At 36.0% G+C, this 71,606-nt stretch overlaps 6 protein-coding genes and 1 pseudogene across 8 annotated transcripts; 3 read left to right on the top strand and 4 right to left on the bottom strand.

Moving 5' to 3' along the window:
* The first annotated feature begins 2,493 nt into the window (after nt 1-2,493).
* Nucleotides 2,494-10,087, top strand: LOC113314384 (annotated as a pseudogene).
* A 4,080-nt stretch (nt 10,088-14,167) lies between these two features.
* Nucleotides 14,168-17,331, bottom strand: LOC113314137 (cation/H(+) antiporter 15-like). The gene is made up of 3 exons (XM_026562904.1): nt 16,985-17,331; nt 15,798-16,856; nt 14,168-15,726 (listed from the first exon to the last, which is right to left on the bottom strand). The coding sequence occupies exons 1-3, from the start codon at nt 17,198-17,200 to the stop codon at nt 14,416-14,418; spliced, it is 2,586 nt and encodes an 861-aa protein (XP_026418689.1). The 5' UTR covers nt 17,201-17,331; the 3' UTR covers nt 14,168-14,415.
* A 447-nt stretch (nt 17,332-17,778) lies between these two features.
* LOC113314138 (reactive oxygen species modulator 1-like) lies at nt 17,779-20,189 on the bottom strand. The gene is made up of 3 exons (XM_026562905.1): nt 19,994-20,189; nt 19,590-19,627; nt 17,779-18,140 (listed from the first exon to the last, which is right to left on the bottom strand). The coding sequence occupies exons 1-3, from the start codon at nt 20,064-20,066 to the stop codon at nt 18,027-18,029; spliced, it is 225 nt and encodes a 74-aa protein (XP_026418690.1). The 5' UTR covers nt 20,067-20,189; the 3' UTR covers nt 17,779-18,026.
* Nucleotides 20,190-35,333: 15,144 nt separating this feature from the next.
* LOC113313265 lies at nt 35,334-40,446 on the bottom strand. Of its 3 annotated transcripts, XR_003341769.1 has the most exons (9): nt 40,276-40,445; nt 39,721-39,816; nt 38,864-38,969; nt 37,891-38,055; nt 36,909-37,379; nt 36,743-36,826; nt 36,590-36,670; nt 35,958-36,005; nt 35,336-35,813 (listed from the first exon to the last, which is right to left on the bottom strand). XR_003341769.1 is itself a non-coding variant. In XM_026562012.1 (8 exons), the coding sequence occupies exons 2-7, from the start codon at nt 39,766-39,768 to the stop codon at nt 36,606-36,608; spliced, it is 939 nt and encodes a 312-aa protein (XP_026417797.1). In that variant the 5' UTR covers nt 39,769-39,816; nt 40,276-40,443; the 3' UTR covers nt 35,334-35,813; nt 36,590-36,605. The 3 variants fall into 3 exon arrangements, 2 of the variants coding, with proteins under 2 accessions (XP_026417797.1, XP_026417798.1); XM_026562012.1 differs by lacking the exon at nt 35,958-36,005 and having other exon boundaries at nt 35,334-35,813; nt 40,276-40,443; XM_026562013.1 differs by lacking the exons at nt 35,958-36,005; nt 37,891-38,055 and having other exon boundaries at nt 35,334-35,813; nt 40,276-40,446.
* Nucleotides 40,447-41,365: 919 nt separating this feature from the next.
* LOC113312207 lies at nt 41,366-42,019 on the top strand. The gene has a single exon (XM_026560962.1). It carries the CDS (start codon nt 41,366-41,368, stop codon nt 42,017-42,019), a length of 654 nt encoding a protein of 217 aa, XP_026416747.1.
* Nucleotides 42,020-42,213: 194 nt separating this feature from the next.
* On the top strand, nt 42,214-42,744 carry LOC113312206. The gene has a single exon (XM_026560961.1). It carries the CDS (start codon nt 42,214-42,216, stop codon nt 42,742-42,744), a length of 531 nt encoding a protein of 176 aa, XP_026416746.1.
* Nucleotides 42,745-61,217: 18,473 nt separating this feature from the next.
* On the bottom strand, nt 61,218-70,331 carry LOC113312814 (PH, RCC1 and FYVE domains-containing protein 1-like). The gene is made up of 9 exons (XM_026561551.1): nt 69,585-70,331; nt 68,175-68,261; nt 67,531-67,620; nt 67,192-67,272; nt 66,814-67,008; nt 64,601-66,730; nt 63,960-64,106; nt 62,208-62,587; nt 61,218-61,798 (listed from the first exon to the last, which is right to left on the bottom strand). Exons 1-9 carry the CDS (start codon nt 69,651-69,653, stop codon nt 61,675-61,677), a joined length of 3,303 nt encoding a protein of 1,100 aa, XP_026417336.1. The 5' UTR covers nt 69,654-70,331; the 3' UTR covers nt 61,218-61,674.
* Between the last annotated feature and the right edge of the window lie 1,275 nt (nt 70,332-71,606).

The raw sequence follows: 71,606 nt of genomic DNA, 5'->3' as shown, positions 1-71,606 counted from the left end.
AAGTGAAGAAGTAACGAACACAACGATAAAATCATCCTTCCTCTTGAGGTTGGTAACATTTCTTAAGTATCCTTCAAGTCGGATTATATTAACTTACGAAGTATAACGCTTATCTTTTGAACATCGTAATTGCGACAACAACATAATCTTTGTAACTTTTTTACTAGATTATGTAATGAACTTAGTGTTGATTTCATGCCTAGAAAATTATGTTTGATTACATGGGTTTAAAGAAGTAGACTTACAAACTTGTTTTTTAGTTGAAAGAAATCAAGAGGATTAATTAAAGGTCTGGTTTTCATTGAAGATCTAAGGTTGAAAGGATCCTAACCTATATAGGGAATCATGGTCCTAACTTATTTTGGGAGTCAAAGTAGAATCGAACCCTACCTATATTAGGAGTCAAGGTAGAACTGATCCTAACCTATGTTGGGATTCAAAGTAGAACCGGTCCCAATGAGCAAAACCGATTTCATTAAGTCACGTACACTTTAGGTTTGTGTGATTTGGAGATTGGGTTTGCAAAATAGAAAAGTTCAAGATGTCGGCATAATGAGTAATTTGAACATGTGCTAAAATCTTATTTATTAATTTTTCAAAGATAATCCTTGATACTCAAGGTGAGATCCCAAACCGAAATGGTTAAGAATCTATTAAGATTTTCGAATGAATATGTTTTTGTTTTACCAGAAAGCAAAATATATCTCTAGTAAGATATTAGTTAACTGTTAGATAATATTGAGTTTTCCAAGAGAAATTTCGTTTGTACATTTGGATATTGGTTGGAATTATACAATACCGAATTTAGGTGCTTTATTGCATATCTTAAGAATAATTGCGGTTATGAAAATTCCTTTATGTCCAGATACCTTGGTCTATAAATATTGAAGTTTGTTATTCTTACAAACTTATCCTGAGGCATGCACTTCGTTTCATAGTCACTGTTGTAGCTGACTAACAATATTACTTGTAATACTATTTTAGAAAGAAGAGTCACCTAATTAGGCGAAATCTCTTACGTCCGCTAGTTTAAAGACTTCTTTGGGATCAAGAAGCGTCTACTAGTACCATTTGTGGGGAATTAGAATTGCATTGTTATTTTAGTTTTTGATTATTGATTTCATTAAATAACGATTGTTAACTCTTGATTACACCTAATTTGATTATTCTTGAGAGCCTTCTCTTCTGACATAAAGTCACTCAAACTAGATCAAAAGACTAAATGTAGTTTATATTTGATGTTAACTTGTGAACATCTATTGTTAACAACTATGTTCTGTGCATGATCGATCATAAGTTGGAATCAAGTTTGTTATTGTGCAGGTACAGATGACTATTGAAGATTTGAAGACAAAAAGATTTTCTCAATAGTTTTGTATCTTTATGATTTGATTCGTACACAAATTTGATCGGCTGGGATACGACTAGATCCAATTTATATTTTGATATACTTGTTATTACTAGTTGTATTTAGATCGACAATTTAACATTTGGTGGTACTCTTCAGTATTTGAATCTGGTAGTTTCGTTTGACTTGATCTGGTTAACTTGTTGATCCAGATCTTTGAAGATCTAAACCCGACAAAGAACCTTAATTGATTTTAAACAGAAAAGCTTTTGACACGCTCAACATCATATCTATGATTAACTTCCTGACATAAGAAAGTGGTTAACAAACAGATTAGTCTTTTACTATTTGGAAGACGATCGAAAGGGTTGAGTGCTTAAAGTATTTAGAGAGGCTGAAGCAACTTAAAATAGTGTACTTTATCTTAGGATTCAGGTAAGTTAGCCAGATTAGTTGTAATCGCAGGGATACTGAGGAAACTAGGTAACTAAGGGTAGTTTACTTGGTCTCAAATATAATTTTGAGAGTATTCAAAATTGGACTAGGTCCCCGGGTTTTTCTGTATTCGTGGTTTCCTCGTTAACAAAATCTTGTTGTGTAGTTTTACTTTACTTTACGCATTATGTTTTGTTTAAGTTATAATTAAAGTAATTGCACTTGCACATTAATCCCAAACACTTGGGTTGATCCCTATAATTTAGGTAAGGATCGGTTCTACCAAATCTCTCAACATAAGTCAAGATCTGTTCTACCACATATCCCAAACTAGGTAAAGATCGGTTCTACATAGCTCTCAACATAAGTCAAGATCGGTTCTACCAAAGTTATTACCTAGGTTCGAATTGGACATCCAATAGATCTTCAATGAAAAGCGGACCAAAACGCATATTGATTTCTTTTTGATTACGAAACAAGTTTCGTATATGTATTTTCTTTAAACGTATGTAATTAAACATAGTTTCCTAGGATGAAATTCCACCTATATCCAATACACAATCAAGTAAAGAGTTACATAGATTATGCATATATCATATTTACGAAGTTCAAAAGATAAACGTCATACTTCGTAACCAAATATTCTTCCTTGACACTTTGATCATAATAAAATAACCAAGTCTACTACTAGAGAATTAAATAATGAGGGAAGTGGCCTGGGTTATATTTGATGAAGTTCATTATATGTGTGATAGAGAAAGAGGTGTTGTATGGGAAGAGAGTATTGTAATGGCACCTAAGAATTCCCGCTTTGTGTTTCTCTCTGCAACAGTACCTAATGCCAAGGAGTTTGCGGATTGGGTTGCGAAGGTTCACCGACAACCATGCCATATTGTTTACACGGACTATCGTCCTACACCACTTCAACATTACATCTTTCCTTCTGGAGTGGAAGGTTTATACTTGGTCGTGGATGAGAAGTAGGGCTGTTCATGGTCGGTTTTGGTTCGGTTTCTAGCCAAACCAAAACCGAAACCAATATTATTGGTTTCTAAAAATCTAAACCAAACCAATCCATTAACCATTGGTTCGGTTTCCAAATGGTTCCAGTTGGTTTCGGTTTGTCCCAGTGGTTTTTGGTTAACCAATAATTATGTCAAACCAAAAAAAAAATACACAAATTTACAGATAAAAAAATCGTAGTTGCCGATAGTATTGGTTTACACAAATATACATACAAAAAAAAAATCAAGAATAGTGTAAGCTTACTCTAATTCTAAAGATCAAAAGAAGATATATAATATATCTTAATTTAGTTATTGACAAATAAAAAAGAAGGAAGACGGGAAGAAAAAAGTCAAGTAGCAGCATCTGTTGTTGGGGGTGGAGAAGGGAGGCGGCTGAGAGAAGGAGAAAGAGGGAGAGTATCATAATGAAATATTAGATTTAGGGTTTCTATTTATCCTCTAAATCAATGGGTAGAATCTAATACTTTTAAATCGACGGTAGAAAATAAATTTAAAAATTAATCGGTTCCCCAATGGTTTTTGGTTCGGTTTTCAGGTCAAACCAAAACCAAACCAGTAATGTCGGTTTTTCAGCTTTTTTTACCAAACCAATCCAAATCTAAATGGTTTGGTTCGGTTTCTTGCTTATTGGTCTGGTTCGGTCGGTTTCCAACGGTTAACCGACACCATGTTCAGCCCTAATGAGAAGGGTAAATTCCGGGAAGATAGCTTTCAGAAAGGCTTAAATGCACTTCTTCCAGCTGGCGAAGGAGATAATAAAAAGAAGAATGGAAAATGGCAGAAAGGTTGGTGGCTAGTAAATCGGGTGAAGAGAGTGATATCTATAAGTTGGTGAAGATGATTATTCAACGGCAGTATGATCCTGTTATAATTTTCAGTTTCAGCAAAAGGGAGTGCGAATCTCTCGCCATGATGGTAAATTTTCATTTTGTTTTAATTTTTTCCGTAAGAATATGGATTTGATTACTTGGTAATCCTCCAGTTGTTTTTAAGAGAAAGATTACTAGTTTAGGCTAGTTGAGGTATTGCAGCTTAAGTTAACTTGGCTTTGCAAGATATATCATGTCATGATTTCATGGGGCATTTCCTTTTTGACTGAACGTAACCTTTACAACCTGGGTTGTTTATCTTCTGTTTCTGTTTGGTATTTTAGATGGCAAAGATGGATCTGAGTGATGATGTCGAGAAAGCGAATATAGAAGAGATTTTCTGGAATGCAATGGACTTACTGTCAGATGATGATAAAAAGCTTCCTCAGGCAACGCATTTCTTCATCTTTTATATCTCTCTCATTCTGTGTTGGAAACTTGGAATATTGTTTCAGAATGCATGGCATTTAGATCCATGCAATATAGTGCAACCACACTTTGAAACTCTTGGTTAAATTGACATCTAATATTACTATTGAGTTTTCCCGTTCTCCATACACACATATCAACAAACATATGCGACCATTTCAAAATATTGTCACCTTTCAGAGCCGAAGCACTGCCTTTAAGATAAAGCTGATTGAGCTTATGCTCATGGTTAAGAAAACGTATTTCCAGTGAAATGTCATTTGATAGGACTGGGATCAGCTCCCGCTGGGAGTTGCTTAGTCGTAATATGATTAGATATTCATTGACATCAATGGTATATATTGATAACGCCATCTTTAGCGCACCGCGAGGAAAACAAATAAGTATGAAGCCCGAAAGAGATGTCTCTTCTTTCCCACACCCTTGCTACAACAACAAGAGACCCCCTTTAGCTACTAGTGGTTGAGGTGCCACCTAGTTCAAACCCAATAGGCACTAAAGTTGACTTTGATATAAGGCCTGCATTGATGGCGTTCTTTGTTTTTTTGGTCAGAGTATAATGTGTGTTCCTGACATCTGTTAAATGTGATGGCGAATGAGTTAGATTATGATTATCTACTGATTATTTTATATTCACCTCTTTCCACCCTTCACACCTGATTGTTCTGGCTTCTCATTTTTTTTCCTGTTAATTAACGATCTTCGCTTTTCTGACTTTACAGGTGTCGAACATGTTACCTTTGCTGAAGCGGGGAATAGGTGTGCATCATTCTGGCTTGTTACCTATTTTGAAAGAAGTAATAGAGATACTCTTCCAAGAAGGTCTCATCAAGGTTGGAGAACTGGATACACTGACACTATATTCTGTTGATTACTTTTTCTGGTTGTTTTAAGGTTTACTCAAACTACTAGATTAGGATGTGGAACTTCTGAATTACTTCGACAGATGTGAGAGGCTTCATATGTCCACAAAGGATAGATTTATACCTTCTCTAAAAAAATGTTACCGCTATTCGTCATTCATCTGTCTTTGTTGTCAAGTTAAGGACATGTCTTGTCTGAATATCTACCTTATAAATCCCTGCTCGACTTGATCTTTTCTCGACAATTTATTTCTGATTTATTCGATCAGTTCTTGTTGGACATAGAGTATTCTTGAGGCAAGCTTCCGCTCCGATATTAAACACAAATAGCATGATTCAAATCCTTGAAAATTTTCTTATCTTTGGGATACTAGAAAACTACAGGAAGTAGTGCCTAGGGGGTTACAGTTTGGCAATTAGCCTATCACTTATATTTTGCCAGTTATGTTTTACTTGATTCATTCTTCTGGTGGGAAGTGTTGCTGATTTATGTATATATTTTATTTGTGTGTAGTGTTTGTTTGCAACAGAAACTTTCAGCATAGGACTAAACATGCCTGCAAAAACTGTGGTGTTTACGAATGTCCGCAAGTTTGACGGGGATAAGTTTAGATGGATAACCAGTGGAGAGTATATACAGATGAGTGGTCGTGCTGGTCGTCGTGGAATTGACGAGCGTGGGATATGTATTCTCATGGTTGATGAGAAGCTGGAACCATCAACAGCAAAAATGATGCTGAAGGGGAGTGCAGATTGTTTAAACAGGTATGCATTTCAGTAGCTTCTTTAATAGGAAAATTATTTGCATCTGTTACTCTCGTTCTCTAGTATTTGGAGTTAGTTGATTAGTACTTTAGTGATTTTGGGTCAAGGGAATTAAGAGTGTGTATGAACTCCCTTATTTTCTATTCGCTTTTTGTTTGTTTGTTTGTTTGCTATTTTCTTTGTTGAAAACGAGGAGAGTTTGTCTGATTTTATTGCCAAAACACATGATATGCTCTCTTTGCATTATAGATGGCAAAGATCTATATGATTTCCAAATAGTTTTTTACTTATCTAAAGATGGATGAATACAACAACAACCAAGCCTTTAGTCCCCAGAATCGAAAAGGAAAGATAAACTGAAGCAAAAAAGTAATGCCACCAAAAATGCTAGTAATAATCCATAAACTAAATATACTAACAAATTCTAGGGCCATAGTCTCAGCTCCAGGTCCTTGATCCCGAGTTGCTAAACAGAGTCCTAGCCTCTAAATGCTATCCTAAACATATCTTAACCGAACTCCCTAGGTCATGGTTCTGGTACGTGGATCGCTAATTTCCACGCTATTCTGTCTGAAGCCAGCTCTTTGGACACATTCCATTCCTTCAAGTCTCTTATCACTGCCTCCTCCCATGTTATTCTGCGCGACCTCTGCCTCTCTGTGTTTACGATACTGCTTATGATACCAGTGCGCGCTGGTGCCTCCGGAGGTCTCCGTTGGAGATGTCCAAACCTAAAAATGGATGCATATTTAATTTTAATTCATTAAATAAAGAAAGGGTCTGTTGTCAAAGTTTCCTTTCTCTGCATCTACCTCCAAAAAAGTTTGTTATTGCCGTTCAATGATTCACAGTTGTAACGTGCTTCACAGTTATTCATAATTCTACATCACTTGTCATAGATCTGAATACATTTTGTAATTCTAAACCACTTGTCACACATTTCTATTGTACAGTGCCTTCCATCTCAGTTACAATATGCTTTTGAACCAAATGCGGTCTGAAGATGGCGATCCCCAGAATCAATTTCAATCGGACCGAGCAATTCCTGATTTGGAGGTCAGTGACTTTGGCATAGATGTGTAAGTGGTTATCTTTCTGCTTAGGGGTAAGAGTTGCATTAATACTGGCAAGGTTTTCCTCTTTTCAGAGACAAGCAAAGAAACTAGAAGAAGAGAGAGATTCAATTATAATTGCTGAAGAGGAGAGTGTGAAGGATTACTACAATCTTTTAGAGCAGTACCATAAACGGAAGAAGGATATTCATGATATTGTCTGCTGTCCTAAATACTGTTTACCCTTTTTACAGCCTGGCAGATTTGTTTGTATCCAATGTACGAGAGGTGATAATAAGAACCCATCTTTCTCCATTGAGAACCATGTTTCCTGGGGGGTGATAATCAACTTCGAAAGGGTGAGAGGCCTTTCTGAAGGTAAGAGAGCTTATATGCTTGCCTCCAATATAACCTTTTTGTGTTTCTTGTTACTAAGTAAATCTCTTTTTTTTTTTTCAGATGATTCTAGGAGGAAACCTGAGGATGCAAACTACAAAGTAGATGTTCTTACAAGATGTGTTGTTAGCAAGGATGGAGATGGGAAAAAATCAATTAAGATTGTGCCATTGGAAGAGCAGGGAGAGCCAGTCGTGGTTGCCATACCTATCTCACAGGCACAGTTCCCTCTCATGGGCATATATATATATATATATGTATTTATTTATTTTATTTCATTTGACTTTCCTCATTTGGTGTTTTCTCAATCTTTTTCTATACGAGGATTTTCAGTGTTTTCACAAATATAGGACTTATTTATGCACAGGGAATAGTACACATTAGTGTTTCATTTCCTGGTTTCTTAATCAGCTTTATTGTTATTGGGTAATTTTAGATTCTTATCTTGTTCATTTCATCTAGCAGATTGATGGGTTAGGCAGTCCCGTCGTAATCATACCAAAAGATCTTTTGCCTTTGGAAGCTCGAGAAAATACTTTGAAGAGGGTTTCTGAAGTTCTGTCCAGAGTTTCTAAAGAAATTCGTTTGCTGGATCCGGAAGGGGACATGAAGGTAAAAAAAAGCTGCTTTATAAATCGTGTTTCTTTTATTTTGGTTATCATCACAACCTCTTGTATACGCTACAGGTCCAGCATAAAGATTACAAGAAGAATGTCAATCGGATAGAGGCTCTAGAGAGGTTATTCAGCAAGCATGAAGTTGCAAAGTCTCCGCTTATTAAAGAAAAGTTGAAGGTCTTACACTTGAAGAATGAGTTGCAAGCAAAAATCAAGTTAATCAGGAGAACTTTGCATACTTCTACAGCGTTAGCCTTTAAAGATGAACTCAAGGCACGGAAGCGGGTCCTTCGGAAGCTGGGGTGAGCACACTCTCTACATTCTACTAGCATTTGTACATTTAAAAAAAGTTAATTAAGGTTGTTTTGTTGTCATTGATGGCCCCTTAGCTGTAAGTTTTGAAGCAAAGTTTCATCTCAAGTATTAAACTTGTTCCAACTATTTCATACATAATCATCTGCCTGACTGTCATTGAGCTATTATACTATCAGTTGCATTGATATCTTTCAGCTATTTTAAATACTGTTGAGTAAGTATCTTAGTTAACTTTGAAAGATAATTCTTGTGGACCAGTGAGTTACATTTCTGTTGCCTTTTTTCTTTTTGATTTAAGCACTAGAATATGCTAAAATATACTCCAGAGCATTTGCCTATCAAAAAAAAAAGAAAAAAAAAATATTCCAGAGCATTTAATATCTTTTCCACCTTAAATCTTTGCGATGTATACTTATGGCCATACCCTTTTTCTGTAGGTATGTTACAAGAGATGGTGTCGTGGAGTTGAAGGGGAAGGTTGCTTGTGAGATCACCAGTGCTGATGAGCTGACGCTGACAGAGCTCATGTTTAATGGTGTGTTGAAGGATGCTACTGTTGAGGAGATGATTTCTTTGTTGTCATGTTTTGTGTGGCAGGAAAAAATTCAGGATGCCCAGAAACCCAGGGAAGGGCTTGACCTGCTCTTTACTCAGCTGCAAGAGACAGCAAAAAGGGTTGCTACAGTTCAGCTTGATAATAGAGTATGTATCGAACTGTACCCTTTATTTTCCTTGTATTATATAAACTTCCGATGTATGGGCATTGGTTTCTGTTGAGATGGCAACCACCTTAGGAGGGGGTTCTCATCAATGGTATACAGTTAGCCATCATTTTGGAATTCATGTCGAGGTTTTAAAATATATCTAGATTAGGTTGATGCTAACGGAGTTGATTGTCTGATCCTATTGATCATTGACCTATAGGACCTGTCGTAATAAATTAGTCACCGGTGTGTAAGGGAAGAAGGTACTGGTTAACAAGATATGATATGCACTTCCTATATGACTGACAACCCTCAAATTTTCAAATGTTACTTAGAAGTACTTTGATCAGATTGTAATGACCATCTGTAATAGATGGCCAAAATCATCAGGGTAATTAGTCTAACTCTATACTATCAATTTATATATCTTTGCATATCACACTTGTGATGAGTCGAGTCTCCCAAGAACTAGGTAATGCGCTTGGTGCGTAACACACCATCCTGAGGGAATAGTTCATTGAGTTTTCAGCTTTATTGTCTATGTGAAAGATCGCTTATTTGATTTTGTGACTGTGAAGTTTGTGCACTTCCACTTTTCACTTACTAAAAGCGAATTTAAAAAAATAATCTTCTTATGTTGTATCTACCTCTTTTTACAACAGGTTCCAATAGATGTAGAAGGTTTCGTAAATTCCTTCAGATCTGATATTATGGAGGTTGTATATGCATGGGCAAAGGGGGCCAAATTCTATGAAATTATGGAAATCACGCAGGTTTTTGAGGGTAGTCTGATCAGGGCTATTAGGAGACTGGAAGAAGTTCTGCAGCAGCTAATAGAGGCAGCAAAGTCCATTGGTGAAACTCAACTTGAAGCAAAGTTTCAAGAAGCTGTTACCAAAATTAAAAGGGATATTGTCTTTGCAGCATCTCTATATTTATAGATCTCCTGAATTTTTTTGACATACTTGGTGAAATTCTTCATGAGGATCAAAACGAAGGGTTTCTGCAGGAAGGAATTGCAGTCAGACTTGAAGATGCTCATGGGTCCGCTCAGCAGGAGCTGAAGTGGGAGCTAGTTATACTGTATCCGTAACTATCTTAAATTCTTCCATTTATATAAAATATGCTCATGGTTCTTGTTAACCGTCTTCATGTAACTTCATCAATCAAATTTTGGTCCTGAGATGACGTCAGTTGGTTGTACCGTTATTTATTGTAGTATAACAGATTCTTTGGAAATATCGTCTTTGTTTTAATTGCTTAAAATAATATCCTGATTTTGTTTTGCTATCAGATGCTTAATTATAAGTTATTGGATCTGTCAGGTGAAGATCAAGTTCATAGCCCGTTAAATTATCTGGTTAATGTGTCGATAAAAATGAACGAAAGCTGTAACAGTAATATTTTCAAAAAAAAATTCCTGATATATCTTGTATCATATCAAGACCTGAAATCCTGAATCTACAACAAATGACTTTTGTTATCGAAGACTTGTTTTGAAAGGACGAAGAAGAGTGGATGAAAATCATCTACATAAACAAAAATTGAAGATATTCATCAATAAAAAGGATGAAAAAGATTCATCGATAAAAAGGATGAAAAACGATAATTAAGTTTATTCTCCTTCATTTTAATTCGATTTGAGTTGCTAATTTGTGGCAATGAATGGAGAGAAGAAATCGTAATCTTTTCAGGAGTACTTTATTGTGCATTGTATTTTTGTTCATGAATCCTATTATTACTCTCTCCTCTTCACAACACCCTCTCTCTCTTCTCTATTCCCGAATCCTTCTATGGGTAGCTGTTTTCTTACCGTTACTCTTTATTCCGGCTCCTCTCAGTTAGTTTCTGCCGCCGGTGTGCCGAAATTCTCATGAAAAATTTCACCTGATTAGTTTCTTCCCCTCAATCATGAATTATAATGGAAACCAAATCACTTGTACAAATCAAAGTATCACCACAATCACCTGCCCTATCAATCAAATTACTAGAATTACTGGAAGAAGAGGAAATACCAAATCTCTAATGAAGGAAACACCATAATCTCAATGAATATCACCAATAAATACAACAATCATGAGCAGTTGCTCTCTAGTGGAAGTCATGATATTACCACCAATTACCTCTCAATGCCTGATCTTTCTCGAGGTATTCTGTTACCAACTTTTTTTTTGATACGAATAAAAATTTATTAATTAGAAAGATAACCCCTAGTTGATCTACAAGCTACTCTAGAAATGGCTGCCTCTTTATTCCGTTTCTTAGAAACATAATAACATTTCCAGTTCTTGAATTTCTTAAAACATAAGATGATGTCTCTAATAAATTGTGAAACTGCTAGTTAATATTGAAATGGCCTTTTGTTAAAGCTTCAACTAAGATCATAGAATCAGTCTCGAAGTTAACTGCATCCAATTTCAGCTGCTCAATCAACTTGACAACTTCCCATAAAGCTAGTCCGTCCACATAATCTGGACTTGATGCTTTGTCAACATAGAATGATCGTAAGTGACTTTCATGTATGTTTTATAGGTGTGTACATATGTGTGTGGGTATGAATGATCAGTTTTCATGCACTTTTTGTAGGTGTGTACATATTGGTGCACTAGTGAATTTTACATGAAAAGGTAGGTCGTTGTCCTGGGCCCAAGACTTTCGAAACCAGATCGACGAAATCGAGCCTCCAACCACGCCTTCACTAACAAGTTGATCCTGCATCCATAAGCACCGTGTGGGTATGAAGTATCGTTTTTCATGCATGTTTTATAGGTGTGTGTACATATTGGTGTCCCAGTGAATTTTCCATGAAAAAGCAGGTATATGTTGGTCTAAATGATTGGTTCCATGCATGTTTGTTGGTGTCTACACATTGGTGCACCATTGTATTTCCATGAAGAAATAGGTCTGAGTGTGGGTCTGAATGATCGATCTCATGCATGTTTTGTAGGTGTGTACAAACTGGTGCACATGTGAAAAAAATGACAACATAAACTTATGAAAAGTTTATGCACACTAGTTAAACCACATGTGTGATGCACATGTTTGAACTTTACTCTTTTAATAACACCAAATTTGATAACAATGACATATTTTCGTAAAATAAATATTCTTATTTGTACTTATTATTTGGGTAATTCAAAGAGCTTTTTAAATATGTTAATTTTACAAAATATCCGGTGTATAGTTTAAAAGATATCAAACTTTTAAATTTTTTGATCTATTTAAAACAATGACATTTCTGTGAATATGTAAATATTGATAATTTGATATTGAAGGTCATATTAGTAATATGAGGATTACACCAAGCTATTTTGTCATTTTTTTACCAGCAAAAATACCTCGTTTCTTTATATTAGCTAGATGGGATATTTATAGTCATACATGTAAGTTTGTATAGATCTCGCAAAAAGCTTTCCAAATATATAAAATTTGCAAAGTTAAATCGTGTTGTTGGAAAATTCATATTTTAAAGGAAAATCTAAAAAAGTGCCACACTTTGATTTTCCGGTTTAATAAAGTGTCACCGTTTTTTTGAAAATTTATTAAATGCCACAACCGTTAGATTTTCCGTTAGGACCCACATATTTGGTCTTTCTCGTTGACTTGGTCAATAAAATGTGTCTCATTTTACATGTTTACCCTTTTATGCTTATCAGGGTTTCACAATCTTGTGATTCTTTATCACCAGTAAACAAAAAGGAAAAAATGTCGGCCTCAGGGATTGCTAACTAGGGTTTCAGTGAGAATCGATGATAGAGATGAAGATCATCATGAGTCCGCAATTGAGAGAAATGGAATAGAATCAAGATATCTGATCGTCGTGGTGTCGGTTAGTGTTGATTCAAACTCAGCAAATATGGTAAGTTGAATTTAGGGTTTATGAAATCAACTCTGATTTTGTGTGAAATTGATTTAGAAACTGAACTATTTGTGATGGGTTTGTTCTTAATTGAGGTATGAATGGATGTATAGGGTTTAATTTTAGTTCTTATAGCAAATCAAATTGGGAATTAGGGTTCATCCCTAGCTGATGCTGCTGCCGGCCAGCCATGAACTCAGATGGGTATCCGCCGAATATTTGTAATTGATTTTTGAGGATCAGAATAGTTCGGAGCTTGTAAGAAGATTAGCGGGGATCAGAATAGCGGAGCTTGTAATTGATTATTGAGGCCGTTAGTTAACATATGGGGTCTTGGTCTGAATTTTGAAGCCCAAAGATTAGAGAAGAATTTTAGGTAAAAAAGAAATTACAGATGTGTCATGGGTTTGCTGATTGCAGGGTTTGATGGAGTTGGTTCAGATACAAATCGGAGAAGAGTAATCAATTATGGGTTTGAATACGGGATTATGGTTTGCAATTTATAGAGGAAGAAAAGAAATTGATGCAAGTTTGCTCCGAGTTTGAGTATGCTAAGAGGGGATGATGTTGAGTCCCTGTGCATGGTTGTGAAATGGTATTGCAGGTAGTCTTATGGGTGTTTACAGTGAGACATGAACGTGAGCTGATAAAGCTACAGAGAATTGTTTTAGGAGAAAATTTACCGAAACAAACTTGAAGAGAAATATGTGTTGATGTATCAACAACAACAGAAACATCAGAAATACGGTCAGCAACCCCTACAGCACCACCAGCACCAGCATCATCAAGTTGTAACGAAGAAAGGAAGAGCCTCAATTCTGGGTACGTCGTACTTCTTTAGTTTTGATGTATCTCTAATTTCTTTTGTAATGTATGGATGTTTGAGGTATCCTGATCATGTGAATAAAATGTGTTTTTATGTATCTCTAATTTCTTTTGTAATGGATGGATGTTTAAGGTATCCTAATCATGTGAATAAAATGTGAAATGCGTGGCAGTGAGCTTTTCTTTGTATTGGCAAGAAAGATTCACATGATATGTTACTCAACTTCGGCATCACTCTTATTCCTTGTTATAAAACTTTGTGAATATTTTGAGAACCAAGTATCAGTATGTGTTCGGCCACTTTCAATTTCATATAATGTTAACTGTGCAAGGAGACTGCATTGCAACTAGATCCTGATCTACTGTTGCTTTTACTTTCTCAGCGTATACTAACCAGATTGAGTTTATTTGGTCAGTATCGGTTCTATTCACAGGCGTTGTGCTATGGGAAGACAAATCCACTTTCTATTCATGACTTAACTCAATAACGATTCACTATGATGGATTGATTTAACTCAGTTATAGTGAGACTATTCGAGGGTGCAGAGGTCTTTTACTAAGCTATATAACTGCCACCTATGCACTAACTGATGTCAACAGTTTTTTTGGATGGAAAAGGTCAAATGTGTGGCATTAAATAATTTCTGAAAAAAACGGTGGCATTTTCTTAAACATCAAATTGAAAGTGTGGCACTTTATTAAAATCCCCTATTTTAAATAAACAAATGAGTTTATACCTAGTTGAATGGGTTTGAGACTAAATAATCAATTCGGGCTAAACGGTTTTCTTTTTTTCCCTCAAAGCAATACTCTAAATTATGTGCATCACAAGGCCTTGTAAGCCACGCTACTACAATATATTGCTGTAAAAGGAACGAACGGCTGACCCCGTTCAAGAATTTGCATAAACCTAACGAAGATTTACTTGCTGCCATGACTGCATGCCTTGGTTGTTATAATTGTTGTTTGCTCCTCTTTGTTGGTGTAGGTCGAATTGTTGGTCAGGTTGTTGCTGTGCAGGGCTATCAGGTGTTGCTACTCCATCACCTTGAAGACCCATTCCAACATATTGCTGCACCACCAAGACTGACACTGTTACAGCAAAATCTGACGAAGCAAGTAGGTCCCCAATTGGTCCCAACTCCGGGCACTCACTCCAATCGGTAAGTCCGGCAGTAAGTGGTGATACCGTCCCCTGTCCCCTTCCAACTATATAGAGGTCGTGGATATTATCCAGAGATCTAATAGTCGACACTGTCTCTTCTCCGTCGTTGGTGGTTTTCTCCATATATACAACTGATTCATCGTTAGCCGTTTTCATTCTGAAGTCAGTAATAACATCATCATCGATCTGTCTCTCCCTGTCATTATCAGTAACAACATTCATTCCATTATCCTTGGATTCATTCTCCTGTTGCCACCCTTTTGCTTCTTCTCCAGGAAGGAACCGGATAACTGTCAGATTAACAGTAGGGTTCTCTGACATTCTCGAAGCATAAGCCAATGCCTCTCTATCGTCAGGGCCACCAAAAAAGAGAACGACAACATTGTGGGTAACGTGGGAACTAGCAGCTCTTGCTGTGGCACCTAATCCTCGATCTACAAGGATTCCAACAGAACAAGGAGCATTTGCCAGTACATTCTGATTGACAGTTCTAAAAGCTGGATTCGTTGCTTCCATTCCTCCATCAATGGTTTGTTGTTTGTGGAAAGGAACAATGATTAGAGCGACCCTTTTGTCCTCGGCAAGATTGCATATGTCTTCGTGCATCGTCGAGTAAGGAGAAATGGCAGTGAGGGGCTGAACTGAGACAGCTCCTGAATGTTGTTCGTAATTTTCAAAGGCACTTACGATGTGATCAGATTGGGCTTGAGTTCTGTTCAGAGCAGGTCGTCCGGATTTGCGAGTGTTATGAACGATGAGCATGGCAGAAGCACGGCCCGTGAGTTCAACGAGCTGGAGGGCGTAAAGAAAGATTGGGGACTTTTTGGTTGGGTAAGAGGTTTCGAGAAGGTTAATGATAGTTGGGACGTTACGGGGTGTGTGGAGGCAGGCCAATATTCGGAATTCAGCATCTGGTTTGGATTTCTGTATTGTTCTACGCTTGTATGGAACGAAACGTCTTGCTGGTCTGTACACTGCGGTTACAGTTGGAGTTATAATGGCAGTCGTAATTACAGCTACGATTACCATGATTGCAAAGGCTTGGTCATCCAGTACCTAGAAAAGAAATGAATTTAGAAAAATGAAAAGAAGTAAGGTTTTGAATTACTTGTCGGATCAGTGTATACCTTCTGGTCTCTCCCAACATTCAGCACGATCATCTCAATAAGACCTTTAGTGTTCATGAGCAATCCAAGAGCAATTCCTTCTCTAAATGGCATCTGGTAGAAAAGTGCTATCAAAAAAGTTCCAAATATTTTTGCCAGACTACACAAGATTATAACCAGCAACAACATTCCCCATTCACCTGGACTCCTCATTTTTGTTACATCAGTCCTCAACCCACTTATAGCAAAAAACAAGGGCAACAACAAGCCGGACACAAAATCCTCCAATTTTTCAATCAGTACAGTACCTAGTTGCCCATTTGGTATCACCAATCCAAACACAAATGCACCAAAAATGGAGTGAGTTCCGATTGAATCGGTTATAAACCCACATACCATAACTCCCGTTAGTATGAGACAAATATAGAAATCATTAAAATTTTCTCCTTCGGGTGTTCTTCTTATAATCCATCCGATCACTGGCCTGATTACGAGAATACAAAAAGCCACAAAGGCAACACTTGAGAGCACAACGAACAACGAAGCATAAGAAGCCCAACTGCTAGCGGAAGCTTCACTCCCACCACTTTCTGCAAGAGCTATAGCCACAGCTAATAATATCCAAGCACACATATCATTAACTATGGCAGATGACATAGCTATTCTACCAAGTTCTGTATTCAGAAGTTTTAGTTCCGCAAGAATTCTAGCTAAAACCGGGAAAGCTGTAACTGAAAGCGCCACACCCAAGAAAAGAAAGTAGGTCCATTTATTTACGTCTTTACTATGTTTTATTTCTTTACCATCTGGACCTTTTTCTGGACCAGGACCAGGTAATAAAAATGCAGATGAAGCTCCTATGGCAAATGGTAAAGCCATCCCAGCCAGAGCAATGATTAAAGCCTTTCTACCAGTGCGTCTAATCACAGATAGATCCATCTCCACACCCACTAAAAACAAGAAATAGAGGAGACCCACGTTTGCCATTGTTTCTAATACCATTACACTTCTAAGAGGAAAAACCTTTTCGGCAAATTCAGTAAATCTTCCCAGCACCGATGGGCCTAAGAGCACGCCACCCTGTACAAGCAATTACAAAAGGAATTACAAGTCGTTTTTAAGAACTAGGAACCTAGGTAAATGGCTGTGCAGATGCAGAAGAATAAATGGAAATTCAAAATACAAATTAACTTTGAAGATAATCTTACAAGGATCTCCGCGATGACCCTAGGTTGGCGAAAGGGTTTGAGAACGAATACAAGGATACGAGTCGAGGTGACAATGAGGGTGAGCTGCAAAATGAATAGAGGGAGAGAATAATCCAGCGGATCATCACCCTGCCATATTCCATTTGTTGTGATCAAGCTTGGTGAATAACATACAACTGACGCATTTTTGTTGCTGGAATTGGTACTGGTATTCATGTCTTTCTTTACTTTTACCACCAGCAGAAATCTTATTTGCTCAATCTATGTTTCTCCGGGCATCCCTATAATAAACAACTAAGCCTTCAGCTGACTGAATAATGGATCTTACAGATTTTTGAAGAACATAAACGTTTAGTTACTTTTGCGTATAATTAGAAAAGTCGAAACTGTTTTTCTACGGGATTTCAACAACCAAACCCGGTGTCACAATTTCTACCGTAGTTTAATTTTAGCATTCCCTAAACTGTAGGAGTATTCCTATCCACAAAATGTTTTTACCCACCCCATATGCTAATCATGTGCATTTTTGGTAACATGATCTGCATTTGATCATTGGTAATAAAGTCATCCTTGCCGCAAAAAATGCATAAATAAAACCATATACAGCTGAGCTCTTGAATATTCCCAGTGGAAAAACAAACGATTTTCATCTTCGTCATCCTTGCCACAAAACTTGCATAACGTGGAGGATATATTAATTCTGCCAGAGTCGGAACGAGTTAGTGAAAATATTGACCATAAAAGAGTTGACACTTTTGGAGAAATGCCAAGGAAGAAAACTCACCAGCAAGAGATAGAGGAGGTGCATCCATGAAAATACAACTGACTGACCAAGTTACACCAGAAAATTAATTCTTACTTTGAAGGAAGAACAATAAAAAGGCACAGTTGAACAGGAACAAAAATGTTCTCATACATTTTACTGCTAATATTACGAAATCTGGCAGTAGGAAATGATTCTTCTGACACTGCTACCATTCTCTCTTTAATAAAGTAAAACTTATTTCGACATATAATTTAACAACAAAATAAGGGTGTGCCTTCAGTAGGATTTGCCGCAGTGTATTAAGCTCCCAGCTCCTAAGAACAACCCGAAAATAGCTGCACTCCCCAGTGTTGTTTGCCCAATGTACCTAATCTTCAATAGTCCAGGCACCTGCATGTTGTTTCAGAATAACAATGAGTACTCAAACGTCAAAAGTTCTCCAATATGGCTTCTTTAATGATGCAATTCAACGGACTTCTTTTGCTGAATTAACCCAATGGAACTTCAACTGACAAGAGTACAACAATGGCTAATTTGTTCTTAAACTGTTTTTGCGGTAATTCTTCAGCAAAATAAGGCATCATCACGACAACTAGAGTTAAGGCCAAATGTTCAATGAACAATTAATGTCAAAGCAGCAAAAATAGCATCTACGAGTTCACAATTTTAATTTTTTTATCACAATATCCCTGATGACTGGAGAAACCTTTTGTTACCCTCCAATGTTATCAGAGATATGCATGGAACAGATACACAGAATGTATATCAGTAATGGTGAGAGGGAAAAGTGTCAGATATGATGATCCACAACAACTACCAATTCCAATGCTAAACTAACTTAACGTCTGACAACAATTTCTGATAATATTTATTTTCGTCGGTAACAAGAGGGTTTGGACTAGTATAAAAGGGATTTCAGTTTCGGGCCGGCGGCCCTTTTAACACATACATCAGCATCAAGGGTGAAGCTGCAGTCCATGACTCCGACCATTTACGACAACTTGTTCTCTAAGAAGACCAAAAACTTATCCAAACAGGAACGTTCCCTTCATCGACTTTATGGATATTATCATAGTCAAACAGATTTATATGTCTTGTAATGGGTAGGTATAATATAAACAACGTATTTTGTAGTCCATATCCTAATGCTTCGATTAAGATGGCTAATTTACTTGCTTCGACTGACAGATATATTGTTGTTATTCTGTTTACAGGCTAGATAGAGAAGGCCTAAAGAATCATCTATTATCACTCCACTGCTAACATGACAATTTTGTTTACAGTGAAAAATAACACAACCATATCAAGGAGATTTGAAAATTACAAGAGCAGCAGCGGGCTTCAATTGCAATAAACAATAAGTGTCAAACCGCATAATAAAAGAAAGCACAAAGAAAAACCAATAAATAAGGCAGTTGGATATCAGCTTCAACCAAGTTCATTAACTAAAATTTGAGAAGATAAGATTTCAGGGGAAAAAAAAAAAGGAGATCACAACTGATGTTTCCTCATCTAGCAGTGGCATGCTGTTTTTAGTGTTATTGAAGAAAACATAGTTTTACTATTTCAGGTTTGTTAGATATCCACTTACAGCCTAGTACCTAAACATCCCCTAGATTTAGTTATATGAATACTTTCTTTTGGTGGAATCAGCCACAAGTATACATATCATTACCTAGCCAAGCAAAGGTTCCTTTGTGAAATCAAATAATCGTGCATTATTTTACTTAAGAAACATAATCATCAGCAGCATGAAGAAAGTTAAATAGCCAGAAAAGAATATTCATCAGCTGTCAAAAAAAAAAAAATCAAAATCAATAGAAAGTTCAGAATCTGCACCTTGTATCTTATAGCTTCATAAGTTCCATAAACAGCTCCTGTAAAAAAAAAAAAAGACCAAATCAGGTTCAAACGTCCCACATAAAACATACTATTTCCATACCAAGTATAAATCGAAGAAAACACAGTACTGCTTTTTAGTGTTTATTAAAGAAGATTTCTGAGTCACATTATCCCTCTTGGTGATTGGGTATATAATTACACCCGCTCTTTCCCCCTTCTGCTATAAAAATACTGGAGGAAAGATCACTTGTTACTGACTCTATATAAACAAAAAGAAAAGACTCAAAACAAAAAATTAACAGGAACAAAGAATAATAAGGTAAGACCGTAAGAGAACTTAAGAAACAAAAAAAAAACCTTTAGGGTTTTATGAGTATAAAGAAAGTTAGACATGAAATTACCAACAGCGCCACCGACAGCGCCACCGACAGCAACACCAGTTGCAACACGAGTTAGGCAACCATCTCTCGCCATTTCTTCTTTTCTCTTCTCTGGTTTCTCAAATCTGATTCTGCTGTTAGGCGTTTTTTTTTTATTTTCTTTTCTTTTAAAAAGAGAAAAATTATATACAGTGTGATAGCTACGATCTTTTCCTTGACTTCAAGTTACAGATACCAACTATTTGGACTTTCTGAGGCTAAGCGGCCAACACACGAACTCAAATGGGCTCTCCCCTAAAGTGGTCCACTGACTAAAGGCCTTTCCTATGAGGAGGAAAACGAAATTTTATGGGAGGATAGATTTTGCCATTTTGGTAACAAATATGAAAAGTGGTATTTTTTTATTTTTTATGCTAAAGATTGAAAGCTTTACTAACCTGAAACTGAAACAAGTACATTGTCTGATAAAAGTTGGTTGTCGATAATTTAGGGGGATTATCAGACTATAATCTAGTAATACCAAATCTTCTGCTGAATTTAGCTAGTCTATCAGCAGCTTTATTGCAGATCCTAGGAATGAAATTACATTCCCAATGTGGGATTGTTTTTAAGTTGTTCATAGCATCAAGTAGTATGTCTTCATTCTCCTCCGCAATGATTGGAGACGAATTGTTAATGTAGCCTTCTATTCCCTTAAGATCTCTTTCAAAGACTACATGGTTTTGCTGCAACTCTTTACTCCAGTTTACTGCGTCAAGAAAAGCTAAACATTCCGCCTGTTCAGAATCCATTATTCCTGCATAGCACTTTGATTGACATCCCCACCACTTTCTTGCATAATCACGCAATACAAGAGCAATTCCTGTTAGTCCAGTGTTAGGGTCAAAAGAAGCATCACGGTTTATAGTAACAAAAGGATAAATAGGGGGTTTCCAGTGTGGTGTTGATGTTCATCCTGTAATGTGGTTTTAACAGTCACCAGTTTTGTACCAAGGCTTTCAATGTATCTAGCAAAGCTTAGTGCCTTCCTAGCTGTAGTTGTTGGGTTCAATTTTTTATTCTGAAAATGAGCTTCGCATCTTTCATTTCATATTGTCCATGAGACAATCATGGCAGTGCTGAACCAACCAGTTTGAGTAGTCTGTTGCTGATCTTGCAGAACCCATCTTTCAAACACCTCCGCAATATCATCAAATCTTCCCGATAAAGTATTAGAGCCACCAGGAACTTACATCCATACTGCTCTTGAGAAAGGACAGAAGAACAGGATGTGTAACGTACTTTCAACAAATTGGGAGCATAAAGGGCAAGACTGGTTGATGTAGCTGCATACTTTGGCAAGTCTTTCCTTTGTAGGAAAACTGTCTGATAAGCATTTCTAGAAAAAATGCTTAACCCTCGCCCATGTTTGAATGCTCCAGAACTGCTTCTAACTAATATTCGTATTTTGGATATTAGTGGAAAACTGCATAGTACCCAAACTTATCTCATGCAGCTTGTTATAAGTTGATTTTAAAGAGAAGATTCAATTTCGTGTTAAGTTCCAGATCAGTTTATTTTCAGCAGCAACATAAATTCTCATGCTCATGATTAAGTCCGATGTCTCAGAATCAAAGAGATACCTAATCAACTCCATGTTCCATTGCTTCCTATCTTGCGTACAAAGTTCTTTGACCCAAATGTAGGTTTCACTGTCAATGACCCCTTGTCTTGGAACTGGTGGTTCATTCATGCGTACAATCCAAACATATAACCAAATTTTAATCTTGTCACCTTTTCCCACTCTCCATCTGCTATGATTTTTAATGAAAGGAATCTGTTTCTGCACCCCACTCCAAACCCAAGAACAATTTTTCTTGTTACTGGCATGAAGTAGAGAGGTACCCGGAAAATATTTGGACTGCATAGCTTTTACCCAACGTTCTTCTGGATTAGTGCAAATTCTCCAAGCCGCTCTGACTAAAAAAGCTTTGTTAAGAATCTTCAGATCAGGAAATCCTTGGCCACCCAAGTTTTTGTGTATACTAAGACGTTTCCATGATGCAATATACGCACCTTTTTTTTCCTCAAAGCCCCAATAAAATTTCCTTTGAAAACTATCAATCTTCTTGATTGTGTCTACTAGAATTTGAAGACAACTCATTGAGTAGGCTGGTATTGTACTAGTGACATTTCAGATCATTAGAGATTTGTTGCAATGTGTCATTGTCTTGCCATTCCAATTTGATAATCTGTGTTTAACTCTATCCACCATAGGAGCAAAAAACTTAATTTTGTTTTTGCCAATCAGGATAAGAATGCCCAAATATCTTTCATTTGAGTTCATTTTGGGTACTTTCAATCTTCTAGTGAGTATCCTTTGAAACCTTTGTGGAACATGTGTGCTGAAGTATACACTCGATTTATTAAAATTTACCATCTATCCAGAGGCAACACCAAAATCTTCAATGATTTTAAGCAGATTGTTGACATTGTAGAGATCATATGAATAGTAAACAATCGTCAGCGAAGAATAACTGAGAAATTAAGGGGGCATCTGTTGCGATTTTGATACCCTATATTTTCTTGTTTGTTCAGCTTGAATCAAGAGACGAGATAAAGCTTCCATTACCATAATGAAAAGATAGGGTGACAAGGGGTCACCTTGTCGCACTCCCCTTGTTGGCTGATAAGAATCACATGGAGCACCATTCAAGATAATAGAAATCTTTGTCGTGTTGATACATTGACTGATAAGATTACACCACTCCAGACAAAAACCCATTTGAGCCATGACATCCATAAGAAAAGGTCATTCAAGCCTATCAAAGGCCTTCGATATATCTAGCTTTAAAGCTAGGTATTTTGACAACTCCTTCTTATTCTTCATTGTATGAACAATTTCTTGTGCAAGATATGTGTTATCTGAAATCTGTCTTCCAGGTACATAAGCTTCATGAAGAGGAGATATTATTTTCCCCATGAACTTTTTCATTCTTGAGGATATAATCTCAGAGATTATTTTATATTTGGTGTTGCAGAGTGCAATGGGTCTCAAATCAGAAGGAAATTGCTTGTTTTTCGTTTTTGGGATTAAAGAAACATTGGTGGTGTTTAAGTTCTTGAGAATATAGCCCGTTCTGAAAAACTGTTTAACCATTTCCACCACATTATTGCCAACAATGTCCCAATGGGTCTTAAAGAAACATGGCGGAAAGCCATCTGTCCCGAGTGCTTTCCAAGACTTCGTGCATTTTAAAGCTTTGAGGACTTCATCCTTATCTGGGATTTTCATCAGATCCATATTATCTGAGTGTGTAATAACTTGTGGGATGCATTGAAGAATTGCTTCATTCCTAACAGTGGAGGAAGTAGAGTGCAAGGAACTGTAATGTGCTGTGAGTATCTGTTCCAACTCATTTCTTGTGGTGCACCTATTTCCATCACTATCCATTAGTGCAACAATATTATTTCTTGATCTTCGCCTATTAGCATTTGCGTGATGAAATTTTGTGTTTCTATCCATTTCAAGGTAATACTCATCCCTTGCGTTTTTCCCCAAAAGTCATTTTGGACCTGATTCCAATGCTCAATTTGATTCTCCACTTGTTGAATTTGCATATCTGTGTTTTGCCAGGATTTCCAGATTTGATAGACTCCAATTGCTGATGAAGAAGAAAAATGTTGCTCTGAATGTTGCCAAACTATTCTTTATTCGATTCTGAGATACACCTTCTAGTCATTATTAGATGACTTGAGAGTTTGAAAGCATGAGATCTGTTAACTGGTTGGCTCCAGGTTTTGGCTACTTCTTATTTAAGGGTCTCATCCCTTTCATAACATTGAAAGTATTTACAATTCCTTTTCTTGTCACAATTCAATAAAGAAGAATCTAACAATACTGGACAATGGTCAGACCCCAACTGTGGCAGATGAAGAATCTTGGCATCCGGAAAATGAATAACCCACTTTTCATTGGTGATGGCTCTGTCAAGTTTTGAACGTCTAAGCTTCTTCATCTCCAAACATTACATGGTCTAATAACACCTGTACCATGAGCATTACTAGACCACGTAAAAGATCTTCCAGAGTATCCCATATCCTCTAAGCCAGCTTCATAAATGAGATTAACATACGAAGAATCCCGAGAAGAAGAAGTATACGAGTTTGAAGCACGAGAAGTATTAGAAGTACTTGGAACAGTAAGGGAGGAAGATAACCTGTTTTCATTGCTGAAAACAAGATTTAAATCACCAATGGCAACCCACGGCTGATGTACACTATGACTTAATTCCTTAATATAGTTTCTTTTTTTTTCTTTGTTGTTGGGATAAGATGAGCCATACATGCATGTAAGTAACCAAACTGGTTTAGAAGGACCATCCTGCACCAAACAGTTAATAATCCAAGAATCTGTATTTTCAATTTTAAAGTGAAAACCATCCTTCCACAATAAAATTATTCCTCTTTCTAGAGCTATTGATGATATTAGCTTACTATCTGGGTATCTATAAGGTCTATAAATTTTCTCATCTTGTCTTCTCCTATTTTTGCTTCAGAAAGGAAAATGACATATGGATCATATCTATGTATTAGGTCTTTAAGATGATCTCTTGTAGTTTTATTAGCAAATTCCTGACAGTTCAATGCAAGCACTTTCATGGTTTTAGAAATTTCTTCGTATCTAGAAGATATTAAGCAGCAATAATAACGAGGCTTAACTACATCTACTGAGTATAAAAAGACAAAATTAATGTTATGGAATTTCAAAAAATGAAAATAGATTTTTACCTTAACTACATGGCCCCCTTGATTCTGCATGACATTCATCTCTGTGTTAGCAGCAATTGTCTCATGTTCAACCATTTCTACCTCATCCATAAATTCAACAACTGTATTATTAATGGTATCATTGTTAGAACTCCCTCCATGAACATCTATAATTGGGCTTTGGATAGAAGTATTAGACTCATTGTCATGAGAATGTTGGTTTCTAGCTCTTTTTACGGTTCTAGACTCTTCTGCATCTCTAAGTAACTCATTATCGTTCCCTACATAAACATAATCAACATCTTGTCCCTCTTCTAAATTTTCATCTTATTTCTCCTTGACCTTAAGCTTCGCATTACAATGTGCTTCATATTCGTCTTGAGTCATTTCTCTTTCACGTAAAATCTCTGAAACTTCTTCACTGACAGCATCACCGTGGTCCACTATGTAGTAATGACTGCATAAGTTATGTGGTTGTTTCACCCAATGGTATCTGATCCAAGCTGGCTCACCAGAGTTAGTGTTCCACCATTCTTCTCTTTTCAGAGGATGTTTAAGATCTACTTCAATACGCGCAGTAATCATATTACCAAACCTCGGCCTGCAGTTTTTAGGATCCTTTGAAATCTTTTCCCCCAAGTCTTCAATAACTTCATTCATTTACTACTGCCTCATGATGGTGCTCTAGCAGTAAACCTTTAAACTGAACGTTTCATGCTTGTTTTCTAAAAACGTAATCCTTATACGTTTTTTCAGTAGAGTATTCTTGCAAAGCTAGTAAAATTTTTTGAACGTTCCAAGGAGATTTTTTCAGAACATCCTTCACATATTTCTGGGTGTTGAACTTTGAAAACAAATAAATATTTTCTCATAATTTTAAACTCCCTTTTCCTGTAGTTTTTCCACAGTATGTTCAGATCATCCTTGATGGCAGATGTTTCTATCTCATCATCAGTGGTCATTAGTTTTTCGATTAAACTATTTGACCAGGCATCCACAGCTTCATTTAGGTTCCTTGCAAAACCAATGGCACCTCTATTCTTCTTGATTGTTGCATTCCTCATTCCTTCAGTGATGTCAGAGATGTTGTTGTTGTTTCTGGCATCCATTATTTTGCAAGATGAAAAGCTTGGTTTAGGGTTTAGGGTTTCTTCTGCTATATGAAAAGTAAAGTGGTAATCTTTTCTTTTATTTAGGCATGTCATTAGGGTTGGATAAATTTGTTTCCCAGAATAATAGTGAATAAAGCTCAAAGAAGGGAAAAGAATATTTTCTGTTATACGATAGCTGCATGTGATCCTAAAAATAATGATGAGTCCCATAATTTCGGGTTTCAAAGGGCGGAAATTTTTGAATTTGAATTTTGGTTTGCTGAATGGGGAAAAATCTTTGATTTATCATGGATACAAAAGTATGATCAGGGAGATAACAATGTTTCTCATACTGAGATATACACAAGGCTGATACTATTCGTTTTTGCAATACTGCTGGATGTAGTAGAAATAAAGATGGTAATATAACCAAATTTGACAATATAGTCATGAACATGAAACAAAAACTGCACACAAAGATCCAATACTTGGTAGAGTCCATCATGAGAATCAATAGGGGCCTGTAGAGAAGAAATTATAGATCCATTAACTAGAGAAAAGAATCAAAAAACAAAACTTCAAGATTAACCAAAAAACAGTTACCGCAAATTTGTATGAAAAAAGGGAAAAAGAAAAGACAATTTAAAGGGAGCAATTGTTACAAAGATTGTCATGCTAATAAATAACAAGATGAAAAACTAATAACATGAGTCTAGTTTGTTGATTGAGTAATCATGATGATCAAAGAAATCCAATAAAGTGAAAATAAGATTATAATTGAGTTAACTCCGTTTTCCCCGATTTACAGAGCTCCAATTTTTATTTTTATTTTGAAAAGTGGTATTTTATGGATTTCAATTCTGTATATGAAGATGTGGTTAAAAGCAGGATTAGTTAAGTTTAGTGTACAATAGAACTTATTAGTTACGTAGTTAGATGGATCGGTTATAAACATCGGTTTCTTTTTATCTAGAAAGTTTAGGGGTGAGCATCGCTCAACTATGTTTTATTTGGGCCCATCCGTATCAAATTCAATACTCGACGGATTTCATGTTTGACATATGCGTCCCTTTGATCGGCGGGTAGGCAGATAGGATATTTTCGGATCTAATGGTTTCAAGTTTCATATTAAATCATAAAAAATAAAAGTCACACGAGTTTCCAATTTCACAGTTTTGTTATGATCATCATATTCCTTTTAGATCCAATTAATGCATGTTCATAAGGTGTTGGCCAACATTGTGGACTAATATCTGTATTCGACTTGAGATAGACTTGGCCGGGCAGTTGTAATGATTGTAATAAAGTGAATTGTTTCATTGACAATGTATTATGTGGTTTACGAAGGCTCTGCATTGGCCATATTTGGATGTCTGTTTATGAATATGATGAATAATCTTAATAAATAATCATCAAAAAATTTGTATTGGAGGACGATTCATGAACAAACCCTCGTACAAATTCGCTGAAAGCTCTAAATATAATGGGTGTTGATGTCCAATGGGGTTTTAAACCATCGTTCACATCCAATCCAATATTCATTAAATGATAAAGATAACACACATGTCCAATTCATTGACGCACAGGTCGGGTATCCACCGGCAAAAACAGGTGAGTCGGGTCAGGTTGATGGAATGGGTGTCAAATGCGAAGCCACAATATAAATTGGTATCTAATTATAATTTGGCGAAACTTGCTAGTTTGTCTTTGAAATTAAAAATGGTACTCTAAGAGCAACTTTAGTTATGAGTTGCCAAATTTTCAAATTTCTATCTCATGTATGGTTTCTTTTTTTGTCAATTTCGTTTCTGGCGCAATGGTAAAGTAATTTATAATTAAATCAGCGTTTGAATAGAAACGTTATTAATAAATTCGTCTGATCCAAACGGATTTTATAAAAACGTGTGCTGAGAAATGTAGTTGTAACTTGCGTCTTATGGACGATGCGGTTTAAAAATCCGTCTGTATGCCACACGCACTTTAAAACTATGTCAGAGAAAACGCTATTTAAAAAGTGTCTAGGGTAGACGCAGTTTATTATATCTATGCGTTGAAATGAAACACAGTTTATAGTTACGTCCCTCTCTGGACGTTTTTATTAAAAGCGTTTCACCAAACGTAATTTTAAAATGCGTCTCAAACCAACACATTTATAAACAACGTCTCTCCTAAGAAACATTATTTAAGATAGCGTCTAACATGTAAAATAATTTAAAATACCGTCAAACCTCCCAAGATTCTTTTAACTGCGTCTGGCTATATATGAGAATATGGGAACCTCGTTTGGAAATTTGGGAATATGGCGAATTTGGCAACCGAGACTGCGCCTCGTTTTATTGTCATATATGGATTATAGCAACAACACTACGGTTGCTCTAAGGTTCCAATTAATTTTATCTCCAAAACTTGAAGTGTTGCTTGAATGAACCCACCAAGCATTGATATGTCAATTTTTGTTGTTATATTTTAGCTCCAAAACTCGAAGATGCTTGATTAGACTGCTAGAGTCTACGTTGTCAGGTTAGACTAGGAATATTAGAAGTGTTAAAACAAGCTTTGTTACTCTGAAGAACCTAAAGACGTATCGACATCAACGTACACATCATCCTTCTGTTCAAGGTCAGTAATACAAACTTGACTTTTTCTACTTCTATCGACGTTTTATCTCAAGTGGGTTAGATTGAAAACATAACATACAAAGTATATTCATGTATCTCTAGTATTGGAGACTTGATCACTCATTTATGATCAAATTTTCAAGGAAGTATATATAAAAAAAATTTACAACTTTGGTATATTGGATTGCGAAGTATAACGCTTTTATCTTTTGAACTTCATAAATGCGGCATAATAGTATTTGGTAATTTGTTACTTGTTTGATGTGTTGAACTTTGGATAGATTTCATGCCTAGAAAACTATGATTAACCACATGAGTTTAAGGAAGTTGACTTGCAAAACTTGTTTCGTAGTTGAAAGAAACCAAATGATTTATTCTAGGACCGATCTCTTAAACAAGGATATATACCAAGACCGATCCCTACTTGGGGATTTATAGCAGGACTGATCCCTTACTCAGGGATCTATTGCATGACAGATCCCTATTGGGTTAACCAGTTAAAAACATGTTTCCGATATGTATATTACTTTAGGGTTTGCATAAATATCGTAATATGTTTTGATCAACACGGAAAGTTCATTAATGTTGATATAATGTTTTGAACATGTGATAAACTCTTATTACTTAATGTTCAAGTATTTTCCTTAATACTCAAGCTGAGATCCTAAGCCGAAATATTCCTTAATATCTTTTCGATATTCGGAATTTATACGCCTTTAGTTTCCCAATAAGTAAAGCATATCTGTGGAAATTATATTAATAAAGCATACTTGTAATGCTACCTAATATTTGGTTGTCATCCATGAGATATTTCGGTATATTAGTTGCACAATAGTTGGAATCTTTTGCAAAACTGAAAATTGGTATGTATTGCATATCTTTTGATAATTTTTGATTTGGAAATTCGTTGATGTCCAAACTACCTTGATCATTATAAATAGTGAAATTTTTTCTTCTTGCAAGCTTATCCCGGAACACACGAACTTCATTTTGTAGTATTTGTGAGGAAGGCCTGCTAGTAGTATTCTCGTAATACTCTCTCAAGAGGAAAGTAATCTAATTAGGTGAAATCTCTTATATGCGCTTTAGTTAAAGACTTCTTTGGTATCAAGAAGCATATAGAAGTATTGTTCCTGGGAAACTAGAATCGTATTGTTATTTTAGTTTTCGATTATTTATTTGATTGACTAATGGTTTAGTTGAACCTTGATATCACCAAGTTTGTTTATTCTGTGATCCTTGTTTTCTAATTTAAGATCACTCGAACTTGATCAAGGATTGAAGATTTCAGATCTAATCTTTGAATTAAGATTTGAAGATAGGACTTGTGATCATCCACTGTTAACAGACTCCGTTCCATGCGTGATCGATTATATTTGTTTGTGCAAGTACTTTGAAGACGGAAGATTTAAAGACTAGAAGATTTTATTATTGGTATTCTAATCTTTATGATTATACTTTGTGCATACTTGATTGACTGAAATCCGACAAGGTCGTTTATCTTGATAGTCTATTTATATCTTGTTGTATAGATCAACGATCTATCACTTGGTGGTTCTCTTCAGAATCCAAATTTGATAGATTGTGGACTAAGATTAATTATCTTTGGTAGTATTTATATCTTAGTTGATCTAACCAATACAAAGGAGTTTATATTGATTAAACCGAAGAACCTTTGTAACTCAACATACATCTCTGATTAACTTGTTGATTTGGGAGACTGATAAAGCGGTTATTGAAATAGATTAGTTCTTTACTGCTTCATAATATGATCCAAAGGAGTTGAGTGCTATAAGTCTTCACAGCGGGTGAAGTTACTTAAGATAGTTGACTTTATCTTAGGATTTACATGTGTGGACCATATTGATAGTAGGCGCAGGAATACTGGAAAAATTGAGTAATTTGGAGTTAGTGTACTTGGTCTCAACTATATGAAGTTGGTAGTAATACTCTTTGTATAACAGCTTAATTATGATAGTATTCAAAACTGGACTACGTCCCAAGATTTTTCTGCATTTGTGGTTTCCTCGTTAATGAAATTTTGTTGTTTGCTTTTACTTTACTTTCCGCATTATAATTATTGTCTTATTTATAATAAAGTAAATGCACTAGTATGTTAATCCAACACTTGGGTTTGATCACAATAGTTAGGTTCAGTCTCGATACCCATTCTATATACCCAGTGTTACCTTGTTAAAAAGTAATATCTCCTTGACAATACTTGTTTAAATTAGATGACACAAAGTGTTTCTTATATAGGTGGATATCGAAAAAATTATGGTGTACTTGGTACCCTCGTCATTCAAAACTCTAAAATTCTTATTTTATAATCGGGTCCTTCGTCGCATGTCATAGTGCTTATCCTTTTATTCGTAAATTATTTTTCTCGCGTCTTTTAAGTATTTGGGTAAAGAAAGAGTTTTAAAGTTTAGTTTTGATCACATATAACATTAGATTAAGTCAATTTAAACCCCGTGTATCAATAAAATACTGGTTAAGTTCGATGCGTCAACGAAGTACTACTTAAGTTTGATGCATCACGAATGTACAAGTTAAGTTTAACACGTCAAAAATATATGTTAGTTAAGTTCAGTGCGCGAAAAAAAATGGTGAAATTTTTTCCATAATATTTTTAAACAAGTAGATTTAAGAATAACAAGATTGTTAGAAGTGTCAATGGTTCCAGTTTCACTCGGGTACTACTGGAACTGGAATAAGAGTCAGAAGACAAAATACTAAATTAATAATCTGGAACCAAGTCCATATCCATTTTAAAAAAAAATGGGTTGCCACCGATTACATCGTAACGTATTGACTCATCCTAATAGTTGAGGTAGGTATGAATCGTTGGTTTTCATTTCAATCCTGAGATCTCACGAGATGTGTTGTTTCCGTTTCTTATTATTTCATATGTGCACACAGTTTATTGATGGAATGAATATTACAAGAATCTTTTGATAATCTTTTTTTCGTATAACTAGTTTAAAATGGTATTAAGGGTGAAAGGTATAGTTTGATAATATACATTAATAAAAAGGTAATATAGATATTTACTACATACTAAGTCATCCATATCCTACAACCTAAACATAATAATCCTTGAGAATTCCAACAACCCTTAAAATAGGTTTCTCGTCGTACGGTGGTTTTCACTTGTCAGGACAATTATATTATGGGTGGATAATGTGTCCACAAGTTGTTTGCGGTTGGATTAGATTTGATTTTTAAAATAAGGATGTCTTGTAACCATGAAAAAGCCTCGTGAAGGGCTTGCGACTACGCATGTAGGACGAAGAGATCCAACAGAATTTACAAAAGTTTATTTTCTCAGCCTTCGACTTTTAAAAGGCGAACTTCATTGAGCCACCTGCTTCCTTGAAAGATGCATCTATCGTAATAATCTAGTTAGCAGGTGGATATAAAGGTAGTGATTGGGATGATAAGGATTTAGTATGTACGATATTCGAAAATGGTCGGGATACCCGACTTGGTGGTTGAGTGCATCGAAGAACGAATATCATTAGTTGGATCGTTAGAAGTCTGTGACAAGGTAAAGATCTATCAAAGAATGGCGGGCGGGGCGAAAAATCTAACCTGATATCCAATTTTTAAGTGTGTGCTTAGGGAAAACTGTAGATACGTCAGAAAGGAAAAATGCGAACCATATTTTTCGGGGCAATGATTGCCTTATTTGCAAGGATTGTGGCATTTTTTGCAACTGTCCAAGTAAGGAAATTTGTCTGCAATATTCATTGATAAATATGGTTTTATCGAGTGCTATGGTGATGCTCAGAAATCATCTAGCGGTCCAATCCAGTAGTGTAAAGGTGCAAAAAACTGTGTTAAATTTGAGATATTAACTGGTATGACAGATTTGGAACATTACCATGCGTCAAATGTGATTTGGTCATGGTCAGGATACATGAGGCATTTAAAAATGCAAGTTAGCCGAACTATAGATACATGGAAAAGGAAGAAGAAAATAATGTTGATGCATAAGGATGGCATGAGGTCATTCTTGAAAGAAAATTTTCATGAAAGCTAAAACAACATGAAATCCTTTGTTTGAAAGAGTATTCAACTAAGAGTCAATTATATTGTGCTTCGTTATGGAAGTTGCATAAAAACTTTAATAGTTGGAAAACTGAATGTAGCAATGCGATTTGCAACATTTGAGGCAGTTAGTGTTGTCTCGTTTCCTTTTTTGTTGCTTAATTACAAAGGTGAAGTAAGTATTGCAAGACTTCTTGGGTCTTATAAGTTTGCAATCAGTTGGTGCAAGTATTTGCTTAAGTTTGTGTATACTTAGGGTTTTGGGTCGTGTGTACCTTGGTGTTGGTAATTAAGTCTCTCTATATAAGGTAGTAGATAATGAGGGTATTTGAGGTGAAATTTCTTGTCTCTTTCGTTCAAAGTAAAACTGAATCACGTGGGAAGATGATACATAGCATATTAACCCAAAATATGCAATAGTAAAACTAAATTACGTGGTGAAAGAAGCAATTAAGTTTGATGGCATGAAGACGTATTATTGTTTAGGAAGTCTCATATTGCACAATGGAAATTGGCAGCGAGATGCAAGCGACGTAGCAAGGAAAGGAAGTTTGTCCATCAAGAAAAATGAGTTAAGATTGATTTATTGCGTGAAAGAACATGTTATATTTACAATACATTAAAGCATAGCAGTTCTAAAGAGCAAGTGATGCGTGTTAGTTTTGAAGGCATGTGAAGAGGACATGTTTTAATGAACTGGGATGTCCAGATATCCTAAGTCATGACTGTACAAAATTTATGCATTTGAATCATGGTGTTGCGGCAGTGCAAGCAAAGAACAACAAGTTATTGGTTCCCTGACATTCAAATGATGCAAGTTTGAGAGGCTAACGATTACAATATGATTTGGAGGGCAAATCTAGTGTAAGACATGTTGTTTTGTTGAGTACGGCAAAGGATATAGGTTGTGGCGCATACTAGAGTGGTACGGAATCATAACATGCATACCTTAAGGCATAACATGCATGATTTGGCACAAGTTTGGTATTTATAAAGAAAGAATGCAACAAACTGTTGATGGCACAATATAATTGAAGAGAAAAGTTGAGTATTGCCTAAGGCATGTTATGTTGCTTGGGGCAACTAAATTCGAAAAATTAAGACAAAAGACAATGACAATGATCAGTGAGATCAGTTAAGAAGAATTATTACTTGTGTACACCTAGGCACAAATGATTCATGCAAAGTTCAAGTCTAATTCAGGAAATTGGCAAAAGGAATTTCAATTTGCATTTGGGTATTGATATACATCTTGAAGTGGATTTGGAACGGTGGGCAACGTAACAATAAAAACTCAAAATCAGTAGGATCAATGGCAAGGCACTTAAGCAAACTGGAACATATAAGGCATGAAAATTGGCCACGGACGTTTGCAAATCCCAACAAAGTTGCTGAATTTAAGAAGCATACGAATCCAAATAAGTTAGGATGTCCTGATCGAGTGTTGCTGATATATACAACAAAACATGAAACAAGCATAGCATACTTACTACTTGGTTGGTTTTGACGAGGACGTTGAAAAAGATGGGTGGAGGAGATTTGTGACCGTCCCCAAAATTATCCCAACAGTGAAACGCATTGCCGATAGAATGACAGTTAATTGGTAAATGCAAGATAATGTCGAAGGAAAATGCGGCATGCAATGTTGCATTTATACATATCCGAGGAATTGAGTTATCCCATCTCAAGGATTATGTAAGAACATGGAATAAGCCAACAGTTGGCCCGTGCATTAGTCAACGGCTGACCAAAGCATGGACAGTGCACACAAGCTAGTGATGCATGCGAGTGTATCATTGTTGTCTATTCCTCGACTAAACGAAGTAAATGACGCATTGAACATATGGTGCATGATACATCATTGACATCAATTGAGAAGTATTTTGAGTTTTCCTTAGCTTAAGCGTCCAAAAAAGTTCAGCTCAAGGCTACAACATAGTGATGCACAATAATGATGGTGCAACATTGGCCCCAATGACGGTTACAAATCATTTATTGGCTTTACATGTATGCCATAGTTGAAAGACAATTTAGAACGGTACATACGTGGTATTAATTGACATAATTTAGATAAGGCCGGTTAGTTATGCACAACTTTAAGCGGTTATGCAAAAGTTGTCCAAGGCTTGAACATTGGGTAATACAAGATTTTGGTCATGTTAGTGAGATATAAATGTTAGGAAATGATTCCTAATCAGTAAGGAGAGTTTGTAGAAATATAATCTCATGTTTAAGAGAATAAGGTATCACTAAGAAAAATGATGGCCTTTTTAGTCCATGTTATGGACAACTTTTGTAATAATCTTCCTTAATACAATCAAGGGAATTTTGCGTCATATGAATATGTTGTTGTGAGTTGTTCAATTACATTGATGGTGACAAACCTCTAATGTTGTGAGTTGTTTAATTAGATTGATGCGTGACAAACCTCTAATGCACGGAGCATTATAGTCCCACGTGCCTATAACTCTAGCCTTTACACACAATATAACACGAGAAGCCACCCACCCGTATTGTGTTTTGACCAGAAATCCCCCTAAAAGGTGTTCAATTTATACACCCTCAGATCTGGGGAGAGCCAGCCGCGGCATTTGATTGATACCTAGGGCATGACTAAAAATTCCCACTTGATAAAAACCGTTCCACCAAAGGATTTCAATCCCTGAAGAGTAGAGTAGAATTTACGGAGTAATGGTTCCAAATTGGCTTTCTGGTTTTACAAGGGAGAGCTAGCTTACTTAAGCCGGTAGTAGTTGACAGTGGAAGTGGATGCTGGTAATTAGATTCTATATATGTGCAGAGATAGACCAACTTAAAATCCAAAACCTATCAATGCTGAAGCAACACAGAGATAAAAGATATGAAGTAACATTCCACTGTCCAATAATATCAATTCATTTGATACAAAGTGTAAAAAGGAACATCTACCGAAACTCTACTATTGTAAGCCAAATCTGCATCTCATAATATTATTATTATTTATACAAAACTCTAAACCCAATATAAAAAGACCTAATGGAATTCAATCACACAATTCTCCCCAAGTAGATAAGAAAAGAAAAAAAAAAGACATTCACTTGAAATTGATTTAAACTTCCTAACAGTTATAATGGAAGACTTTTGGTTAGTAAGCATTTAATCTCAAAATCTACCAAGGTGGCCTCAGTGAGATAATTGAAAACTGCTCACAATGATAGATTTAAGATAAATACCTCTCTTTAAACAAATGCCTTTCTTTGGACGCAGTGCATAAACATTTCTCCACATATTTCCAGAATGGCTATGTACAATTACTTCTGTCCTAGGTTGCTACTGTAGATCATTATTCCCCTGCATCACCACCAAAAAACACAAAAAATGAGAAGATAAGTACACTGTCAATGAAAACTAAGACAGCTTCCAAAACCAATTACAACCTATAAGTCGACTATTTGCCAAAAGATTACACTGAAAGAAATAAAATAAAAAACCTACACACGTACGTCCCCCCATCTTCCCTCGAAAATAATGAACCCCCAAAACCTGTAATAGTGACTATTCATTTAATCATACCCCCTTCAATTTTAGACAATTCCACAGATATACTGTTTAACTAGCACTGCGGGTGGAAGAGTTGAAACAACTAAGATAAGAAAAGCAAGACATTAGGTCCTATAAGGGACGACTAATTGGCATATCCATAATATTTAAAGCAGAAATATTTGGATATATTGATGAATATATACTTAATTAAAACAAAATAGACCCAACGCCCTGAGGCAGTGCAATATCACACAAAAGGAAACACGCAAAATCCTTCTGCTTTCTACAGTCCTATACCAAATCTACATACATGTCATCAAGTTCTAGGTTATGGATATTTGTGTAAAATAGTTGAGCAGAGTCTATAGGTACATCTTGAAGGTTATCACAGATAAAAATGGCCCCGTCTTAATAGATTAAGTTACATTTTACTGCTTTAGGTGGGGGGAAAGAACGACACCACGTATGCGCTCGAGGAACAGGTACAACCAATGGATATATTGCTTATCAGAAGACTGATAATAGACTACTACGCATGGGGTGTGGACATATGTCAAATTGAAATTAAAAGATAGAAGCATCACCACTGGCAGTCTCTAATCATTCACTGCCAAACTCGTCGAAACTCAAGCCTTCAGATATGGTGTCCAACCTCTTATTATCTCCTGCAGACAAAACAGATCATAAGCTGATACTTTCTAATTTAGTTCTTTGAATCCGGACTGTTGAAGTCTCACCTTGAGGTTCTCTTCCCGGGGAATCCAGGAAGTCATCTGTATCTCCTGCTAGAAATGGAGATCTTGAGTAGCTCTCCAGAATATCTAGAAATATAAGAAGTGAAAGGTGATTAGTGTTGAACATCGCAAGTAGAAAACGAAATGAAATTAAAGGAGGTGGCTTAACCGGAACTCTGAGAAAAATCAGCCGTCAAATCTGACAGACTGAAATTGCGAGGAATCTGCCCTAAGAAGCCAAACGAAGAAGCATCAGTATCCAAGAGTGATGAACTAAGGGCTTGAGAGTTGGACTCCACACTGCTATATGATGCAACGGATGCATCTACAACTGTTGGACGTGTGTCCAGAACAGTTCCGTCGAGACCAAATGCAAACGGGGAATTGTTCGAGTAACCTGATTCTGATTTGACGACAATCCCATTCACTCCTTGAATCATACCCAGTGCATCGTGAGTTGGGAGCATGTTCTGTGAGACATCCATCCTTCCAGTATGAGCAGATGAATCATCAGAAGATTGTATGTTACCATGCACACCATTCCGGATTGTAGTTGAAGGGGACACCGAGTGATGCATGCTTTCCGGCCTTGAAGGTTGCACTCTCTGGTCAGACATGAAACATGGAGGATTCTGATTCACTGTAAGGAAAGTAAATTCAGACATCACATTAATGCCAAAAATAAAATACTGAATCAACATAACTTAAGCCTCAGCATTCAAAATGCTAAATTAAAATGTGGTAGGTACTTTTAAACCAGCGGCTATCACACAGCCCTTGATAAGTAACTAAATGTTATACGTATAGGACGTGACATTCCTGAAAGATAAAATCTATCTAAAGAAGTACCTAAGAGAAAAAGAAGAGATGGCACTAGAGATGAAAATGGATTAGGATACACTATGTGAGACATAGACCAAAAACTGTGGTCTCACTGTGCAGTCTCTGACGTGCCAAATTGAAATCGAGAAATCAGATCGATCTCTATCCGAGGTATTTGTTATTGAATCTTCCAAGCTAATATTCAAGTTTGCAACGGAAGGAAAGGTAAAAGGGGAATCAAAAAACCAAACAAACTTGGAAAGCACTAAAAGATACTCAAATGCAATCACAGATTACTAAGGAGACAACAATATAGACCCTTATCATACATGAAGATCCATTAGACATTCCAATTCCAACAGGGCACGTCTTACGCATGAGCTCCACCTGTTTCTCAAGCAACTCGTTAAAGATCATTATCTGGTGTTTCACCATCAATCTGACATGGTAGGCTTTAAAAAACTCCCGGTTTTCTTCTTCAAGCTTTTGCCACACTGACAGGACAAGGCATGCAGGTCGTCAGTAACAACATAGAATATAACATGACAGATAAGATCAATCTGTCGGCAAGACCACATACTAGGTTGGTAAGCCTTATCCCTTAAAGCCTTCAATACATTCAAAATGAAAACCTTTTTTCACCTATGCGAACGTTGTTTTGGGGCATGCAAGGAGTGTGGAAATCCTAGGTATAGCGATAACATGGTACTTTAGGGAAGTTTTAAAGAAAAAAAACGAGGAATCTTACATTCCTTGCTCCGAGGAAACATAAAACTAAGCACGACAACAAACAAACAATTAGATATTTTTCAAGAACTAATTGATCAGACCGAGATGTGCAACAACCAGTGATCAGCACTAAAATACCTAAAAGGCCGCGAAAGTAAATCAGATTGAGACGTATCAACTCAGTCCCAGTCCCACCTATTTGAGAACTAGAATCTTCAAGGGTCGGACGAAGGGGTTATTGAAATTAAGAAATTGCTATCGAGTACTTTAGATCTCAATTACCTGCTGGATGTGTAGTTGTTGTAAGCAAACATTTTCAAAGGGTTTATTTTGGAACTGACAAATTTGGAGTTGTTGGTTTAAAAGTATATTACTAAGCAAAACTTCTTTTGGTGTAACCAGCACCTTTCACAGCATACGCATAATATATACAGAAAACTCTCTCTCTTTTCCAGTACTTGAGAAAAGCTGTGACTAGAATTACTACGATAGACAGCAGCATGACAGTACAAGTTCATGATTATATGGAATTGCATGTGACATAATAACATGTAAATGACAAATGATGATTACCGAGTTCCGTAAAACCAGGTTCTATTTTTGCTTGGATCAAAAGCGTCTCCACCACCTCTTTCTGATTCATGTACAGTTGAAGGCATCGCTCTATTAGATTTTGAACCTGGGACAGAAAAGATAAATCAAAAACATATTACTAAAGATGCAGAGAAGGATGGTATAGAATAGCACTACAAATGCACGGAGATTAAGCAGCTAGGAAATTGAGATCGACTGAAACTGATACGTTAAACTCCAAACATAATTGAATCTTCACAACCAAGAGACAGCACGGTTTAAAGCAAAAAGGTAATATATAAAACTAAATCCTTTGTTTTCTCGAAGAAGAAAAAGGGCACGCCACTAAATAAGTAGTGAAACTCAACAAAGGGAATCAAGAGGTTGTTTCAGAACTTGAAAATGTCAATAAGTAGCTACCCAAATGCTTTCAAAAGATTCATATTCTGTAAAACTGTTTCAAACTTTAAGGTGGAAAGGAGACTGATTTTAGATATAACAAACTCCCACAAAGTGACATAAACAATATAAAATCTACAAGAAAACAACTGTGGCTCTGTAGAACATGAAGCAGGTGAAAGTTCAAGTAGAAGAATTTTTTTCCTAAATTTTAGATCACAGTAACTTACATTATCCAAATTAGCATCCCGAAGTTTAAGTGAACATATCGGTAACCTCAGTAAAAGATTATACCATACCAATAACATTATATATTTAAAACATCGACATCTCATTGACAAATTTTCTCCAATGTAACTAAACAAGATTATAACAGTTTAATGGTCATTCTGTTTCTTAAGATATGTTTATAACATTGCAGATATGTTTGTTACTGAAAGAGCTCAAAAGTTCCTTACCAGCTGTATATCTTGTCGAGAGACCCTTCTGACTTCTCCAGTGGACATTTTTGAGATTCCACAATTGATTAATTCACTACCTGTATGCGTGATTTCCTATATATCAAATAAAACAACAAATAACTCAGATATATAATATAGATAAGAGCATGTAGAATCAAACTAAGAACTAGGAAGATCAAGACCTAGGACATAAGAATGAAAACATATAAGTAAATACCACAAACAATCAAACCCTATAACATGCAGGATAGCTTCTATTTTCTGTTGCTGGTGAAGGAATTCAGTGCTAGGATGATAGGATCGTATTAACAAAAAGAACCAATTAACAAGAAAAATCCCAATTCTTACAGAGATCACGGACATAGAACCATAAATTAAGAAAATATGATACCTAATGAGAAAAACCCATATTTATCTTATACAGAACCCGATCAAAAACAAAGATCAGAAAGTAGAAAAAAATTATATAAAAAACATCTTTAATCCGAGCTTACTGCGAGTTCCTATAACAACCAAATAATACAACTTTGATTTCTTAGTCAAAATCCTTACCTTTTCTATTTCTGGGCCGAAGAAGAACGAAGCAAGAATAATTTTCAGAATTTTTTCTCCATTAAAACCGAAGAGAGGGATGTAAATAGGACTCTTTTTTGACCCTTTTCACACACAATATATATATATTCTCACAAGGGAGAGAATTTTTATAACAACGTGGCATACATAGAGATGCGCGTCTAACAACAGTGGACTCACCACCACCTCCGAAACAATATATATACTATTAAAACAGAAACAGATCAGATGATCCAACGATTTGTATCATCTTATGTTTATCATTTGGGTCCATCATCCACGTCATCCTCGATCTGAAATCCGTTGCTTCTCCGGGGGCCGGCCCGCCCGGGCCAATGTTTAATGGGAATATGAGTGTTTGACCCTCTTCTCTCTCTTAGGCCAACCAGTATGGTGCACGACATCCCTTCTCTATTCCTCAAATAAAGGGAAGGGATATGGGTCACAAGGCAGCTCAATTATGGTGTCCTTTTATCCCTTCCCTACATGTATGAATAGTGTCATACGGAAATTCAGTTTCCGTTACAGTCAACTCGTTGACTTGACTATTACGGATACTCAGTTTCCGTCACAGGGGCTTAAAGTTCCAGGAGATCGATCTTTCTTCCCATTTCTTTGTCTTCTCTATTTCTTTCTTATCTCAAACCCCTCTAAAACCCTTTTTATCCCCTTTTGATTTTCGTGGTGATTAATTGCGATTCGTTGGCTTAAATTTAAAGGGTTTGATCGTTACTCCAAGGTGAAACAAATTCATCCTTCAATTTCGTTTTCCATCCACAAAATCATCAAAGGTGAGTGATTCTAATTTTAGGGTTTAAAATTAATTTGATTTTGATTTTAGTTGATATTAGGTTAGTTGGGTATGTAGTATGCAATTCAATAATATTATTAAGACATTGATTTAGTGAAAAATCCATGATTATGTCTTGTTGTGTGATGCATATATTGATTTGTTGAATGAAATGTTTGTAAACTACTATTCTATTGATGTATTATCACATTGATTGGATTGTATTTATGTATGGTATAGACAAATTGATAATATGTTTGTTGTTTGGAAAGGTACAAAATGAGTCTAATGTGTGCTTATGTGAGAGTTAAATACGGAATATATTTGGATACTTCTAGTGATGAAGAAGAAAAAGCTTTGCTAATGTTTACACAATTGTGTTTGGATGAACGACTGTGTATCATTCGACAACCGATACCTAGGGAGGTGCAGATACGTAGTGTAATTACCCGAGATCGAGCGTGGCATGATGCGAAAATGATGAATGGCTATTTTACACCTGGAACTGGTTATACCTCAAGACAATTCAAACAACGTATAGGCATGAGGGAAGAATTATTCGAGAAATTGTTAGTAAAATCTCCTGAAGTGGATCCGAAATGGCATCAACGTACGGATGCAACCGGTACTATGGGGCATTCTCCACATATGAAATTAGTTGCGGTGATGAAATGTTTGTGCAAAAATATGGCAGCTGATAGTGTTGATGATTACACTCGTATGGGTGCCACCACAATATACTATTATCTAAAAAGATTTTGCCACATTGTTTGCATGACTTTTGGAGAAAGATATTTGCGTCAAACCACTCCTGAAGATGTTCAGAGGTTGTTAGCTGAGAATACCGAACGAGGATTTATAGGAATGCTTGGTAGTGTTGATTGTATGCAGTGGCCATGGAAGAATTGTCTGATAGCTTGGCAAGGAATTTAGCGGGGTAAAGAGAAACAGAGTTGTATGGTATTAGAGGCAGTGACATCATATGATTTTTGGTTTTGGCATGCTTTTTTTTGGTATTCCGGGATCAAACAACGATTTGAATGTGTTGACACACTCCCCTTTTCGATAACATGCTAAAGGGTGTAACACCTCCATGTAATTATGCCATCAACGGTCACTAATACAATATGGGTTATTTCTTAGTCGATGGTATCTATCCAAAGTTGACTACAATTATACAAGCTTTCAGTCAGACATTGGACATTCTAGAGTATGTGAGATTTAACAAGTATCAAATGGATAAAAGAAAGGACGTCAAGCGTGCTTTTGGAGTGCTTCAAGCTAAATTTCGAATTGTCGGATCACTGTGTAAGTATTGGTATGAACATAACTTGAACCTAATTATGAAATGTTGTCTTATTTTACACAACATGATCATTGAGCATGAACGTCGGGATATGGATTGGGGCAGAGTTGTTTCTGTTCCGATTCCAGAACCTACCAATGAAGGTCGTGTTTTTATGTCATTTCTGAAAACCCTAGAAATGCACCTACAATTAAGAACGGATCTTGTCAAGCACATTGCTGCATGTCCGGTAGAGGAGGCCAGGCATGGGACTTGTCTAGTTTGGAGGGTTCATATATGGAATACGTGGTACTTCCATCATCAGATGGAGATTATGATATACGGATTTAAAAGAAGAAATTGTTCCCGGTGAAACGAGAATGGTGCATTTGATTATTATGGAGATTACAATGACCAAATCCCAGATGACTTTGAACATGCAGATGAACATGTTTATGGAAACGGACATGTGGTAGACGAATATGATGATGATGATGATAATGATAATGATGATGATGATGATGATGATGATGATGACGACGACGACGATGAGGAAGAGGATGAATGATAACCCTTTAAATTTTGTGTTTGTTTAAAAGTCTTAATGCTAAAGGCATGTGTAAGATGGACTTTAAATATTTTTTAGTCTTGAATTATGTATCAGAATGAATACATTTTTATCTTATGGTCATGTGGTTTACAATTTGAGTTGCTTATTTCAGCCTAATAGTAGATTACTCCATGCAATCTCTTTGTACAATATTTGGATATGTACACTTATCAGTGAAATCTATTAGTACAGTATTTGGATATGTATACTTATCCGTGCAATCTCTTTATACAATATATGGATATATACTTACAAGTGAAATCTCTTTGCACAGTAAGTGTAATCTCTTTATACAGTATATGGATATGTATGTAAACCATGAAGATTTAGATGAAGAGTAAACAACTTAAATGATGAAAGGTTTTGTGGGTATATCTCTATGTAAACCCTCATGAGACACGACTCGTCCAATAGGGTCGCCTATTGGTTTAAATGCTTGTTGCACGTGGTTAATTATTATAAAGCACATTACATCATGTTCATCAAATTTAAACTCGTTAAAATTATAACAACAACGCTTTTACTAATTATAAAGCACATTACATCAATTATAACTCAAACTCTTGATTAAACTAAAACATAACAACACTTATTCAGTCCATTCCACCGTTTCACATTCAGAACATTTCCAGTAACGTTTTCCATATGTTTTCTTTGCACTGGACCGGTGCATTTCCATAAAGAAATGATAACCCTAAGTTTCACATGGAATCCCCTTGATGCATTCAAACTCCACCAAGTTTGAAGTTCTTGCAGAGTTCGTCAACTTTTTCTTGTTTGATTGCATCTTTCATTGCATCCTCCAAACATTGTGCTTCTCCAAGACAGTTAGCATATTCACATTCCAAATACCTTATCTTCTCTGGTATGGACTCCTTAACCTTCCTAGTGCCGGTAAGACCTCTTTGTGGACATTTTGTATGTAGCCATGGGCATTAAAGCAAACTATGGTTATGCATGAAACAACATGGACAAACCATTGTTCTTTCCACACATAATATTTGTTTTCCTTTTCTGTTCGCAATGTTTGAATACATGATTGAGGTTTATATTTAAGAATGATTTGAGTTTGTTGTTGGTAAGACAAAATGATTTTCTTTAGTCGAATTTTATAGGAAGAAATATAGCCGTTGGGTGTGAGTTCTAAGAAATATAGCCGTTGGGTGCGAGTTCTAAAAAATAGAGCCGTTGGGCGAGAGTTCTAACAAATATAGCCGTTGTGTTCGTCTTTTTTAGAGATTGAGTTTTTTTTATAGAAGGAAGATAACTCAATTTTGTGTTCACGGGATATTATTGAGGTGAAAATAAAAGTTAAACAGGTTTTCAATGAAATCCTTCATCAACTAGCAATTCAGTCGAAGAGATTCTTAGAAGATGCAAGTGAACTACCAAATCAATTGATGCAGTGGAAGAAGAGATACACAAAAGAAGCGAACAAGCAACTAAGAACGCCACTACGTCTTCATCACCTTCCAAATATATCAATGTAATATAAGAAGTGTTAAGCAAACAATTATGTACAAGAGAAAATGTATCTTCGCCATCGGCTGCGTCAAAATATGAAGAGAAACTCAAGGCAAAAAAACGTGGTGAAGAACAGTTTCAACTGAGGAAAATATCAAAGGATTTTGAAGAAGAGACCCAATGGATTAAAAATTATTACATTGTTAAGGATCTTTTGAAGAAAAAGAACATGATAGCATATTTGTATTGAAGTTTCTTCGGGTCCTTTCGTTAAACATATGAGCGAGTACAAGGAACCACGCCATCAGCATGAACCAGGCTACATTTGCAGAAGGACAATTCACATTAGAAATTTGTGCGTGAAGTATAATGAGTTTCTCGCTAGACACAGACGGGACAGGTTTGTGGCACAAAATGCATATACCAAATGGAGAAAGGAACAATTTATCATTTCCACGCGGCATTGATAATTGAATCTCGCACCGGGAAAAATAATAACATGTAATGTGTTCATCTTAACAATTCACTAAGATTAAATGTCTGGGTAGGGGATTACATGCTTTAATCGATTGATCAGTTGTAATTTCCTATTCTTAGTTATTAATGAACAATGGTTTAATCCAAACTTTTATTATAAAATTGATAGTATTATATTAAACAAGAACACCACACAGGTGATAAACACTTTAAAAAATTTAACGGCTATATTATTTAAAAATATTAATTTGAAAATTTAACCGTTGGTTACTCGAAATTCAAACCTTTCATTAATTCAAACAACAAATAAAGACAACACTTTTTAATTTAAAACTAGACTGGAAATTAAAACTAAACTCAATTAAAGGAGAAAACAATTTAGAGATGGATTACATCTTCATCTTCTGAATCTTCAACGTTGATTATATTCTACCTCTTCAAAATATCCTTTTGCTTGTGTCGATAATATTTTTTTTCGTTTCGACCTAACTTACTAAGATCCATACTCATTATTACATCATCTTCGTCGTAATGCATTTGTTGTTGATTCATTTGGTAAGCTTGGTGTTGGAGGTTCTGCAAATTGAGTTGTTGCCCCCATTTGATAACTCGGTTGTTGAGTAGACGCCCAAATTGTTTAGTATTGGGATTCTTGTTCCGCTTTCATTACTTCTTTCCTTAATCGTGTTTCCTTAAGATACTCCAAAATATTTGCACTTTGTTGATAGATCTTATCTTCTTCCATCTTAACCGACGAACTCTCCTCATCACCTTCTCTGAATATACCGTGCTCCCGATCCTTCTTTTGTCTTGCTTGCATTTTGGCTTTTTTGGTTCCTATAGGATGGGCATTATACTTATAATTCCAAGGAGTCTCTCCGTTGGGTAAAACTTTTGTACCGTCTTCGACAGGTACAAAGTTAGAACGATTTTCAAACAACTGACTATTTTGGGTTATAGTGAGTTCATAATTAAATCCCTGGACCTTTTCTCTAAACAATTCATAACAGGCATCAAACTTGAAAGGTAGGCCAGTTTGTATCTGAAATTGCTCCCTACCTTCTCGTGTCTGAAATATTGTGTAAGAAAAATTTAGTTAATTGCAACAAACAAACAAAAAAATTAATAAATGTACAAAACTTACCAAATCTTCATGTGACGCACCGGTTTTGTGTTGTCGATATATAGCGTTAAGAATATCGACGAATTCTCTGACATCTTTTTTTATTGCTTTCATCTTTGTTTTTAAGGCACCCAAATCTCTTTCATTAGGATTGTCGTCGCGTTGGAAAAATACTTGATAAATACGTATCGGAAATAGCGATGTTTTTTGTTGCGCACCCACAATTTCATCACAACTCACATAAATATAGGCAGTAGTAACATCAACCTCTTCCTGATGTGTAAAATTATTAACCATTTCGAATCTAACCAAAAAATATAAGAACTTGAGTAGTAGAAGATAAAGATAAAAATCAAACAAATATGGTAGATGAGAGAATTAAGAAATCAATTGGAAAAGAGATAAGAAATTAATTGATTTGGAATGATTTGAATAGAGAGTTAGAGTGGTATTTGTTAGAGAAATGCTCGATCAAACTCGCAAGCGTTGCTATCTCAAGCTTGTTTGTCAATGTTAGTGATCAAAACTATAAGTCTTGATTTCTAGTATACTTATAGTGATGTCTCAGACTAGGATATATTGTGTAGTTGAGCATTAGACTTCACGGCGTTCATCAATTGAAGACAGAGAACTATTAAGGAGAGCTTGTGGAACTTCATTAACAAAAAGTACGTGGAGACTAAAACTCATCCATCACTTGGAAAGTTTATTTCTACTCTATCTCCTATATTGAGATAAAAGTCTTATTATTATATAGTATTCAATTATACACATTTGAGATTTCGAGCGGAGTTTAACTCGCTTACATATTTCTAGAAATATGTGTTGGTAAGCTTTCGCTTCAACCAAGTTCATCTTATATTCTTGACGAAAGTCAAAAGATGATTATGTGAAAATCGCCGAAAAACATCTTACATGGTTTGTGTGATACAATCATTTGGTGTAGACTTGAATGTCTCGTTATGATTATTTCAATAACTTGAAAATTGCTTTGATGCTAATAGTTCGTGAAAACAGCTATTGTCATCCTCTAAGAATGTTTTAATGATTGAAATAGAGTTTAGAACACTTAACCATCATTGGATTATGAACATAGTATGCGCTTGCATAAATGTGATCCATGGACGGAACTATAATATGCATACCCGTATGCGTACCTGTTAGTTGAGCAATTCCGTGAGCCTAAGTACACATACTCGTACGCGTACTGGCAAGGGTTTGGGTCCGGGAATTTCTGCTGTGTTTGGAAATATGCGTACCCGTTTGCATACCGGCGAACCCAAACTCAGTCCGACTACTTTAAGTATGCGTACTCATTTGTATACTTGAGCGGTTAAAGTTCTAGAATCAGTTTGTTCATGAACTAATATATTTAAATAATAAGGAATGCATTCTAAGCAAAGCGGGGCTATAATGTTCATGAATTGATTCGAGTGAATCAAACCGATTTTGCTTCAATTGTGTTCTTGTATACTTATATGAGAATTTAGCAATTGAACAACTTTATAACTAGGTTCATTTGAGTCATTTGAACTAGTTGTGGTTAAGATGAATAAGGTTGATATGAGAGTGTTCATATAGCTAACTTTAGTTAACTAATGTTGAGCCAACCTAGTGTATACGTTTAGGTACGGTTACTCAAACCTAAATGAAGGTACATTTCATTTGTGTATAACAAGCTAAGTTCGATCTAATGGTTGAAAGATATTAGCTTGGATCTAATCAGGTTTTCATCTAACGGTGAATATTGAATGCTTTGTTATCAAGGTAACATTGATTGCAAACCCTGATTTGAAAACTATATAAAGGAGAACTCTAGCAACTGGGAAACCTAATCTCCACACCTCATATGTGATACTAGTTGCGACTAGAGTGATTCTCCTTTAACCTTAGGTTTTTCATGAAACCCTGTAAGTTAACAACTTGAAGATTTCATGGGGATTGTGAAGACAGACCCAACTATTTTTCTCTGTAGTTGTGTGTTCCAATCTTACTCTTACTATCGTGATTGAGTATTATCTTTGCTAAGATTTGCTTGAGATTTATCTCCGATATGTAAGATTAAAAGTAGTCACAAACATCTTCGTCTCATCGTTTGTGATTCCACAATATCTTGTTTTGCTTCCATACGATTAAAATTATTGCGAGGTGACTGATAATACGAGGTTGTTCTTCGGGAATATAAGACCGGTTTATCAATTGGTTCATGTTCACCTTGATTTATCAAAATACGGAACAAAAACTCATAGGTATTTCTGTGGGAGACAGATTTATCTATTCCAATAGACTTTTCTGTGTGACACAAATTTGTTTATCAAGTCTTCGACTTTGGGTCGTAGCAATTCTTGGTTGTGGGTGAGATCAGCTAAGGGAATCAAGTGCTAGAATCATGCTGGGGTTCAGATAAATAAGGAGCGCAATTGTACCTTGATCAGTGTGAGATTGATTAGGTCTCAACTACATTACAGTCCGAAGTTCATTGGTAGTAGGCTAGTATCTGTAGCGGCTTAATACAGTGTGGTGTTCAAAGCTGGACTAGGTCCCGGGGTTTTTCTGCATTTGCGGTTTCCTCGTTAACAAAATTTCTGGTGTCTGTGTTATTTCTTTTCCGCATTATATTTTGTTTTATAATAAAAATATCACAGGTTGTGCGTTAAGCTCAATTAGTTCTTGAATCCGACCTTTGGGTTGTTGATCGAATTGATTGACTCTTGGATATTGGTTTGTGATATCGTCCAAGTTATTTCTCTTATTCAATCGGGCTCGCAAATTCCTATTTTTTTGATTGCAGATTGAATTGAGAAATTGAGATATAACTCTTTGATATACTTTTCTATAGATTGAGTCTGACTGTCTAGTTGATTCTCTTGAAAGTATATTGGAGTTTGTCTATTCAGATTGTTGAACGAAATATTGGGTGTGGTTGTTAGACCCCCGCTTTTTCAATTGGTATCAGAGCAGGCAAACACATTTAAGACCTCATAAGTATGTGTTTGTAGCGATCTGAGTATGGACGATATTATCTCTGATAAACGCATCACCAGTAACAAAAGTTATGTTTCTATGAAATCTATAAAAGATAAAGATTTGTCAATCTCGAATATAGATGAACCTAGTGTCCCAACGAAACAGACTTCCATTGACAAGTATTACCCGGATTACCTTACTGACGAGTCTGACTCTGAAGTTAAAAGGGAAGCAGCCAAAGAGAGTGCAGTGATTTTAAAACTTGTTAGAATCCAAGTTGATAATGTCAACCGGTTGAAACACAAATTCAATGCTCTTGTTGGTATGGTAAATAAGCGTGATTCTATTCTAAAGGTTCTTCGAGAGGAAAACGCCTCAGTCTGCTCTTCACGAACTCTGCTTGAGGAAAAACTCAAAGAGGATGCTTTGGAAATTGAACTTCTTTTGAATAAACTCTTTTTTCAAGAATGTTCCAAAGATTCCACTGTACCAATTGCCTCTGATTTAACAGTAAAAAATTCAGTTCCATAAGCAAAATCGAAATCCCTTCCTGTTGAAAATGATGTGCTCGTGTTTTCCTCTAATCAAGGAATTTCCACATCGCATGGAAGGAAGACATCTCCCAACGATGGTGTTAAGACTGTTCGGTCTAATCACTCAGGTGATCAGAAAGTGTGTCTCTTTTGTGATTCAAAAGGACATGGTGAACAAAAGAGGAAATCTAGGTTGAATGACAATTATATTGTTCGTCTTCAACACACCTTAGATTTAATTCTCAAAGGTGTAACTGACATTCGTATGTCTAGACCAATTGGTTTTAGTACTCACCCTGTGTACCCTACCAGGAATTTCATTTCGATGTGTTCCTCAAATGTTCAACTGCGAAACGGTCTTCCTAAACCAATTCGTCCAAGAAGAACTCAAGGATCTTCTTCTATTAAAAAGGGAGATAATGTTGTTCTTGATGTGAAAAAGGTACCAGAAGAAGGAAGCAAAAATGGAGATATGGAAGACAACCTAAATCTAAGAATTGAAGGGTATAAAGAAATCATTAACAGGTTGTCAATTCCTTCTAGTCAAAATTCTTCAGGTAAGAATACATATTATGCGTCGTATTTTGTTGATAACTTTTCACATCAAAAGGGTTTTACTCCAAAGATTAGGAGAAAGAGGTTTAACCGAAAACAACGTTCATTTTATGAGCTCAAAGCTCATACTTGTGCTAATTAATCACAAGGTTGAAGTCTCACTCACAAAAATTCCTGGTTGAGTGAGATATAATCAGGTATACTTGATGGCAAAGTGTTTTATGATTCTTTAGATATTTTCTTATTGTTCCTAGCCGGATTATCATTCACAAACATGTTTGCATAAGTATGTGTTTGTGTTGACAAAAAAAAAATTTCTTTTTGATTTTTTTTGTGTGTCAAAATTTTCTACTCTTATGCTCTAAGTTTTTCTCTTGTGAAAATATAAAATTTATTGAGCTAAATTTTGTGAAATTTGTCATGTAGCAAAACATTGGTGTACAATTAGTTTTCCTGGTTTTTCTTTGTTCACCTCTTGGATATTTTCCGGCCATGGGTCAATTTTGTGTCCGTACGGGTTCCCATGTTACTTATCGCGAACCAACTTTGGAAACCCTAAACTCTGGTTCCTTGAAAAACCATTTAAATACCAAAACATGTTGCTTGAGTACGCTTACTCCAGGTCTTGTTTATCTAGAATGGCTGCTCCTCCGGGTTTTTGGGATTTGCCGGAATATTTTATTGATAACTCTATTTACTTCGAGTTCGAAGTAAAGAAGAAAAGAACCATTGTTAATGTTGACAACCTTCATCCTGGTGCATCATGCTTTTATGCATATTCTCATCAAGATCGAGAAAATGCCGAGATGGTTTCTGCTGAAGTGGTTCATGATTTTCTCAATGATCTCGAGAAAGAAAAACTAAAGCTTGGAAACTCTATGAAGGGTCTTGATATGTTACGAACTGAGTTGGAAAAGGTTAACTCTGACCTTGTTCTCATGAAATCACATGTTAAGGATCTTCTCAAGGAGGATATCTTCTCCGAAGAAGTTGTCAATGATGTCAGTCACAAGCTTGAAGGTCTTGAATTCCTTGAAGTTTCTGAACATGGTCTCTAATAGTTTTTTGTTTAGTTGTCTTTTTTTCTTTTGATTATTGTCTAGAAAACTTCTTATGAGAATTTATTCTTGTGTTTTTAAGAAGGATAACTAGGTTTTGGAATAGCCATTATTGTGAGTACATAGCTATTGCCAACGTTTTCATCTTGCAATGTTTTTAGATTTCTTTATTTAAATTCTAAGTTATTTGGAAGATGATTTTTGTAGTATTAATTGCAATTTGTTATGGGATGTGTTGTTTACGTCCATGAACCTTGACTGTCCCGTATTTGCTCAAAAGTTAACTCTATTATATGTCGGTATGAAAATATTGATAAAAGATAGAATGAACTTTTGACTACAAAAGTTAAGCCTATTATGTCATTATGCAAATATTAATGGAAGATAGGATGAACTTTTGTTTACAAAGATTAAGTCTATTGTATGTCATTGTGCAAATAGTGATGAAAAATAGAATGAATCTTTGATTATTCCGTAGTATTGGTCTTTCCCTGATCCACATCTTTGCGTATGTACTGTGTTGTTTCGTAAGTTCTCTTATGTTGAGCATGACCAGTTGAATTGATCATTTTCCTTGTGGTTAATACAATTGAGATTTTTGGATACAAATTCATGTTTCATGTGACTTGTTAATGTCCAAAGAAATCCTTATTTTCTTGTAAAAGTAAGGTCGCTTTTGTTGTTCTTTCGGGAATGACATTTGAACTTGTGCTTAATTGCCAAATCTTTGTGGGGAGTGCGGCTGTGGAATATTGTAGGAGTTTTCTTGTATCTTTATAAACTCCTTGATGAATACACTAAGTTTCAACTATGTGAAATCATCTAAACAAGTTAATATGTTGTTCTCTTTTGTTCATGAAGTATCTCTATGAGAATTTCATGAGGATCCTACTAGTTTTCGTACATTTGCCAATTTATATTGACAAAAGAGGGAGTAGTTTTCATTGTGAGATGAAGTATTGACTAAGGGGGAGTGATACATATCATCATAGTATTATTGTTAAAGTTGTGATACAATTGGACTTTGATGTTGTGTAATAATACTATGACACTGTATAACAATGATTGAGAGCAACCGTTTTCTCATTGTTATAGCTACGGATCTTCAAAAACTATGATGCTGAGTTGAACACATTTAGAATCATTGGAGTACCTGGAAGTGACGAAGATTTCGAGTAATGTTGAAGAACCAAGGAGATCAAGCATTTGGATGAGAAGCTATAAAGTTTATTTATTTTGTAATCCATATGTATTGATAGTTTTGTCACTAAAATTGACAAAGGGGGAGATTGTTAGAGCACTGCTCGGTCAAACTCGCAAGCGTTGCTATCTCAAGCTTGTTTGTCAATGTTAGTGATCAAAAATATAAGTCTTGATTTCTAGTCTACTTATAGTGATGTCTCGGAGTAGGATAGATTGTGTAGTTGAGCATTAGACTTCACGACGTTCATCAATTGAAGACGAATAACTACTAATGAGAGCTTGTGGAACTTCATCAACAAAAGTTATGTGGAGACTAAAACTCATCTATCACTTGGAAAGTCTATTTCTACTCTATCTCCTACAGTCGAACCTCAATAAATGAATGTTCTCGGGACCAAGAAAAAATATTCGTTTAGCGGGGTTATTTATTTATCGATAAATGAATATCTTATTCATTTATCGATAAACGAATATTTATTCATTTAGACAATATTTTCTTAATTAAGAAGTTAGATTGTATAGGAGAAAATGTACAAGTATACCAAAAAATGGTCAATTAGAAGAAGGAATACAAGGATTAACTGGTGTCATTTCTAATTTATGTTATAGAAATGTGATGGACGTTGAACATCTTTTGAACTATCGTAACGAGAATGATGCAGTTATGGAGTCTCCAACAGACGAAGAAATTATTGAGTCGATAATGAATAATGAGAATGATCCTGAACCAGACGATAGTAGCGTCGTACCAAATGTGTCATCTAAAGATGCTTTTCAAGCGATGGTCACTTTAAAAAATTACTTGCTACAACACGAGCAAAATATTCCAGCAATTGTGCAAGCAATGCATACATTAAGGATATGGTGCATTTTGATTTGGGTGGAAGAACAAGACAATCAACCATAGATAAAATTTTTTGAGTTCATTCCTACATATATTTTTATGTAAAATTTTCTAATTATGTATTGTGGTTTATTTTTATATATTTTTTTTATATATAATTCAGTGATTATTCGTTCATATTTCTATAGGGCCTTTAAGGATCCAATTTTTTTTATTCATTAATGCATTAAGCGAGGTTATTCATTTATCACCTTGGCCCAAGTCGGGACCGGAACAAATTATTCATTTGGCGAGGTTATTCATTTATCGAACATTTGTTTATCGAGGTTCGACTGTATATTGAGACAAAGTCGTATTACTATATAGTATTCGATTATACACATTTGAGCTTTCGAGCTGAGTTTAACTCGCTTACATATTTCTCGAAATATGTGTTGGTAAGCTTTCGTTTTCAACCAAGTTCATCTTATATTCTTGACGAAAGTCAAAAGATGATCATGTGAAAATCGCCGAGTAATATCTTACATGGTTTGTGTGATACAATCATTTGGTGTAGACTTGGAATGTTTTGTTATGATTATTTCAATAACTTGAAAATTGCTTTGATGCTAATAGTTCGTGAAAACGGTTATTGTCGTCCTCTAAGAATGTTTCAACGATTGAAATAGAGTTTAGAACACTTAACCATCATTGGATTATGAACATAGTATGCGTGCTTTCATAAATGTGATCCATGACCGGAACTATAGTATGCATACCCGTATGCGTACCTGTTAGTTGAGAAATTCCGTGAACCTAAGTACACATACCCGTACGCGTACTGGCGAAGGGTTTGGGTCCGGGAATTTCTGCTGCGTTTGGAAGTATGCGTACCCGTTTGCATACTAGCGAACCCAAACTCAGTCCGGCTACTTTAAGTATGTGTACCCATTTGCATACTTGAGTGGTTAAAGTTCTAGAATCGGTTTGTTCATGAACTAATTCTCTATATAAAAACAAAGTTTTTTCGAGCGATGTGGTTAACCGGAGCTTCTGGTTGATTCTGTCCCCACCAATATTTTCTTTTGGTAACATTAACTTTTGAACGAGGAAAACATTTATATACCCCACATTATATATATTCATGCTGTAAATAAAATAATTTTTTTACCAAAAATAGATAAATCTTAAAAAGTTTCATATTGTTGCCAAAAATACATCTTACATGATATATCGACATCAGAATTAAACAAAAATACATCAATAAATTAAAATTAAATGAAAATCACATCAAAGGTTTCTGTAATTCATCAAGATTTCATCACAATATTAATTAAATAATTTTAAAATAATTAAAAAAATGTCCATTGTCCAGTTACACTTCTTCTAATTAAATTAATCTTAATTACACTTCCAAATGACTAGTTATTGAATAAATCTTAATTGCTTAATTGCATCATAGTTACAATTACAATTTCAATGAAGATTAAAAGAACTTTGATCAATTTAGATCAACAAAATATTTTAAATCAAAATACATAGAGTTATGATTACTTACCTGTAGATCAAAGCATGATATCCTTTTCCAAAAAAAAAGCAAAATCGTTCAATCCTGTCCAACATTGAAAATACAAAATTGTTAAAATCTTGGGTTAATTGAGCATGATATTAAGTAAAATATTGTGAACGAGAGAACATAAAACGTGGTAGAAAATGCAACACAGAACATTGAATGAGTTTCAATAATAATTTTCTTGAGATTGTTCATTCCATAAAAAGAGAAGAAAAAAAAAACCAAAGACGCAAGTTCTACATAGGATACTTTATATCTTTTGGACGAAAATGTTGCTCCAAATAGATGCGACTATCCAAAAACATAGTTGCCATCCAAAATGATAAAAATAGTGTAAATGTTAAGATATTCATTGATTTATTTCCCAAATAAAAATGGTGTAAATTTTAAGAGATACTTATTGATATTATTTCCCAAATAAAGTTTGTTTTCTAAGGCAATTTTAGGCTTGGTGGCTCATTATATAAAGCGTTCGAGCAAAGGCCAAATCCCGTTGTTTGCATGTCACTTTTCTATTTTGTTGAAGTTTTTTTTTCCTGTGATTGTCTGTAATCATTCTATTTGTTTGTTTGTTTTGCGTGTACTAATAATGATGTAATCAGTTTGTGATAATGGATGTTGCAATAAGAGAGGTCATACGCATAACAGTTAATATCCGTTGTTTTGGAGATCTGTGGTGATAATAATAAACTCACACGAGGTATATTAGTTAAACCATGTTTTTTGGTGTATTTTTTGATAATTTTGTTTTGTAGAATTTTTTGATTGTTTTGTTTCGCGACCTTGCTTGCAGTTGGTGATATCTCTCCTCTGAAAATTAATGAGGCGATAAAATAGATTTGGTTCCCTTTAATGTTGGTAAACACTAAACGAACTAAATAAGAAGGTCGCACTACATGGGTGAGGTGATAAACTTAATTTTTTATTGTCTTTTTTTTCTAGGTTTTTTTTTTTCTGTTACTCTCTGTTCTAATACGTTGCGCTTCAGTTATAGCATGTCAACTATTTGTGTTTGTGTTTATGTTTTATTGTGCTTGAGTAACTTGGTGTGCCTTTTTGATTTTGTTTCGGAGTCGAATCAGCTGACTGTTGATATATATGGCTCATGCAAGATTGAGAAGCAATTGAAACCAGATACAAACAAATGTAAGTTATGATGTGTGATTGGATAATCCCGGAATATTTCCGCATTGAAAAATATCTGATAGCATGGAGAACATGGTAATTATCTCTCTCTCTTTCAAATCTTGGTATTTGTTTCAATGGTGTGACTGGATATTTTTAAGTTTGATACATATAAAGACAACAAAGTCATCTGAACACCAAGATATTACATGTGCCATCTCAACCAATGAAACAAAATAAATATTAAAGCAATTGAAGTGCTGAGTTTTAGTTGATTTTATTACTTTGGTTTAGTTTTTTTACTTTGAGGAAAATATTTTGATCGGGTCTATTGCATAGTATCTAGAGGATTTCATGGTGAAGAAGGGTATTCTTACCGATCTAAGACCAATCCATAAAGGAACAATTAGAATAATTAGGCTTCAGTAGAAAAAATTATGATCCATGCAGTGGGTTTAGTAATACGTTCGAAGTGTATCCATAGTGTCAATCCTAACCATAAGCATCAATGACAACGAGATTTTAAGTATAGAGCATTTGTGTGCTAAAGTATGCTGACAAGGTCCGACTACGTAATAGCAACTGCTGCTGTCATTGAACTTGCTCCTGCCATGATTTTCCGAGTTGTCCCTATCTTTTATATATGTTCTTATTACAACAACTATTGCCGAGCCCATTTTTCAATTGAGACTTCGTTTAGTTTGATTGATTTGAAAGGGTTTCCTCAATTGGGACTTCGTTTAATTTGACACAAAACTCTTACCTACTTTTTCAGCAGTTAATAGCTTGGAATGGATCACGGAAGGGATCACTTCGGTATTTGATGTCATGGCACAAGAAATAGTCGTGAAGAGTTCTCTGGGTTGTTATCCGGAGGAAAAGATACTTAAAATGAAACAAGTGCGATCATTTGCATACACATACTCGTTTAACTACCTAGATGAAACAAGTGCTCTTGAAGATGTTTGTATCAGACAATTACTCCTTTTATTTCAATTTTTCTTTTTGATGCCATCTATCAGATTGTTTCCATTCCAAAAGTAGGTTTCATATGTATCTGCCAGGGATTATTATTTCAAAAATAGATTTTTTTATGGGGTTTTCTTACCGTCCACTAATGCCTTTTTTTCTCAGAGACACTCCTAAAAAAGGAAAAAAAAAACTGGAAATGAACTGACGCTGACATGATTAGGCTTTACTATATAGTATTTGTAAGAATCCCTAAATTTTGTTACAATCATGATACCCTAGAGATATTAATATGATTGCAAAGTACATGGTTAATTGGTTATACTGTCGACTGCAATAATTCTGTTTTTTTCCCTAAATTTTGTTACAATCAGGATACCCTGGAGATATTAATATGACTGCAAAGTACATGGTTAACTGGTTATACTGTCGCCTGCAACAATTCTGCTTTGTTCGTTGCAAAGGGTACAAGGAGATGTACAAGGAGAACAAGAGCACTGTTGTATGGTTGTTTTATTCGACTGGAATTAGTGCTCCTTTCACCCTGTGTTGTACGTGAATTATCGTTGCATGAACTGAAGAAGCAAAGCCTTCCACGTTCTACTGTGAGATAGAATTATTTTTTATCTTATGTTTAATACTATTTGAATTCAAGATAAATAACTAATAGAGAGAACAAATACATGCCGCTATCTCAAAAAGTCAGTTGAAAATTGAGAGGCGAAAAATATAATATCCATGACGGGTTTTCCGGCTTCAATTTTGAACAAGAGGTAGAGGGGTATTGCTAGAAATATAACATGCATCATTGTGGTCCTAAAAGATGACAAAAGATTGCATTAGTTTAATTTTACTAATTGAGGAAGATGTTTCACTGCACTTTGCACTTAAATTCTTATAACCATCCCTCTGTTTTGTTCCCACTTAATTTTCTCTATATTATCCAAATTTACCATGTTTGTTTGTTGATCTTCACGTAGAAATACTAGGTGTGTAAAAAAGGAAAACCAAAAGTAGACTATTATAATATCGAAAAAAAATACTATGTTTGTTGATCTTCACGTAAAAATACTAGGTGTGTAAAAAAGGAAAACCAAAAGAAGACTATTATGATATCGAAAAAAAAAACTATTAAAGAAAAATCATTGTTCATACCCGTTTTATCTTAGTAAAATTCCAGCAAATCATATAACGTAACTGAGATAGGGTATGAAAAATTCAAACTCATTTAACCGTGAGTATCCCCTATTTTTAAGAGTATCCCCCAATTGTGCCTTCATTATAAGGTTTGAAGAACTTTTAACTGTTTCTATCATCGATCCTTTCTATGAGTTTATTGACTATTAGTCGAACTCTTAAAAATGTTTTTAAATTCTAATAAAACTAATTTTAACACATAACTAATTCTAATAAAACTAATTTTAACACATGAACTCTTTAATGGAACTCTTGAAGCCAGAAATAGGCCCATGCATAGCACTGGCGATAAACTAGTACATTTAAATAATAAGGAATGCATTCTATGCAAACCGTGGCCATAATGTTCATGAATTGATTCGAGTGAATCAAACCGATTTTGCTTCGATTGTGTTCTTGTATACTTCTATGAGAATATAACAATTGAACAACTCTATAACTAGGTTCATTTGAGTCATTTGAACTAGTTGTGGTTAAGATGAATAAGGTTGATATGAGAGTGTTCATATAGCTAACTTTGGTTAACTACTGTTGAGCCAACCTATGTACACGTTTAGGTACGGTTACTCAAACCTAAATGAAGGTACATTTCATTTGTGTATAACAAGCTAAGTTCGATCTAACGGTTGAAAGATATTAGCTTGGATCTAATCAGGTTTTCATCTAACGGTGAATATTGAATGCTTTGTTACCAAGGTAACATTGACTACAAATCCTGATTTGAAAAATATATAAAGGAGAACTCTAGCAACTGGGAAACCTAATACCCACACCTCCAGTGTGATATTAGTTGCGACTAGAGTCGATTCTCCTTTAACCTTAGGTTTTTCACGAAACGTTGTAGGTTAACGACTTTAAGACTTCATTGGGATTGTGAAGCCAGACCCAACTATTTTTCTCTGTAGTTGCGTGTTCTGATCTTACTTTTACTATCGTGATTGAGTATTATCTTTGCTAAGATTTGCTTGAGATTTATCTCCGATAGGTAAGATTAAAAGTAGTCACAAACATTTCCGTCTCATCGTTTGTGATTCCACAATATCTTGTTTCGCTTCCAAACGATTACGATTATTGTGAGGTGATTGATAATACTAGGCTGTTCTTCGGGAATATAAGTCCGGTATATCAATTGGTTCCTGTGCACCTTGATTTATCAAAAGACGGAACAAAAATCATAGGTATTTCTGTGGTAGACAGATTTATCTATTCCAAGACTTTTCTGTGTGAGACAGATTTGTTTATCAAGTTTTCGACTTTGGGTCGTAGCAACTCTTGGTTGTGGGTGAGATCAGCTAAGGGAATCAAGTGCGTAGAATCCTGTTGGGGTTCAGAGAGGTAAGGAGCGCAACTGTACCTTTATCAGTGCGAGATTGATTAGGGCTCAACTACATTCCAGTCTGAAGTTCATTGGTAGTAGGCTAGTGTCTGTAGCGGCTTAATATAGTGTGGTGTTCAAAGCCGGACTAGGTCCCAGGGTTTTTCTGCATTTGCGGTTTCCTCGTTAACAAAATTTCTGGTGTCTGTGTTATTTCTTTTCCGCATTATATTTTGTTATATAATAGAAATATCACAGGTTGTGCGTTAAGTTCAATCAGTTTTTGAATCTGATCTTTGGGTTGTTGATCGAATTGATTGACACTTGGATATTGGTTTGTGATACCTTCCAAGTTATTTCTCTTATTCAATCGGACTCGCAAACTCCTATTTGTTTGATTGCAGATTGTATTGAGAAATTGAGATATAACTCTTTGATATACTTTTCTATAGATTGTGTCTGACTGTCTAGTTGATTATCTTGAAAGTATATTGGAGTTTGTCTCTTCAGATTGCCGAACGAAATATTGGGTGTGATTGTTAGACCCCCGCTTTTCAGTATTTATAGAGGATTTTTGAGAAGTTTTTGAAAATATGACCGTTGCGATCCGACGGTGGAGAGGATAGAGCCGTTATGAATGATGGACGGTTAGGATGGGGTGTGAGAGAGGTGTAAAGAAAAAAGGCCAAACAAATAAATTTACGGATATGGAAACTCAGTTACCGTCAAATGTGTTACGGATACTCAATTTCCGTATCAATTGCCATACGGATACTAAGTTTCCGTAAAGCGGAGATTTTGACGGGAACCAAGTATCCGTCTCATTTCCTTTCCCTACTACCCGAATCTAGTAGGAAAGGTAAGGAATTTCCCTACATTTGTAGGGATATGGGAGACCATAATGTTTGTCAATTTGGATTTTTCCCTACAAATGAGGAATAGGGAAGGGAAATGGGGTACCATAGTGCTTGGCCCTACTCTAATGATCTTGGTTTGAAATCTTATATATATGGCTCTCAGTCTTCAATTTTCTCCTAGGCATACACGAACTTCCCTAACATGTTACAATGCCAGCTTCTATCAACCCCGGGATTAGAACATGGGCGTTCACTACAGTCCTGATAGGCTGGACAACCTAATTTGAGATGGATCAAGATCAACACGGATGACATGTCATTTGCAGGGGTACGTCTGTTTAACACCCTGATAACGGTAGGACCTGGGAGTCACCAATACCTTGACAGCCGAATGTTGGGCCATGCTCATACTGTCTATGACAGCAAAAGATCAAGGTTGGCCAAAAGTTTAACTTGAAACCGACTCAGAAACCTCCTTCGATTCTTAACTTCAGACTCCGAACCGTGCCTTGGTACATTTCGGGTATGGTCTCGGAAACCAAGCTAATAACGGGTCAAATCACCTAACGCATCATCACGCACATCTACATGGCATGTAATCAAGTCGCGGACGAACTGGCGAACCTTGCAACGGCCAGTTGGGGAGAGTTGGGGAGCCTTTCAACCTTGATTTGACAATCCCATCTTGCATCATCTTGCATCAATCAAATTGCAACGGATACTCCTAGGATAAGATCAGTTTTAATACAATCTCATGCTTTAAAAAAAATAAGAAAAAATTGGTTAACTTCAAAAAGAATTCCTCCCCACAGAAGCGAAATATGTGGAAAAACTAGTTCAGCCAAAAGATTCCTACCAAATTGCTAATGTGGGTATATGAAAGTCCAATTGGAGGAGAATAGACAGACAAACAGAGTTTTTTTTTTAGAGAGATTGAGTACATTAGATAAGGCTGTAGAGAAGAAAGATATAATCCCTTCTCAGCATCAAAAAGAGATTCAAGACAAAGATGTGAACAATCATCAATTAAAATCATCCGAGTTTTTAAGAAGAAAAATAATCGAGATTGGCAAGGGGAAAATTAGAGAGAAGAGAAAAAAGGTACCTCTCATCGAGCATTTGCTTGAGAATTTACAAGGAAGCTGCAATGAACGAAAAGCAGAGTAACCTACTAAGAATTTACAATCCTCACACCCTCAACCCACTCCACACTTTTCTACACACTTTAGCATACTTTTGTTATGCAGAGAAAAAGGGAAAAAAAAAATATTAGCAACAATTAATCCTCTATTTTTCTTCTCTTATATTGACCAGTGCTTATTTGCTTACTCTTCCCACCTTTGTATTATAAGATGAAAGCGATTACCATTTTGAATGGACCAGCATGGATTTCCCATGATGTAGAAACTGAACTCTGGATTTACCCTCTTTTGCTTTTTACATGTGGCGAAGGGCTAAGTCTCACTTCCGATGCCAATGCTAGACTTGTCTACCATGCGGACGTTGTATTGCTCATACACCCTGGCTCGATTCTCTGCCCACCATTGTTCGGCTTGTTTCTCACTAAACCGCCTCCGACTGCATTCAAATATTATTAGTTATAAAAACATATTGCTGATAATTTGCATCTACACAAATAAACTGTCATCTCAGCTAGTGCTATAAAACAGGAGAAACAAGAAAGCTTTGTTTTGTTTCAGGTGGATACATCAGTGTAGCCAGGACAAAAGTGAACCAAAACAGATTCCTGGTTCGGCTTCATATTTCAGTATCAGAATAGGAACTACCACGTAAGCAGTTGCGGCTCTTGGTAATCAGTTTACCTTACATACCACCTTCTGACAATTTTGAGTATATCGGGACCAGAAAGAACTAGAAAGTCCATCACTAAATAAGTTCTAGTTACGATTTTTAATAATCTGGTATCAGGACGAGTGCCACAGATGGAAGTAAGAACTAGGAACATACGAGAATAAATATGGTGTACCTGAAGCGGACTCGCTTAAGGTCTTTGACACCCCCTGGTAAAGATGTAAGCGTAATGTACACACCGGCCTCGTCTTGCTCAACCCACTCTGTCTCTTGGCTGACCTCTCCTTCAGCTGTTCTGGTCCCATTCCTAGTAGCTTCAGAGGGACCCAGTCTGTTGTGATTTGAATTGCGTGTACTGGTTGTTGGCCCACTTGAAAGAACCAAGTTGTTCAATCCATTTGAATCTAGTTCATGGATAGTCACAGGGCTGCTTAGTCGATCAAGTGTTGCAGCAGACATATCACTAGAGATAGGAGTAGAACAAATGGAACCAATGGTTGGTGATTTAGGATTCCGCATTGCTCCGATAGGCAACCTCTCAGCCATGTCCTTCAACTGAAAAGCAATCGAATAGTAAGAGAAAGGTATCAGTAATCAGAATAAGTAGATACTTATACATCAAAAAGAACGCCAAAGGGGAGCGCCGGCGATGCCTTTAGGGGCACCCAGGCCAAGGCGTCAGTGATCTGGGCGCCCACACTGGTATTTATTTTATTTAAAAAAAGAAAAAAATTCAAATATTTTCCAAATCTTTGCCGTTTAGATTATGTAACTTCTTTGCCGTTTAAATTATGTAACTTATAGCAGATAACACTCTGAAACCCTAACCTAGATACATATGTATATGCATATACAATAAATTTAGTAGATTCAAATCATTTTTGTACATAATACATATTAGTAGATGGAAATCATCTACTTCTCATAGTCCTCTGTTTACCTAGTATTCTAGAGGCTACAGAATAAGATAATACTAGTAGTTTTTGTTAATTATTTCTGTATGGCATTCCTACAATACACATATAAATACTTATGTGACTAGTCTAGTTATAAGCTGATTTTACACCGGACACCGAGCCATACAACTCTGGCCTAAAAACACTAGTCCATCGTCTCTCAACAATTTTAACCTTTTGCTACTAAGGACAAAAACTGTCACAAGGCCATTATGTACCACAAAATTGCAAACTATATAGCTAGTTTAATATACGACTACTCTGCTTTGGATTGGTACAGAAAAAGAATTATCATATCTTCAAAGCATGAAAATTGCTAGACCCGATTTCTTCATAGTAACAGCATAAGGATTTAGTCATTTTTACAAGTTTTACTTGCTGCTCACTGAGACCAAGTTAAAATCAACTTCTTTAATGGGATTAACCAATAAAGTTCCACTCTCTACAGGTAAAAAGAAATCTGGCATTGGGCAAGCCATAAAACAACCACTCTCAACACCTCCACTAAATAATAGGCAATTCCTGTTAATATTTTTCTTTTTTGAGCTACATTAACAGAAATTAGATTAAGGTATCAAGTAACTGATGCTGTTCTTATTACTGACAAACCTCATTATCTAAGTTACCAACCTCCTGTAAGAAACCTAGTCTCACAGCAGTCTAAGATTATTGTCGTCTCTAATAGTGCTGTTTTTATTCACAACAAAAAAAAGATGACCGCAAAATTATGAAACCAAAGTTAAAACAGAAGTAAAATGCTATAACAAGATAACTGTATTTTAAGGGTACACGTAAAACATATTTGCAACAAATCATAACCCCATGACAATCCGTAACGAACACGGAAACTGACGAACAAATTTAGTAATACTCCACAAGCAATAAACAAGAAGACCATAAGATAAAAATAGTCCGTATAAATTAGAGAGTAAGAAATGCTGTCAACAAGAATAGCATAATTTTCATCTTACCTGGGCAGTAAGCGACTTAATCACTTCCTTGGCTGCTTTGCATTTTGCAGTTTCTTCCCCTGCAATTGCTATTGCTTCCTTCAGCTGCTTTGTTGTTCTTTCGAGCTCAACTTCTTGAAGTTGCGCTTTATGAGTTAGAGATTCCACCTGCAAAGTAAGGTTGGTCAGCTGCACTGCATATATACTGCCTACCATCTGCGCACCATTTTTGACCAGTGTTGACCTATCAAAGAATGAGATCCTATATACACCATGAATGAGAGTCCAGTAGGCTGCAGGTATACAATCTCAGCTTTTAAAATATCACTTTAAAGGTGGTCTGAATAAGGGTAGGAATATCATTCTCTACAAATAACAGCCACCGTCATGCAAGGAATAACGTTTGCGTATGGGTTCTCTACATGCATGACCAGGTGCCTCAAGGATGACAATTTTCTACCCATCGCGTTTCTTAACTGTCCCATGTACAAGCGAAACAAAAAGAGAAAATTTATTAAGTAGATAGCAAACAGAAAAATCTTAATGCTTCTTTATCAGCAATGACACCCAGCATTCGTTTGCAAATTGAAGAGAGCACGCAACTCAAATAAAGTGAATAAAGTCTCCAAATATATAACTTCGTTAAAAGAAATCTTATATACCTGTGCTCTTAATTGCAGGATCTCCTGGCTCAAGCTATCATTTGTTCTTTTAGGATCATTCACAACAATTTTTGGAGAAGTCAATCCTCCAAGAGTTGGTGTAGGTGTTGTTGAACGAGGTGGACTTGCCCTTCTTGATATGGGTGATGTTGCGCGTGATGCAATTCTCGACCCAGGAACAGAAGCTGAGAAAAATTTCTTAGATGACCCAAAAACAGGATTCAATGATTTAGATATATTAAGTGCTCCCCACTGAGAGCTTCCATTTGAAATAGGTGAAACACGACTACTATTAAATTCTAATTTCTTGTTTCTTTTGGAAGATCTGGTTTCTACTTGCTTAAAGGATTCCATTGAAGAAAATCTATTAAGCTGCACGTGAGATCGATTGTCTAGCTTTTCATCCTTCTCAACCACTTCTGTTAGACTACTCATACTTCCTCTTCTATTAACAGATAAGTGAGATGAAGAATCTGTTTCTATGGATTTCCTTAGTTTACCGAAGCAATTATCACAAACACGGTATGGCTTGTTTGGATTTGGTGCCATCGAAGCCTTGAGAGATTTTTTATTGCTGCATGAATGGCAGAAAACAAGCCCACAGTTATAGCAATTATGTCGTTTCCTTTTGAAATTGAACGGAAGACGGCAGCCAGAGCACATAGATTGATCAACACCAGACACCCACTTATGAAGACAGACAGCTGCAGTAAAATTAGAGCCACAAGCAATACTCTTGACCTGTTTGTCTTTCAAAGCTTCAACCAATGATGGGGAGTTCTTATCTTCTGTATCCCCGTGACCTAATCTACCATTGGCTCCTTTTCCCCAAGTATAAACTTCAGTTCTTGATGTCAAAACTGCAACATGATAAGCACCTGAAGCTATCTCCTCCGCAAAATTCTTCAGAAGCTTTCCTTCCACACGAGTAGGGAGCTTCCCATCAGCTTGGGGATTTCCTAGCTGGCCATAAACTGGACTACCCATAGTATAGACATGGCCAGCAGTTGTAAGAGAAACTGTCATGCTGTGCCCACAGGCTACTTGACAAAAGTTGGGCTCCACCAGTGCAGCAACACAAGTAGGCACAAGCTTTGATTCCTTATCACCATGACCAAGTCGACCTTTATCACCATCTCCCCAGGTAAACAGCTTTCCTGAAGAGCAGTTGCTAGAACTGGAACTTCCTACCATAACTTCTACAACTGCAGCAGTGTGCCAAACACCACAAGCAGCTCGTACGGTCCGGAGCCCCTTCAGGGATTCCACTTCCCTAGGTTTTGATACACTTTTCCGATCTCCGTGGCCCAGAACACCAAATGTTCCATCCCCAAATGTAAATAATTGCCCAGCGGAAGTTACAACAGCTGTATGCCAAGGTCCACAAGCAATGGATGAAACATGTATACCCTCTAAAGGTCCATTAAGTCTTTTCGGAACCCAGTGACTCACTTCATTCCCGTGTCCTAGAAGCCCAAAGTTGTAAGTACCGTCCCCCCATGTATACAGATCCCCAGAGAGTGTTACTGCACAAGTATGGAATTCTCCACAAGCTACAAGTTCGATATTTGTATTGCCAAGAGAATCAATAAGCTTCGGGTGTGACACATCAGAATCAACACCGTGTCCTAGCCTGCCACCTGATTCCTCCCCCCAAGAAAAAATCTCCCCTTGCTTAGTTACTAAAGCCGCATGTCGTCCACCACAAGCTATGTTCTGCACATCAAGCACCACCGTAGACTCCAAAGCTTTAGGTAGAAGTGAATCCATTTTAATACCTGAACTTCCACCTCTATAAAGGCTACCACCAAGGACACCATCTCCGGTACCCTCGCCCCAAATGAAAACATCCCCTAAAGCCTCCCCATCATCATGACCCGAACCTTGGCTTGATGAGCTGACAGCACTGGAAAGGCTTACTCGAAAAGCATCCATTGCATTGACTTTCATGTGACCATTCATGCTATCTGAGCCTGATGACAGTGAATGGGCCGACGTACTGGCGGAATCTGCGGGAAAAAATCCCCTAGGAGGTGCAGCATATAATACCACATCTGAATATGCCTTATCTAGGCCGTTTTTAGGAGGGCTCCCATAAGGACTGTGTAGACGAAGAGGATCTCCACCGTCCTGGATAAACATATAGGAGGACTATCATAATTAATACTCTTAACTAACTAGAGTCAGACGGAGTGGATAAAATAACCACAAACCTTTTGTAAGTCTCCACCGCTACCAAACGGGGAACTCAAAGGGGAACTTCTTCGGGTGTATGTTCTAGGACTATTTGCTTCAGATGAAAATCCTTCACTTCTGGATTCTGTCCTCCACTTCCGGTGATGTCCACGAGAGATCAATGCTTTTAGACCAACAAACCAAACTTCAGCTTCATCTTTATCCTTGCAAATCTGGTGCCAGAAGAGCAAAGGTGACAAATGATTAAAAAATATAAATAATAATACTATAAAAAAATTGGATAGATGACCAAAAAACTATTCTTGCTCAAAGCAGCTGATGTGGTACTTTTGAGGCTAAGTGCACTGACTTTTAAACAAGTAATATGAGGTGACAGGCTAAGGAGTAATACATACCAAATCGAGTGACCTGTCATTATATATAAGAGAAAATGACTGGTATTCTTTCTCAGGCCGAGGATACCTCTGAAAAATTGCCTACAGAAATTAAACAAGCATATGATCAGACTTTGGATATCACACGAAGGAGGGAAACAAGCTAAAGATTTGACGATCTACACTTATACCGGGTCTGTATATGAAACTGAAGTGCACCCATACTACTAACCAAGAGAGCTCTTTTCTGTGAAATTAATTGGCTCAGTCTGAGACTCTCAGACATCACATTGCATGAATTCCCAAATTGCAAATAAAAGATGTAAAAAAATTGGGGTGATCATGACTTGAAATGCTTACTGTGCGTTGCCCAGGTACAATTCTAGATACATGGCTGAGTCTAAGTTGTTTCTCCTCTTTCCCGGAGAACCACAATAGAACAGATTCGTCCTGAAATAAAGGATGTGTCAGGGCATCTTACAAAAGTACTTAGTTTTATCAGGATTACCCTGCACAGAAATTATAGTCATCGACAACCCAAAAATATACAATGAGTCTTAGAGATATCATACACCAACATGCCACGTGTTAAATTATTGAGACTCGGAACGTTTTGGACAAAACAAACCTCGATAGCTTTCACCAAGCAGAACAAGCTTCGAGATCATCTTTGGATGATAAACACATAAGACTTACATAAAGTTAGAGGAACAAATTACTAGAACAAGTAATTTCATATTGCATGACATACACACTCGTCTCATGTGTTCAGAAATGCACAAGACACTCATATGGAAGCATAATACCTAGTATGTAGGTACAGCAAATAATGGTAAATGATACACAAAGACGATTACTTCAAATTCAAAATGCTCAACAAAATCTGCTCTACCAGCTATCATAGTCAACCATATTAGAACAGCTTAGACATTGCTTTGTGAAAGATCTCTTTGTGAAAGATCTAACTGAAGAAAATGTATATCTTAAAATGATGCGAAACTTACATTTGCCAATCTGAAGGGACAGAACTTTGGTTTCCCTCGACGTCCATACTTGAGCAAATATGCTCCTTTCTTCAGAGCAGTGATGGCCTAAGGTAAGAACAAGTCAATAAGTACAATTAAACTCATATTTGCTTATACTACTAGTTCAAATAGAAGTAATAAAAGCATGAGAACAGAAATTCACAATAAAAATAATAGAAAGGCCATGCAGATGCCGGAGTTGAAAATGATAAATCAACTAATACTATGAAAAAAGGGTCTTTTAAAAACCAAACACAGATATTCTTTTCTTTTGACAAGTGATGTTTAAAGATTGTCCAAAACAAGAATTTTCTCAATATCACGAACAGCTGAGAGGAACATTGTAAATAATTTCACTAAGAAGAACAATCAACCTTCAAATCATTATGTTATTATGGCCACGGCTTTGTAGGCGGACAAAAAAAATAATACCATAAAAACAAAAGATAAATTAAAAGGAAAGAACTCTGCAAGTTTCTATAGCAAAAGCATTGAGGAAAAAAGAAGAGAAAAATGTCCTTGATGGTTAGGTCCCTCATTGAATGATCTGGCAAGTCTATCACGAGTCCTGGTGCTTTTTTAGCATTTCTGACCATAAATTCCAAGTATACTACTACGATTTCGATTTTGCTCAGAACTCACTTATTTGCAGCGACAGATTTTGATGTTTTTGTCACAGTGTCATCAACTGTCAACAGTTACATGGAGCGCTTCTCTTGCATGAAACTCGTTAGATGATTTCTAATTTGATGGTGACCAACCTATTGCTGCTTGGATATCAAAAGACTTCTAACACAGTAGAACAACATTACATCGGAGCTACAAGATTCACTAAACCTGTTCCTATGAACTCTGAAATATACTTAAGCACTTTGCTACAAAGTATAGGCTAACTTATTTCCTTCACTTGATGCCTGTTATAAGTTATAACAAGGAAAAACATATTTCAAGCTTTTAAGAGAACGGTTATACATAATAATACTCTCCAAGGTTTCTGAATTGTACAGTAATCATTTGTCTGAATACCTGATGTCTAAGATGTGAAAGATATACATTAAGCTCTACAATTAGGGCACCTTATGATCAAATCACTGTTTCAGTAGTTTAATCCTATCATTTCTATATCCTGCACTCACTTTCTCCATCTGAAACTAGCTCAAATAAGTCCTTCTTAATGAAAACAAGCTTCTATCTTAAGGAGGATATCATATCTAGGAGAATTTTAAACTTAGGACTACATTTCATTAATACAAACAAAAAGTTGTCCATCTATCTCTAGAAACGTCTAAATCCTTAACCAACAAATCAAAAACCAGGTTTAATCAATCTTTTCAATCGATCTTAACATTAAAGTAACTAAAGAATTAAATAAATTAAGGAATTAATTACCTGCTCAATGTCTCTTTCTACAGGACCAGCCCTAGCAGGATCCGTAGTCATCCTCTCTGCTCTCGACATCAGAAAATGACTTTACCTAACAATTTCTTACACTCTAATTGAATCAAATCATTAACCATACTCAAAATAAAACCCTGCCATTCATACGCCCATCCAACAACTCCAAAATCCATCCAAATTCACAAAATGTACTCAAAAGAACTCCCAGTTTATCATCAAAAATCGAAACAATCATCACTGATTCATCAAAATATTCAGTCAATCCATATACTCCCTCTCTCACTGATTAATCAGTCAAACTACTAAAAACAACACTTCTCTCGAAATCCTGAAAAAATCCAACTCCAACCAAATTATTTGTTGCAGACAAAACTTCTTTGAAATCTTCCTCCAGAGAGTGAAAATGCCAATAAGATAAAAGAAAAAAACCTTATTAGGTTTTCGAAGAGAGATTCTCACTCAAAGTATGTGAAAAAAAAGACCTCACTATTTTCAAGCTCGAGATTATCTGTCTTTTAGAGAAAAAATCGGAGACGAAAACAGTATAAATGTGCGGAAATCGAGGGGAAAATATAACTAGAAAAGATCAGATATTATTGTTAGTTTCAGAGCTAATTTTGCAACTTACACAGCCCAAAGAATTTCTATAAGAGAGAGAGATCTTTCACTGGTCGATCCAATAGAGAGAGAGAAAAAAAAAATCAGTCAAAATTATTAATTAAAAAAAAAACAATAAAGGTATAAAACCCTGTTTTTCTCTTAAGCCAAGAACCTCAGAATATTAAAAAGAAAAATGAAAAATTAGAAAGTAACATGAACAAAATTAAAAAGGTACATAGTTTGGGATAATTACCTAAACACCACTAGCATCACTTTTTATTGTTCTTCCACAAGTGTGTATAAGGTGATTTCCCCCCGCACATGATTGAGACAACACGTGTGTATTATGATGGAAATAGTGGTCACGAAAAATCTTTTTCGGAAAAGCTGGGAGGAGGAGATGTGGCTTTTTCCTCTTTACCGGTAAGCACTGGCGCGACCCATGAATTTAGCCCTACCATCTCTTTGATTCAGTCTGTATGGGTTGACTGAAAATGCTAACAACAGTATTTGCTCTAAATAAACGTTATTCCTTTAACTGATTTTGTTTTGTTTTTTTGGATTGATTGATAATATGTCTTAACCGCAAAAAATTATGTCGGGTTAGAGGAAAAGATTTGTTTGATGTAATTATGGCTAATCATTATTTTCGAGTAACATTTATAGGTAATCTATACAAGAATTTTCTCATAGAGTTTAAGAAGCGATTTTACATTTTGGTTATATTTTGAGATATTCGGTTGTGTTAAGAACACCTGGCCTATGAAAGTAAATAAAACAAGATAAAAATCAAGTACGACTAGGTATTATTGGATATTTTCAGATATGTTTGTCGCTACGACAAGGGGTACAGTGGTGAGAACCACTTAGCAGAGTGCGAGACAGCGTTTCGTAGAAGATTTTCTAGTTTGTTCAGGTAACCTGATTCCTATTTAGTTCAAATTTGAACAGATACGTCTCATCTCATAAGATATTGACCGTGACTTCATTATAACCAACTTGGGTAGTTGGGACCAAAATATTGGCTAAGATTTGGTATTGTCAGCTTGAGTAGTTGGAACCAAATCTTCCAAGCCATTGATTGGTCGTGACCCTTTAGTGGCATATTAGAGTTTTGTGAACTTGGTCACCACGTGTTTATGGCATGTGGGAGTAGTATCAGCTATGTTATGGACTTTGTCGTGGCTAGCCAAGATCCCGTGGGATATGGAAGGTCTTCAACGGACTTGGCCAAGGTCTGGCCAAGTTGAATGAGCGTGGAAAGCTACACCACGGACTTAACCGCAGCTGGCCAAGGTGTTATGAGCTTGGTAAGCTACGCCACGGACTTGGCCAAGGTCTGTCCAAATTGTTATGAGCTTGGCAAGCTATGCCATGGACTTGGTCAAGGCCCGGCCAAGTTGTATGACCATG

This window comes from Papaver somniferum, chromosome 9 (assembly GCF_003573695.1).
Source record: "Papaver somniferum cultivar HN1 chromosome 9, ASM357369v1, whole genome shotgun sequence".
Classification (NCBI taxonomy): domain Eukaryota; kingdom Viridiplantae; phylum Streptophyta; class Magnoliopsida; order Ranunculales; family Papaveraceae; genus Papaver; species Papaver somniferum.
Note: the sequence above shows the minus strand (reverse complement) of the source record. Positions and strands in the feature narration are given on the sequence as shown.

What these genes read in the sequence shown, in the direction of transcription:
- LOC113314137 (XM_026562904.1), bottom strand. Translation starts at nt 17,200, where the DNA reads ATGAATACCAGTACCAATTCCAGCAACAAAAATGCGTCAGTTGTATGT. An exon ending in GGGTCATCGCGGAGATCCTT is followed by an intron (nt 16,857 to 16,984) that starts GTAAGATTATCT and finishes TTGCTTGTACAG; the next exon opens with GGTGGCGTGCTCTTAGGCCC. An exon ending in ATGTTGGGAGAGACCAGAAG is followed by an intron (nt 15,727 to 15,797) that starts GTATACACTGAT and finishes TTTCTTTTCTAG; the next exon opens with GTACTGGATGACCAAGCCTT.
- LOC113314138 (XM_026562905.1), bottom strand. Translation starts at nt 20,066, where the DNA reads ATGGCGAGAGATGGTTGCCTAACTCGTGTTGCAACTGGTGTTGCTGTC. An exon ending in CGCTGTCGGTGGCGCTGTTG is followed by an intron (nt 19,628 to 19,993) that starts GTAATTTCATGT and finishes TTTTTTTTACAG; the next exon opens with GAGCTGTTTATGGAACTTAT. An exon ending in ATGAAGCTATAAGATACAAG is followed by an intron (nt 18,141 to 19,589) that starts GTGCAGATTCTG and finishes AACAACATGCAG; the next exon opens with GTGCCTGGACTATTGAAGAT.
- LOC113313265 (XM_026562012.1), bottom strand. Translation starts at nt 39,768, where the DNA reads ATGTCCACTGGAGAAGTCAGAAGGGTCTCTCGACAAGATATACAGCTG. An exon ending in ACCTGGTTTTACGGAACTCG is followed by an intron (nt 38,056 to 38,863) that starts GTAATCATCATT and finishes TTGTCCTGTCAG; the next exon opens with TGTGGCAAAAGCTTGAAGAA. An exon ending in CCCGGGAAGAGAACCTCAAG is followed by an intron (nt 36,671 to 36,742) that starts GTGAGACTTCAA and finishes TTTTGTCTGCAG; the next exon opens with GAGATAATAAGAGGTTGGAC.
- LOC113312207 (XM_026560962.1), top strand. Translation starts at nt 41,366, where the DNA reads ATGAGTCTAATGTGTGCTTATGTGAGAGTTAAATACGGAATATATTTG.
- LOC113312206 (XM_026560961.1), top strand. Translation starts at nt 42,214, where the DNA reads ATGGGTTATTTCTTAGTCGATGGTATCTATCCAAAGTTGACTACAATT.
- LOC113312814 (XM_026561551.1), bottom strand. Translation starts at nt 69,653, where the DNA reads ATGTCGAGAGCAGAGAGGATGACTACGGATCCTGCTAGGGCTGGTCCT. An exon ending in TAGAAAGAGACATTGAGCAG is followed by an intron (nt 68,262 to 69,584) that starts GTAATTAATTCC and finishes TTCTTACCTTAG; the next exon opens with GCCATCACTGCTCTGAAGAA. An exon ending in TTGTACCTGGGCAACGCACA is followed by an intron (nt 67,273 to 67,530) that starts GTAAGCATTTCA and finishes TAATTTCTGTAG; the next exon opens with GCAATTTTTCAGAGGTATCC.